This window comes from Triticum aestivum, chromosome 5A (genome assembly GCF_018294505.1).
Source record: "Triticum aestivum cultivar Chinese Spring chromosome 5A, IWGSC CS RefSeq v2.1, whole genome shotgun sequence".
Lineage (NCBI taxonomy): Eukaryota > Viridiplantae > Streptophyta > Magnoliopsida > Poales > Poaceae > Triticum > Triticum aestivum.
In genome coordinates this window covers 509742750-509806055 of record NC_057806.1, presented here as the reverse complement: position 1 = coordinate 509806055, position 63306 = coordinate 509742750, and the positions used below count along the sequence as shown (strand labels likewise).

General features: G+C 47.4%; 2 protein-coding genes across 3 annotated transcripts; both read right to left on the bottom strand.

Annotated features, from left to right (window-relative positions):
- Positions 1–22639: 22639 nt before the first annotated feature.
- Positions 22640–23222, bottom strand: LOC123107414 (PAMP-induced secreted peptide 1). The gene has a single exon (XM_044529402.1). The coding sequence runs from the start codon at positions 23127–23129 to the stop codon at positions 22884–22886; it is 246 nt and encodes an 81-aa protein (XP_044385337.1). The 5' UTR covers positions 23130–23222; the 3' UTR covers positions 22640–22883.
- Positions 23223–27121: 3899 nt separating this feature from the next.
- Positions 27122–31370, bottom strand: LOC123104401 (pentatricopeptide repeat-containing protein At1g71060, mitochondrial). 2 transcript variants are annotated; one of them, XR_006450312.1, is made up of 3 exons: positions 29326–31370; positions 27778–27881; positions 27122–27520 (listed from the first exon to the last, which is right to left on the bottom strand). XR_006450312.1 is itself a non-coding variant. In XM_044526240.1 (1 exon), the coding sequence occupies exon 1, from the start codon at positions 31090–31092 to the stop codon at positions 29395–29397; it is 1698 nt and encodes a 565-aa protein (XP_044382175.1). In that variant the 5' UTR covers positions 31093–31370; the 3' UTR covers positions 29231–29394. The 2 variants fall into 2 exon arrangements, 1 of the variants encoding a protein (XP_044382175.1); XM_044526240.1 differs by lacking the exons at positions 27122–27520; positions 27778–27881 and having other exon boundaries at positions 29231–31370.
- Between the last annotated feature and the right edge of the window lie 31936 nt (positions 31371–63306).

The following is a 63306-nucleotide window of genomic DNA, read 5'->3' as shown; positions in this document are numbered from 1 at the left end:
GTTCAAATAAGTTTAAAAAATATTGAAGTGGCCATGTAACAGATGAGTTCTCGTCCGAAACCCTGATACTCTGAAAGAGTTTGTCCAGTTTGTACACGAAGTGCATCCAGTTTTTGACGTGACCCTTTCTACTCTTTCGCGCATGCTATGCGGGTGATATGATGATACCATGCCAAGTTTCAACATTTTCAGGATTCATTTTGTAGTGATTTTCAATTTCACGGTCATTTAGCTCTCTAAACAATTAGGTAAATGACCGAAAAACAACAAATGATGTCAGAACATGTTGGAAATTGATGACGTCGCTTTGAATGCTGCATACTGAACACAAAAGAAGTCCGGAGTTCAAATAAGTTATTAAAAATAAAAAAGAGGTGCAATGCTGGTTAATTTGCTTCAAGCCATTCAGAATAGTGTAGACTGCACTGCACATAGCTCAGTGCAATCTATGCTATTCCGCAAGGCTTGAAGCTAATCAACATATAGGTGAGCATTGCAACTCTTCGTCATTGTCTGTGCACTCACGGCTTATAAACCGCTCATACTGCCTCTCTCTTGGCGAGGTGGGACTAAAAATCAGCTTACAAAGAAACTCTAGTACCGGTTCATGGCATGAACCGGTACTAAAGGTCTTCGTGGGGGCCCCAGACTGACCATAGCCTGACACAGCCTCATTAGTACCGGTTCGTGGCATGAACCGCTACTAAAGGTTACCCACGAACCGGTACTAATGATACCCGCCCGCCTAGCCGTTGGAACCGGCACTAATGGTCACATTAGTGCCGGCTCAAATTCAAACCGGCACTAATGTGCTTCACATTTGACCCTTTTTCTACTAGTGATATCTCTCAACTCGGGTATTTACTTGAAATATTAACTTCAACTCCTGGAACATCTTATATGGTCCATGACGTTCAAAATGTCTTTGAAATCCCGATTCTAAGCTGTTAAGCATGGTGCACTAAACTATCAATTAGTCATCATATTGAGCTAGCCAAACGTTCATAACGTCTGCATCTGCTCCTGCAATAGGTCAGTCACCTAGCGGTGCATCAAGGACATAATTGTTCTGTGCAGCAATGAGGATAAACCTCAGATCACGGACCCAGTCCACATCATTGCTACTAACACCTTTCAACTTAGTTTTCTCTAGGAACATATCAAAAATAAAAGAGGGGAGCTAAACGCGAGCTATTGATCTACAGCATAGATATGCTAATACTACGAGGACTAAGTTCATGATAAATTTAAGTTCAATTAATCATATTACTTAAGAACTCCCACTTAGAAAGCTCTAATCTTCTAAGTGATCACGTGATCCAAATCAACTAAACCATAACCGATCATCACGTGAAATGGAGTAGCTTTCAATGGTGAACATCAATATGTTGATCATATCTACTATATGATTCACGCTCGACCTTTCGGTCTTAGTGTTCCGAGGCCATATCTGCATATGCTAGGCTTGTCAAGTTTAACCTGAGTATTCTGCGTGTGCAAAAACTGGCTTGCACCCGTTGTAGATGGACGTAGAGCTTATCACACCCGATCATCACATGGTGTCTAGGCACGACGAACTTTGGCAACAGTGCATACTCAGGGAGAACACTTTTATCTTGAAATTTAGTGAGAGATCATCTTATAATGCTACCGTCAATCAAAGCAAGATAAGATGCATAAAAGATAAACATCACATGCAATCAATATAAGTGATATGATATGGCCATCATCATCTTGGGCTTGTGATCTCCATCTCTGAAGCATCGTCATGATCACCATCGTCACTGGCAGGACACATTGATCTCCATCGTAGCATCGTTGTCGTCTCGCCAATCTTATGCTTCTACGACTATCACTACCGCTTAGTGATAAAGTAAAGCATTACAGGGCGATTGCATTGCATACAATAAAGCGACAACCATATGGCTCCTTCCAGTTGCCGATAACTTGGTTACAAAACATGATCATCTCATACAATAAAATTTAGCATCATGCCTTGACCATATCACATCACAACATGCCCTGCAAAAACAAGTTAGACGTTCTCTACTTTGTTGTTGCAAGTTTTACGTGGCTGCTACGGGCTGAGCAAGAACCGTTCTTACCTACGCATCAAAACCACAACGATAGTTTCTCAAGTTGGTGCTGTTTTAACCTTCACAAGGACCGGGCGTAGCCACACTCGGTTCAACTAAAGTTGGAGAAACTGACACCCGCTAGCCACCTGTGTGCAAAGCACGTCGGTAGAACCAGTCTCGCGTAAGCGTACGCGCAATGTCGGTCCGGGCCGCTTCATCCAACAATACCGCCGAACCAAAGTATGGCATGCTGGTAAGCAGTATGACTTATATCTCCCACAACTCACTTGTGTTCTACTCGTGCATATAACATCAACACATAAAACCTAGGCTCGGATGCCACTGTTGGGGAACGTAGTAATTTCAAAAAAATTCCTATGCACACGCAAGATCATGGTGATGCACATCAACAAGAGGGGAGAGTGTTGTCTATGTACCCTCGTAGACCGGAAGCGGGAGCGTTATAACAACGCGGTTGATGTAGTCGTACGTCTTCATGGCCCGACCGATCAACCACCAAAACTACGGCACCTCCGAGTTTTTGCACACGTTCAGCTCGATGATGATCCCCGGACTCCAATCCAGCAAAGTGTCGGGGAAGAGTTCCGTCAGCACGATGGCGTGGTGACGATCTTGATGTTCTACCGTCGCAGGGCTTCGCCTAAGCACCGCTACAATATTATCGAGGAGTATGGTGGAGGGGGGCACCGCACACGGCTAAGAGAACGATCACGAAGATCAACTTGTGTGTCTAGAGGTGTCCCCTGCCCTTGTATATAAAGGAGCAAGGGGGAGAGGCCGGCCGGCCCTTGGGGCGCGCCAAGGAGGGGGGAGTCCTCCTCCTAGTAGGAGTAGGACTCCCCTTTCCTAGTCCAACTAGGAAGAGAGAAGGGGGAAGGAAAGAGAGGGAGATCAGGGAGAGGGAAAGAGGGGTCGCGCCCCCCCCCCCCTCCCCTAGTCCAATTTGGACTCCCCATGGGAGGGGGCGCGCCACCTCCTAGGCTGCTGCCCTCTCTCTCCCCTTAGGACCACTAAGGCCCAATACTTCCCCCGGGGGTTCCGGTAACCCTTCCGGCACTCCGGTTTTCTCTGAAATCACCCGAAACACTTTCGGTGTCCAAATATAGCCATCCATTATAGGTAGGTTTAGGTAAGTTTGCCTCCCTTGGCTCTCTTTTGTTTCTTTTTGTATATAGTTAACTTCTACTGGACTATTGCTCCATTTGGAATAAAAGACTGTGAGGTTGTGCCTTGCAGTAGTTACTCAAAAAAATATAGCCGTCCAATATATCGATATTTATGTCTCGACTATTTCGAGACTCCTCGTCATGTCCGTGATCATATCCGGGACTCCGAACAACCTTCGGTACATCAAAATATATAAATTCATAATGAAACTGTCATCGTAACGTTAAGCGTGCGGACCCTACGGGTTCGAGAACAATGTAGACATGACCGAGACACGTCTCCGGTCAATAACCAATAGCGGAACCTGGATGCTCATATTGGCTCCTACATATTCTATGAATATCTTTATTGGTCAGACCGCATAACAACATACGTTGTTCCCTTTGTCATCGATATGTTACTTGCCCGAGATTCGATCGTCGGTATCTCAATATCTAGTTCAATCTCGTTACCAGCAAGTCTCTTTACTCGTTCCGTAATACATCATCTTGCAACTAACTTATTAGTTGCATTGCTTGCAAGGCTTAAGTGATGTGTACTACCGGGAGGGCCCAGAGATACCTCTCCGACAATCAGAGCGACAAATCCTAATCTCAAAATACGCCAACCCAACATGTACCTTTGGAGACACCTATAGAGCACCTTTATAATCACCCAGTTACGTTGTAACGTTTGGTAGCACACAAAGTGTTCCTCCGGTAAACGGGAGTTGCATAATCTCATAGTCATAGGAACATGTATAAGTCATGAAGAAAGCAATAGCAACAAATTAAATGATCAAGTGTTATGATAACGGAATGGGTCAAGTCAATCACATCATTCTCTAATGATGTGACCCCGTTAATCAAATGACAAATCATGTCTATGGCTAGGAAACTTAACCATCTTTGATTCAACGAGCTAGTCAAGTAGAGGCATACTAGTGACACTCTGTTTGTCTATGTATTCACACATGTATTATGTTTCCGGTTAATACAATTCTAGCATGAATAATAAACATTTATCATGAAATAAGGAAATAAATAATAACTTGAGTATTGCCTCTAGGGCATATTTCCTTCAGTTGGTAGTGCTGACAGCACGCTACGGACGAGGATTCTACGACCAGCAAGATTCATAAGCCTACCCTTCCATCCCGTGAGGCAAGCCCTAATTCTATCGAGGAGGAATTGAAGGTGCACTAAACGAATTCTACTAATGGAAACCGGGAGGCCTAGGTAAGTCATTGGGAATCCCACTATGGAGCCGCCGAAACTATGCAGCACGTCGGCGATGTCTATACTGTTGCACCTAATCAGGGCCACCGAGGATTTACTTTGGTTTAGGCGAAGACCAGAGGCGTCCCCGAAAAGATTGAGCAGATGTAGCAGCGAGTCGACCTCCTCTCTGATCGGGTTGGCGAAGATCACAGCGTCGTCAGCATAGAGGCTAATCCTCATGCTGGCACCTCTTCCTGGCAAAGGAGAGAAGATGCCAAGATTTACAGCAGCGTCGAGGAGGCGGTAGAGGGGGTCGATGGCGATGATGAATAGCAAAGGGGAGAGTAGATCGCCTTGCCTCAGGCCCTGCAAGTGGCAAATGGCCTGCCCTGCATCACCATTTAACAAACAGGAGGATGTCACCGTGGAGAGGAGAATGGAGATCCAGTTTCTCCATCTTGCAGGGAAGCCTAGATGTTGAAGCAGTTCTAGAAGATAATCCCAAGAAATGGAGTCGAATGCTTTTTCTATGTCTAATTTGAAGAGCGGAGCAGGCTTGTTTCTTCTGTGAAGAGATTTTACGCATCCTTGGATGTATAGATAACTGTCGTGAATACATTTTCCTTTTTGGAAAGCCGATTGCGCAGGGTATATGATCTGAGGAATGACCGCAGCCAGCCGCATAGATAGGACTTTGGCAATCAGCTTTGCCACCGAGCCCATCAAACTGATAGGTCTGAAATGCTTCACTTCCCGTGCACCTTCTTTTTTAGGTAGCAGCGTGATGAAGGCCTTGTTCAACTCAGAAAAATTTGTGTTGATCACCTGGTAGAATTTGGAGAAGGCAGCCATGATGTCGTCTTTGATGACGCTCCAGCACGAACGGAAGAACTGGCCGGTGTATCCGTCGGGGCCTCAGGCTTTTTCTGCCGGAGAGCTCATAATCGCTGGCCAAACCTCCCCCTCTGAGAACGGGTTATCTAAGACCACATCTGTCACAATAGGTAACTGAAGCTGATCCCAGTTGATTGTGAGAGGCCGGTTTTTCCTTGTGCCCAACTGATTTGAAAAATGTCTGAAAATCTCTTGGGCCTTCTCCTGGTGCTGGGTTAAAACCTCCCCTCCTTCAGTTTGCAGAGAGTGTATATAGTTTTTTCTCCTTATGTTGTTGCACTTTGCGTGGAAGAATTTTGTGCTGGCATCTCCGGCCCTAATCCATAGCACCCGGGAGGCCTGTCTTCTTCTAGCTCTCTCAATTGCCGCAAGGCCGAGCACTCTGGTTTTGAGCATTTTCCTTAATGCAAATTCTTCCTGGGTGAGCTGCCTATTCTCTTGGGCGATGTCTAATCTTAAAATGACTTCATTTGCTATATGGAACTACATCTTGGCCTTGATGAATAGTGATTTGCTCTAGATCCTTAAATCCTTTGCAGTTCTCTGCAGTTTCACCTTCAGTCTGATGTAAGGACAGTCATGTGAGACTGGTTTGTTCCATGCATGCATCACCGTTTCTAGGAAGTGTGGAAACTTGGACCAGTGGTTTTCAAACTTGAATCTTGCTGGTCTTGGTGGGCTAGCACAAGGAGAGAGGAGCAGCGGGCAGTGATCTGAGAAGGATGTGGATGATGCATTCAGCATGAATCCATTGTGCAAAACCTCCCAATCTACATTGCAGAAGAACTTATCGATGCTGCAGAAGGTTGGGTTCTCTCTTTTGTTGCTCCAAATGAATCTTCTGTTATGACATTTGATTTCCTTTAAGCCCGCAAAGTCTAAAGCTTTTCTGAACCTTCCCATAAGCCTCCTGTTCAGGTTAGAGTTGCTTTTGCCTCTAGCTTCATAAATCATGTTGAAGTCTCCTGCTATCAGCCATGGCTCTCCCCCTGGTGGTGCAATGCTAGCCATCTCAAGAAAGAACTCCTTCCTAATGGCTTCTTCAGTTGGCCCGTATGTCGTTGTCAGCCAGTACTGAACATGTTGGGGAACGTGGTAATTTAAAAAAATCCTACGCACACGCAAGATCATGGTGATGCATAGTAACGAGAGGGGAGAACATTGTCTACATACCCTTGTAGACCAAAAGCAGAAGCATTAGCACAACGCGGTTGATGTATTCGTATGTCTTCACGATCCGACCGATCCAAGTATCGAACGCTAGGCACCTCCGAGTTCAGCACACATTCAGCTCGATGACGTCCCGCGAACTCCAATCCAGTAGAGCTTCACGGGAGAGTTCCGTCAGCACGACGGTGTGGTGACGATGATGATGTTCTACTAACGCAGGGCTTCGCCTAAGCACCGCTACGATATGATCGAGGTGGATTATGGTGGAAGGGGGCACCGCAAACGGCTAAGAGATCAAGAGATCAATTGTTGTGTCTATGGGGTGCCCCTGGCCACGTATATAAAGGAGTGGAGGAGGAGGGGCCTGCTAAGAGGAGGAGGCGCGCCCAAGGGGGGGAAATCCTACTCCAAGTAGGTTTTGCCCCCCTTTCCTATTCCAACTAGGAGAAGGGGGAAGGAGGAGGTGGAGAGAAGGAAAGAGAAGGGGGGCCGCGCCCCCTTCCCTTTCCCAATTCGGATTGGGGCAAGGGGGGCTGCGCGCCACCTCCTGCTGCCTCTCCTCTTCCAGCACTTTGGGCCCATGAGGCCCAATAACCCCCGGGGGGGTTCCAGTAACCCCCCGGCACTCCGGTATATATCCGATAACCCCCAAAACCATTCTGGTGTCTGAATATAGTCATCCAATATATCAATCTTCATGTCTCGACCATTTCGAGACTCCTCGTCATGTCCGTGATCACATCCGGGACTCCGAACAACCTTCGGTACATCAAAACTCATAAACTCATAATATAACCGGCATCGAAACGTTAAGCGTGCGGACCCTACGGGTTCGAGAACTATGTAGACATGACCGAGACATGTCGCCGGTCAATAACCAATAGCGGAACCTGGATGCTCATATTGGCTCCCACATATTCTACGAAGATCTTTATCGGTCAGACCGCATAACAACATACGTTGTTCCCTTTGTCATCGGTATGTTACTTGCCCGAGATTCGATTGTCGGTATCTCAATACCTAGTTCAATCTCGTTACCGGCAAGTCTCTTTACTCGTTTCGTAATACATCATTCCACAACTAACTCATTAGTTGCAATGCTTGCAAGGCTTAAGTGATGTGCATTATCGAGAGGGCCTAGAGATACCTCTCCGACAATCGGAGTGACAAATCCTAATCTCGAAATACGCCAACCCAACAAGTACCTTTGGAGACACCTGTAGAGCACCTTTATAATCACCCAGTTACGTTGTGACGTTTGGTAGCACACAAAGTGTTCCTCCGGTAAACGGGAGTTGCATAATCTCATAGTCATAGGAACATGTATAAGTTATGAAGAAAGCAATAGCAACAAACTAAACGATCAAGTGCTAAGCTAACGGAATGGGTCAAGTCAATCACATCATTCTCCTAATGATGTGATCCCGTTAATCAAATGACAACTCATGTCTATGGTTAGGAAACATAACCATCTTCGATCAACGAGCTAGTCAAGTAGAGGCATACTAGTGACACTCTGTTTGTCTATGTATTCACACATGTATTATGTTTCCGGTTAATACAATTCTAGCATGAATAATAAACATTTATCATGATATAAGGAAATAAATAATAACTTTATTATTGCCTCTAGGGCATATTTCCTTCAGTCTCCCACTTGCACTAGAGTCAATAATCTAGATTACACTGTGATGATCCTAACACCCATGGAGCCTTGGTGGTGATCATGTTTTGCACGTGGAAGAGGCTTAGTCAACGGGTCTGCAACATTTAGATCCTTATGTATCTTGCAAATTTCTATGTCTCCCACCTGGACTAAATCCCGGATGGAATTGAAGTGTCACTTGATGTGCTTGGTTCTCTTGTGAAATCTGGATTCCTTCGCTAAGGCAATTGCTCCAGTATTGTCACAAAAGATTTTCATTGGACCCGATGCACTAGGTATTACCCCTAGATCGGATATGAACTCCTTCATCCAGACTCCTTCATTTGCTGCTTCCGAAGCAGCTATGTACTCTGCTTCACATGTAGATCCCGCCACGACGCTTTGTTTAGAACTGCACCAACTGACAGCTCCACCGTTCAATGTAAACACGTATCCGGTTTGCGATTTAGAATCGTCCGGATCAGTGTCAAAGCTTGCATCAACGTAACCATTTACGACGAGCTCTTTGTCGCCTCCATAAACGAGAAACATATCCTTAGTCCTTTTCAGGTACTTCAGGATGTTCTTGACCGATGTCCAGTGATCCACTCCTGGATTACTTTGGTACCTCCCTGCTAGACTTATAGCAAGGCACACATCAGGTCTGGTACACAGCATTGCATACATGATAGAGCCTATGGCTGAAGCATAGGGAACATCTTTCATTTTCTCTCTATCTTCTGCAGTGGTCGGACATTGAGTCTTACTCAACTTCACACCTTGTAACACAGGCAAGAACCCTTTCTTTGCTTGATCCATTTTGAACTTCTTCAAAACTTTGTCAAGGTATGTGCTTTGTGAAAGTCCAATTAAGCGTCTTGATCTATCTCTATAGATCTTAATGCCCAATATGTAAGCAGCTTCACCGAGGTCTTTCATTGAAAAACTCTTATTCAAGTATCCCTTTATGCTATCCAGAAATTCTATATCATTTCCAATCAATAATATGTCATCCACATATAATATCAGAAATGCTACAGAGCTCCCACTCACTTTCTTGTAAATACAGGCTTCTCCAAAAGTCTGTATAAAACCAAATGCTTTGATCACACTATCAAAGCGTTTATTCCAACTCCGAGAGGCTTGCACCAGTCCATAAATGGATCGCTGGAGCTTGCACACTTTGTTAGCTCCCTTTGGATCGACAAAACCTTCCGGTTGCATCATATACAACTCTTCTTCCAGAAATCCATTCAGGAATGCAGTTTTGACATCCATCTGCCAAATTTCATAATCATAAAATGCGGCAATCGCTAACATGATTCGGACAGACTTAAGCATCGCTACGGGTGAGAAGGTCTCATCGTAGTCAATCCCTTGAACTTGTCGAAACCCTTTCGCAACAAGTCGAGCTTTGTAGACAGTAACATTACCGTCAGCGTCAGTCTTCTTCTTGAAGATGCATTTATTCTCAATTGCTTGCCGATCATTGGGCAACTCAACCAAAGTCCACACTTTGTTCTCATACATGGATCCCATCTCAGATTTCATGGCTTCAAGCCATTTTGCGGAATATGGGCTCACCATCGCTTCTTCATAGTTCGTAGGTTCATCATGATCCAGTAGCATGACTTCCAGAACAGGATTACCGTACCACTCTGGCGCGGATCTTACTCTGGTTGATCTACGAGGTTCAGTAATAACTTGATCTGAAGTTTCATGATCATCATCATTAACTTCCTCACTAATTGGTATAGTCGTCACAGGAACCGGTTTCTGTGATGAGTTACTTTCCAATAAGGGAGCAGGTATGGTTACCTCATCAAGTTCTACTTTCCTCCCACTCACTTCTTTTGAGAGAAACTCCTTCTCTAGAAAGGATCCATTCTTAGCAACGAATGTCTTACCTTCAGATCTGTGATAGAAGGTGTACCCAACAGTCTCCTTTGGGTATCCTATGAAGACACATTTCTCCGATTTGGGTTCGAGCTTATCAGGTTGAAGCTTTTTCACATAAGCATCGCAGCCCCAAACTTTAAGAAACGACAACTTTGGTTTCTTGCCAAACAACAGTTCATAAGGCGTCGTCTCAACGGATTTCGATGGTGCCCTATTTAACGTGAATGCGGCCGTCTCTAAAGCATAACCCAGAAACGATAGCAGTAAATCAGTAAGAGACATCATAGATCGCACCATATCTAGTAAAGTACGATTACGACGTTCGGACACACCATTACGCTGTGGTGTTCCGGGTGGCGTGAGTTGCGAAACTATTCCGCTTTGTTTCAAATGTAGACCAAACTCGTAACTCAAATATTCTCCTCCACGATCAGATCGTAGAAACTTTATTTTCTTGTTACGATGATTTTCAACTTCACTATGAAATTCTTTGAACTTTTCTAATGTTTCAGACTTATGTTTCATGAAGTAGATATACCCATATCTGCTTAAATCATCTGTGAAGGTGAGAAAATAACGATATCCGCCACGAGCCTCAACATTCATCGGACCACATACATCTGTATGTATGATTTCCAACAAATCTGTTGCTCTCTCCATAGTACCGGAGAACGGCGTTTTAGTCATCTTGCCCATGAGGCACGGTTCGCAAGTACCAAGTGATTCATAATCAAGTGGTTCCAAAAGTCCATCAGTATGGAGTTTCTTCATGCGCTTTACACCGATATGACCTAAACGGCAGTGCCACAAATAAGTTGCACTATCATTATCAACTCTGCATCTTTTGGCTTCAACATTATGAATATGTGTATCACTACTATCGAGATTCATCAAAAATAGACCACTCTTCAAGGGTGCATGACCATAAAAGATATTACTCATATAAATAGAACAACCATTATTCTCTGATTTAAATGAATAACCGTCTCGCATCAAACAAGATCCAGATATAATGTTCATGCTCAACGCTGGCACCAAATAACAATTATTTAGGTCTAAAACTAATCCCGAAGGTAGATGTAGAGGTAGCGTGCCGACCGCGATCACATCGACTTCGGAACCATTTCCCACGCGCATCGTCACCTCGTCCTTGGCCAGTGTTCGCTTAATCCGTAGTCCCTGTTTCGAGTTGCAAATATTAGCAACAGAACCAGTATCAAATACCTAGGTGCTACTGCGAGCTCTAGTAAGGTACACATCAATAACATGTATATCACATATACCTTTGTTCACCTTGCCATCCTTCTTATCCGCCAAATACTTGGGGCAGTTCCGCTTCCAGTGACCAGTCTGCTTGCAGTAGAAGCACTCAGTTTCAGGCTTAGGTCCAGACTTGGGTTTCTTCTCCTGAGCAGCAACTTGCTTGCTGTTCTTCTTGAAGTTCCCCTTGTTCTTCCCTTTGCCCTTTTTCTTGAAACTGGCAGTCTTATTGACCATCAACACTTGATGCTCCTTCTTGATTTCTACCTCCGCAGCCTTTAGCATTGCGAAGAGCTCGGGAATCGTCTTATCCATCCCTTGCATGTTATAGTTCATCACGAAGCTCTTGTAGCTTGGTGGCAGTGATCGAAGAACTCTGTCAATGACACTATCAACAGGAAGATTAACTCCCAGTTGAGTCAAGTGATTATGATACCCAGACATTTTGAGTATATGTTCACTGACAGAACTATTCTCCTCCATAGCTATAGAACTTATTGGAGACTTCATATCTCTCAATCTGGGCATTTGCTTGAAATATTAACTTCAACTCCTGGAACATGTCATATGCTCCATGACGTTCAAAACGTCGTTGAAGTCCCGATTCTAAGCCGTAAAGCATGGCACACTGAACTATTGAGTAGTCATCAGCTTTGCTCTGCCAGACGTTCATAACATCTGGTGTTGCTCCTGCAGCAGGCCTGGCACCCAGCGGTGCTTCCAGGACGTAATTCTTCTGTGCAGCAATGAGGATAATCCTCAAGTTACGGACCCAGTCCGTGTAATTGCTACCATCATCTTTCAACTTTGCTTTCTCAAGGAACGCATTAAAATTCAACGGAACAACAACACGGGCCATCTATCTACAATCAAACATAGACAAGCAAGATACTATCAGGTACTAAGTTCATGATAAATTTAAGTTCAATTAATCATATTACTTAAGAACTCCCACTTAGAAAGACATCCCTCTAATTCTCTAAGTGATCACGTGATCCAAATCAACTAAACCATAACCGATCATCACGTGAAATGGAGTAGCTTTCAATGGTGAACATCAATATGTTGATCATATCTACTATATGATTCACGCTCGACCTTTCGGTCTCAGTGTTCCGAGGCCATATCTGCATATGCTAGGCTCGTCAAGTTTAACCTGAGTATTCTGCGTGTGCAAAATTGGCTTGCACCCGTTGCAGATGGATGTAGAGCTTATCACACCCGGTCATCACGTGATGTCTGGGCACGACGAACTTTGGCAACGATGCATACTCAGGGAGAACACTTTTATCTTGAAATTTAGTGAGAGATCATCTTATAATGCTACCGTCAATCAAAGCAAGATAAGATGCATAAAAGATAAACATCACATGCAATCAATATAAGTGATATGATATGGCCATCATCATCTTGTGCTTGTGATCTCCATCTCCGAAGCACCTTCATGATCACCATCATCACCGGCGTGACACCTTGATCTCCATCGTAGCATCGTTGTCGTCTCGCCAATCTTATGCTTCCACGACTATCGCTACCGCTTAGTGATAAAGTAAAGCATTACAGGGCGATTGCATTGCATACAATAAAGCGACAACCATATGGCTCCTGCCAGTTGCCGATAACTCGGTTACAAAACATGATCATCTCATACAATAAAATTTAGCATCATGTCTTGACCATATCACATCACAACATGCCCTGCAAAAACAAGTTAGACGTCCTCTACTTTGTTGTTGCAAGTTTTACGTGGCTGCTACGGGCTTAGCAAGAACTGTTCTTACCTACGCATCAAAACCACAATGATAGTTTGTCAAGTTGATGTTGTTTTAACCTTCGCAAGGACCGGGCGTAGCCACACTTGGTTCAACTAAAGTTGGAGAAACTGACACCCGCCAGCCACCTGTGTGCAAAGCACGTCGGTAGAACCAGACTCGCGTAAGCGTACGCGTAATGTCGGTCCGGGCCGCTTCATCCAACAATACCGCCAAACCAAAGTATGACATGCTGGTAAGCAGTATGATTTATATCGCCCACAACTCACTTGTGTTCTACTAGTGCATATGACATCAACACATAAAACCTGGCTCTGATACCACAGTTGGGGAACGTAGTAATTTCAAAAAAATTCCTACGCATACGCAAGATCATGGTGATGCATAGCAACGAGAGGGGAGAGTGTTGTCTACGTACCCTCGTAGACCGAAAGCGGAAGCGTTAGCATAACGCGGTTGATGTAGTCGTACGTCTTCACGATCCGACCGATCCAAGTACCGAACGCACAGCACCTCCGAGTTCAGCACACGTTCAGCTCGATGACATCCCGCGAACTCCAATCCAGTAGAGCTTCACGGGAGAGTTCTGTCAGCACGACGGCGTGGTGACGATGATGATGTTCTACCGTCGCAGGGCTTCGCCTAAGCACCGCTACGATATGATCGAGGTGGATTATGGTGGAAGGGGGCACCGCACACGGCTAAGAGATCAAGAGATCAATTGTTGTGTCTATGGGGTGCCCCCTAGCCACGTATATAAAGGAGTGGAGGAGGAGGGGGCGGCCAAGAGGAGGAGGCGCGCCCAAGGGGGGGCAATCCTACTCCAAGTAGGTTTTGCCCCCCTTTCCTATTCCAACTAGGAGAAGGGGGAAGGAGGAGGTGGAGAGAAGGAAGGAGAAGGGGGGCCGCGCCCCCTTCCCTTTCCCAATTCGGATTGGGGCAAGGGGGGCTGTGCGCCACCTCCTGCTGCCTCTCCTCTTCCACCACTTTGGGCCCATGAGGCCCAATAACCCCCGGGGGGTTTCCGGTAACCCCCAGGTACTCCAGTATATATCCGATAACCCCCGAAACCATTTCGGTGTCCGAATATAGTCATCCAATATATGAATCTTCATGTCTCGACCATTTCGAGACTCCTCGTCATGTCCGTGATCACATCCGGGACTCCGAACAACCTTCGGTGCATCAAAACTCATAAACTCATAATATAACCGGCATCGAAACGTTAAGCGTGCGGACCCTATGGGTTCGAGAACTATGTAGACATGACCGAGACATGTCTCCGGTCAATAACCAATAGCGGAACCTGGATGCTCATATTGGCTCCCACATATTCTACGAAGATCTGTATCGGTCAGACCGCATAACAACATATGTTGTTCCCTTTGTCATCGGTATGTTACTTGCCTGAGATTCGATCGTCGGTATCTCAATACCTAGTTCAATCTCGTTACCGGCAAGTCTCTTTACTCGTTCCGTAATACATCATTCCGCAACTAACTAATTAGTTGCAATGCTTGCAAGGCTTAAGTGATGTGCATTACCGAGAGGGCCCAGAGATACCTCTCCGACAATCGGAATGACAAATCCTAATCTCGAAATACACCAACCCAACAAGTACCTTTGGAGACACCTGTAGAGAACCTTTATAATCACCCAGTTACGTTGTGACATTTGGTAGCACACAAAGTGTTCCTCCGATAAATGGGAGTTGCATAATCTCATAGTCATAGGAACATGTATAAGTTATGAAGAAAGCAATAGCAACAAACTAAACAATCAAGTGCTAAGCTAACGGAATGGGTCAAGTCAATCACATCATTCTCCTAATGATGTGATCCCGTTAATCAAATGACAACTCATGTCTATGGTTAGGAAACATAACCATCTTCGATCAACGAGCTAGTCAAGTAGAGGCATACTAGTGACACTCTGTTTGTCTATGTATTCACACATGTATTATGTTTCCGGTTAATACAATTCTAGCAGGAATAATAAACATTTATCATGATATAAGGAAATAAATAATAACTTTATTATTGCCTCTAGGGCATATTTCCTTCAAAACATTGCTGCTAAGTTCAGTGACCTTGACCGTGATGGTGAATCTACCAATGGAGTGTGATTCGATGCAAACTACAGCTTTGTTCCATAAAATTGCAGCGCCACCCCTTGTCCCATGGCCGGGAGAACCACACAACCCTAAAGGAGCTGTCCTCCTACCTCACGCGCGATTTCTTAAGACCAAACATCTATCTTTGTTTCTTGCAGCGTCAGGATGGCTATCTTGTGAGCAGCAGCAGTTTCATGGATGGGCTCCCGCTTGGCCGGCGCATTTAGCTCTCTAATATTCCAAGACATTATGATGCAATGATTCCTAGTCATTTGGACACGATGATATGCTCCGTTGACTAACATTACTAAAACATGGGATACAACACACCACCGATCGGTCCGGGGGGCGACGACGGCCACCAACAGGCCCAAAACCCCGTCGTCGTCTGCCTCGCAACATGATCCTAGAACTACACATGAAAGATAAACCTAGCTTGAACTGGCATAGGGCCAGCCGTCGATGAAGCCTACAAACTACATAACACATGGAGAACTACTGGGCCACATTGGCCGCACCATTAGGACCGAGCATGCCGGCCTCGATCTTTAGAGCATCAGCATTCAGGCTTGTCAGGCGAGCAATGGTGGCTATGTCTTCCTCGGTCAGTGGCTCGTTGAACTTCTTGATTAGAGCAGCCGCAGCATCCGGGGTCATCTTGACCTTTGGTCCAATCTTGCCGAGTTCTTGCACCAGCCTCAACGCCGCCCTCTGCGAGACCGACACGGAGGAAGCAGCTGATGCCTGCCGAGCGCTGTGCCTTGAAGGAGCAGAAGAAGCTCTTGACTTGGGCGGGGCGGAGATGCGGGCAGGCTTTGGGGTGGGGAGGACACGAGCTTGGACCGTCTTGAAAAGTTGTTGCACATCATCTTCAGAGGCTGGATGGGGTTGCGCTGAATCGCCCTCTGGGCTTGCCTGGAGCCGCAGATGGTTGACCTTCTTCATGACAGCCTCGATCTGGAACTAAACTGCTGCAGGAGTGGGCTGGTTGATGCAGGGCAGAACATCAGGCAGCAGGGCAAGCGGCAGGTGGTCTTCCTTCGTCTTTTGCTCGGTCGGTTCTTCGTTGTCGCTGAAGGAGAGCGGGGTGGCAAGCGCCTCCAACATTGCATTCTCGAACTGTAGTTGCATGCAGTCTGACCGGGGTGGTGGGGAGAAGGCGCGTCCCGAGTCGGAGAAGGAGAAGAAAGCGGTGATCAGGTCGGTCTCCGGCGATGGGGGGGCCTGTGGCTGTAGCGGCAGGGGGGTCGCACGCAGCACCGTCTTCGGGGATGGTGGCAGGGCAGCGCGCTCCATAGAGTGGTCGTGACACCCCTGGTGGCGTCGCGAAGCAGGGGTCTGGCTCCTTCAGCGCGGCGCCTCCGTGGCCGGGGCCTTGGCGCTGGACTGCCGGCCACGGCCGAGGAACGCGTCCTTCCAGGACCGGCCGCGGTTGCCCTGTTCGTCGCCGTCGTGGTCGCGGCGCTCTCCGAGGGATGGGAAGCTGCTGCAGCCGGAGGAGGACACGCGAGGCACAGAGCGCCTGGCCCTGCTTTGCCCGTCCTCCATACCAGACGCCCAGGTGCCCGGCTCCGAGCGGGGGAGGGGGCGGGTGTCTTCGTCTTCCGAGGAGGGGAGCCCGCTCTGTCCCAAGTGTGAGGAGCGGGGCGAGAGCGGATTCCAATCCTCCACGCGGTCCACATGGATCAGCAGGTCGTAGCGGTGGACGCCCGGCGGGGGAGGAACGTTGCGATCCGGTGGGGAGAAGCCGATGATCTCGTCGACGCGGCCAGCACCACGCTTGAGCACCCACAGAGCCCTCTTAGTCGGGATGTGCGCCACGTCCCAGGCCCACAGCCAGCATGCGAATGTCTTGGTGTGGCCACGCTCGTACGTGCGGCTGTCGAGCCGGTCGATGCGGCCGAAGTCGCCGAACGCGTCGTCCGCCCCCTCCAAGCTCCAGAACTGCATGGGCAGGTTCTTGACGATGATGCGGACGTGGAGGGACAACTTCGGGCTGGCCACGTGGTCGTCCGGGCTCCAGGCGCAGACGAAATTTGCAGCCGTCCACCTTGATGACGCCGCGGCAGACCGCGTTGTCACGGTGCGCCGGCAGGTCGAAGTGTACCAGGAAGGCCTCGGGGTGGTGGGCGGTGACGCGAAGCTGGTGAGCCGAGGTGCGGAGGTGCTCGTCGATGGCCTTCCCCACCGCCATGGGGCTTGTGGCATGGGCTCGATCCGCAGCCGTGAGAGTGACCGCGTGCTGCCGGAGGATGTACTCCGCGTGCTCTAGGGCCGGCGTGGCAACCACCATCTTGTTGCTCTCGCGGGGCCGCCGTGCCGGATCCACGTGGGAGAAGTCAGCCATGGACGGAGCTTGGTGGAGAGGGGCCGACGGAGGCGGGGGGTGGTCGAAACAGAGGCAATCCCGCACCGGCACCCGTGCTGGCGCCGGCTTGGGTCCAGCGGGGGCGGCCCCTCCTGGGCCGCGGGAGCGGCTGAGACACTCTTTGGCGAAGTGGCCTTGGCGCTCACAGGAGATGCATCGCAGCGGGTCGCGGCAATCTTTGCGCCGGTGGTGCTTGCTCAGGCATCGAAAGCACTTCCCACGGAAGCCCCTTAAGAAGGCCTCGCGGCCGGGCGAAGGCATGGAGGCGCGCCCGCGGTCCGAGCGAGGAGCCCCTGAGCGCCTACTGTAGCCCGCCGGCTCCTTGCTGGCTCGCCGGTTTTTGCGCGACTGGACCTGAACCCAACCACCCGCCTCCTCTAGAGGGGAAGAAATGGCAAGGTTTGATGGCGCACCGACGATGGATTAAGGCGCTGAGTCCCGGAGGGGGCGGAGGTAGCAGATCTATCGGTCCGAAGGGAGGGGCAGCGTTGGAGGACTCACCCCGGAGCAGAAGACGCGGCGGAAGGCCCGGATCTGACAGCCGGCCAGCCGGGGAGAGCACGCTTGCAACCGAGGCATGCGACGGACCGCCGGGCGAGGGGATGCATGAGCCGGGCGCAGGGGGGAAGCCGGGCTGGCGCTCCTACTACAGCTCGGCCTACGGGCCCGAGCCATGAAGGCTGGTGGGTGGCCGCCGCTGCCGGAGTGGCACGCGGCGCGGGGGAGGGGCAGAGCGGAGCCGGAATGTCCTCTAAGATAGATAGTGAGGTTGCCTTCTCCGGTGAGTTCTCCGGCAGGTCCGGCGTGAAGGAAGGAAGGGAGAAAGGAGGTGACTGACACGAGAAGGGAAAAAACAGGTATATGAGAACTAGTAAAACGGAAAAATAATAGGTATTACATGTGTGCGTGTACCGCTGTATATCAAATATATACAATCTTTCTAGTAATTAACAATTTCCTAGAACAAACAGAAAGCGAAGGAATTGTATATATACAAAGAATCATACTATATGCAATTGGTACCACCTGCTAAAATTCGCGTTTTCCCATGTCAAAAATCAGAAGGATCAGCCGGCCGTAGCTAGTGGCCGGCAGCCTCGCCAAGAGCATCTCCACCGTGTCTGTCGCCTTCTCATCCGCGACCACCGCAGCCGGATACACCGCTGGCGCTGAGTAGGCCGCGCCATCTCTACTCCTCCCCGCCGGCGCCGGCCGCGTGCGTCGCGCCTGCAGGACCGGCTGCGGCGACCAGAAATACGACCACGAGGAAGACGAGGGCCACCGCACGCCGCCCCGACGATGATGCCATCACAGAACTGTAAAGTATTCTGAGAGACCAACAAGTCGTTGGTACTGCCAGGCAACTTTCTCAGGTACTGAAAGTTCCAGGCGCCCGCCTGCGGATCATGCATGTGTTGTCACTTCGAGGCCACCTCCAAAGCTAGACCCCAAACAGCCCGTTTTGTCTGGATTTTAACCACTTGCGTCTGTAAAAAACGGACGGCCGTGTCTGGTTTTGGGCGTCCGTCTACTAGTGCACCCAACTGGCATCTTGTCCGACTTGGCATTTGGAAAAAGAAAATTTACCGCGTATTTTAAAAACATGTAATAAACTTAATTAAACATTAATATAACTTAAAACAGTTAAAAAGGACGAGGATCGGGAGGCTGGGTGGCTGACAAGTGGGTCCGCACATGCGTGCGTCTTTAATGTGGGCGGGGGGAAGTAGGTGGGCGGCCAACATGAGGGCTCGAGGCGTACGAGGATCGGGCGCATGGGCGCCCGTTTGCTGTCCGTCTCGACGGAAACCAGAAGCAAGTTTGCTCCGGAAATGGGTTGAGCCGGACGCCAAATAGGCAGAATTTGGGAATGGGGTCACGCATTTGTCGGTTTGGGTCAAAACGGACACGTGGGGACCAGATGGGGTCGTTGGAGTTGGCCTAACTCGGCTTTCGTTGTCAAGACATCTCAAACGCGGACCCTCGAAACGCGTCTAGATCAAACTGCCAGGACCCTTAGATGATCCAACACAATATATTATCGATTTGTAAACTCCGAAATCATGCAATCCAGACGTAAATCAAGGGAAAGTTTGTAGGTGTCCGGACTCGCCGCCACATATGCGCTTGGACCATTGTCACATACACGCCCAACATCCCAGTCCCATCTAAAAATATCTCCCACAGGATCGCACCTCCACTCCCCAAGTTGCATTCATGCCGGGCTAGGCTGGACGCGTCCGGTCATTGGAGCTGACGTTGAAGTGGCGTGCCGACTAAGACTGTCGACCGCGCTGCGTCCTAGTCTCTGTGTTGGTTCAAAGTCAGAGAGACGTGACCGGACAGCACGGCTCTCTACCGCACTCCACTATAGGAAAATACTTGTAAGTCAATTATCACAAATACTCGGTGAACGACCTTTTGACCTCAGCTACTGGTAAGCCGATTTGCGCCCGGCTTATGCTGGCCAACTTAGATAATACAAACAATTGAGTGTAAGCCGAGATCTTTTTCATGGGGACTCGGCTTACCTATAAGTCGAGCTCAAAACCTTGGCTCTCGGTAACACAAAGGCACATGACAGCAATAGAACGGAGGTGCCACGTGGACCCTCTGTAAGCCGAGTGCCCCTCTCGGCTTCATTTTCCTGCCTGGAGCAATCACGTGTCGCCACGTGCCTGACAATAAGCTGAGTGTATCTCCATTCATGCACGACTTATAGGTAAGCTGAGATCCTCCATCCATGCACGGCTTGTACATAAGTCGTGTGCCCTGCTCGGCTTTATTTTCCTGCCCGGAGCAACCACTTGCCTCCGTGTGCACATATAAGTTGAGGTCCCCTCTCAGCTTATACCTACACTTGCAATGACATTTGGTCCTGGGAGTTCCTAGGAGCTGACATGTGTCTAATAACCGGAGGTTTTATGCTCGGTTTACATGTGTAAACCGAGTATAATACTCGGCTTATATCAAGGAATGCTTTTTTTTGTTGGGACAACCCTGCAATTCAGACAACATACATGGAGCCGTTGAGAACTTAGCAATATATAAGAGGTTCACAACCAAAAGCATGAGTCCAAGGTCACAACCAAGCATGAGTTCCAAGTTCATAAGTAAACAATCATACAAGTCCATATATTAGCATAAGTTCACAACCAAGCATGAGTTCCAAGTTCACAAATAAGAATAAGTAAGATATGAAGTTCACGACAACAAGCACCACACACGCTCAGACTATGATGATCTTCGTAGACACTAGCTCTTAGATATGCTTTGTCATAGCATTCATGTTTTTATCAGAGCATTTGCAAAAGAATCACAACAAACAATTTCATCAGGTAATGGTGTTGGTTATGTCTTATAGAAAAGAAGTAACATTCGCTCCGTTGTACTAACCATAGACACAATAACATAAACACCGTTCTTTTCACATTTTCCATCATCAAATGCTGCAAACTTCAGAAAAGACCGTTCTTTTTTTAGTTAATCGAAAGAATGGTGTAAGAGACGAAGAAACAAGTTTCTCAGCCAAGAAAATTATGGGCTTTAATGTACGGTTTGGGTTGTCGTAGTTCCATCGACCAAAGGCATGGTTTAATGTTCTTTCACTTCTCTGGGGACTAGGTGTAATGTCAACATACTCTTCATGAGCGGCGGTTACTGTCCTGGTGCGCTAGTCCTATAGGGTCTTAGCACGACGACTTCCCGACTGTCTATTACAATAAGTTTTGTCTGGCTTCGGCGAGGAAGGGGTGATGATGGCGGCGTGCCTTCGGCTAGCTTCAGTGGGTGTAATCGTCGCTAGGTGGTCTACGAATTTGGATGTAATTTTATTATTTCTGATGTTCGTTATACTGCCATGATCGAAGGTAAATAGATCAGGAGATTTTCGCAAAAAATAATACAGTAGTCACTGAAGTCTTGGTCTTTCCGCAAAGAGAAAAAGGTCTTAGTCTTGACGTGGAGATACTCTGTTGCATGTTGGCACGTGGTGTGAGAAAGTGACAACATGCGAGTTCAGACTTTGACAGTTTCAGAGTTTAACAGCCTCAGCAATGTCGAAATTACTGCCAATTGGTCCCCAAACGGCGATATTTCAAGTCCCTGGAGGCCGAACGAGTGGAGATGCTCTAAGACTTGAACCCTGGTGTGGGTTGGTTCCACCACAAAGAATATAACCACCTGAGACAGTCTGAGTATATCCCAAGTTTTTTCTCTTGCTTGCCTCGCGTCTTTTCACATTTTCCATCAAAATGCTGCAAACTCCATGTACATTCGCAAAAAAGAAAACATACTCCATGTACATTGGATTGGGAGAAGGCTAACTAATTACAGTCACTGAAGTCTTAGTCTTTCGGCAAAGGAAAAAAGAAGGTCTTAGTCTTGACGTGGAAATAAATACAGAAAGCCTGGAATAAACACAGGAAAAACGCAAGCACCATAAAGAACCTAACCACATGAGCCAGTCTAAGTATATCCCAAGGTTTTTTTTTCTCGTTCACCTCCGTCTTTTCACATTTTCCATCATCAAATGTTGCAAAGTTCAGAAAAGACCGTTCTTTTTTTTATTTTTTTAGAAGATGTTATTTTTTTAGTTTTTTTTTGCATCTATATTATTTTTTTAGTTAACCGAAAGAATGGTGTAAGAGACGAAGAAACGTGTTTCTCAGCCAACGAAATTATGGGCTTTAACGTACGGTTTGGGCTGTCGTAGTTCCATCGACCAAAGACATGGTTTAACTAATTACAGTCACTGAAGTCTTAGTCTTTCCGCAAAGAAAAAAAAAAAGGTCTTAGTCTTGACGTGGACACACTATGTTGCACGTTGGCACGTGGTGTAAGAAAGTGAAAACATGCGAGTTCAGACTTTGACATTTTCAGAGTTTAACAGCCTCAGCAATGTCGATGTATATAGGGTACGCGTCCGATTATGAGACGTATGGCAGGTAACATGAGGCAGCAAAGCAGACAATAACACGTATACCATGAACATTGAGCAAGTTTCTACCGTCAACAGCCACAACTCATCAAGGGCGACCTAGGTACCAATTAGTGAGTTCAAACAAGACCGAGTTTGCCGCTCTAGTTCATACTCCATATAGTACAATCTTGAATCTCCGCATCAACAATTTCCAAAAAGAAAAGGTAAAACGAGAAGAAAGGTATCAAAGAATAATCATCCTATATATGTGCAATTAGTATATACGTAACCTTCATGTGTCCATAACCCGAACTATTCACAGGCGGATCAGACCGATCGATCAGCCGACAGCGACGCCCTTGCCGTCCGTGCGTAGCTAGTGGCCGGGACCCTTGGGGCTGGGCCCAGCCGGCAGCCTCGCCATGAGCATCTCCACCGTCTCCCTCGCCGTGTCCGCCACCAGCACCGCTGCCGGGTACACCGCCGAGTACATCGCGCCGTCCCCACTCCTCCCCGCCGGCGCCGGCCGCGCCGCGCCGACAAGGCCCGCTCGGGCGACCAGAAGGACGACCACGAGCGCTGCCGCCAGAGTCGCCGCGCGCCGCCTCGACGACGATGCCATCGTATAACTGCTGAGAATCGAAGATGCCGCTGGTGTAGGCTGCCCTGACCTCTGAAGAAACTACTGTACTTGCGAGTCTGTTTCAGGAAGAGTTGGTTGATTGGTTGGTGGAGCTCGTCGGGTGTGCGAGCGTGTATTTATAGAGTGGCGGTGATGGGGTCGGGTCGGTGCGGTTGACGTGTTTGCTGAGCTCGCAGTCGCAGAGTGTATAAACTGGGTGGAAACGGAGATTCCAACTGCGCGTGTACATCTGCTGACCAGTCAGCTATGGAAAAAGACGTAGGGAGCTGCTGAGTGACCGACCGACGAGCTGAGAATTCCTGCCTCTTCTTGGCCTGCAAGTCAAGAAGACCTGGCATTTCCAGCCGATGGTGTCACAGGTGGAGGTGTGCAAATGTGATACACGTACCGCTAGCTCATGGAAAAATGGATGGTCAGAATCGAGGGCTCGGGTTATTTTGCGTACAAGGAAGAACGTGCATGCGTATGTGTGAATGCGATGTGATCACCGGGCCTTGGCTCGATGGCTTTTGCAGAATTGAGATTCTTTTCGTCGGAGGCTTTCTTTGCCTAGGGCCTGAACCGTAGGGTGGTGCGCGTGCGAACCAGAGAGACCAAGTCGTTGGTATCCTTCTTCCTGAGGTGAGCACTGAAAGTTCCAGGTTCGTTATAAAATAGTCATGGTTCAGCACTTCATATCGAGCCGTCGGTCCAGGGGAGCAATGGAAGGCTGCCGGCTGGATTGTGGTAGTTGCGCTCATTCATGCTTGTCGTATCGAACATCGATTAAACATGATTCTTTTCTGCTGTGGATCATCATATCCATCTACTCTTCTGGTCAACAAATTAATATTTCGACACGGAGGAAACGAGCAACGGCGACATGGGATTGGGACGACGGCTAACTAATAACTAGTATAACAAACAACGGTCAACGGCTCAACAAGTCAGACATGCATCATTGGGCTCAGCAATTCGATACCGCTGCAGTGCATGCGTAAAATCGCAGGGAGGGTCAGAATCGAGGGCTCAGACTCTGTCGCGGTGTGCTGTATGGGGAGATCGACGAGGAAAGTGTATACGTGTGTCGGTGTGTGTGAAGGGTGACCACCGCCCGTCCGCCTCGAGGGCTTTTGTAGAACTGAGAGATTCTTTTCTTCAGATCGCCTGAGAGAATCCGGGAGACGGTAAAGTTTTTCAGGGGCCAAGCCTGCGGAAAGTACTTCACTCTAGCTACCAGATTATTCGGGTGTCGTTAATTATGTATTATACGGAGTATAAATAAAAGAAAAGAAAAGAAACATAGCTTCACTCTTGACGTACGTACGTGTTCCCATTGTCCAACCCTGCAACGCGCTTGCTAAGCTACGAGCTTTAGTCATGGTTTAGTATTAGTACTTGGGATCGAGTGAGCCAACCCTCCACAGCAGAAAGGGGAGCACATGTGTTCTCAGCCATGGAAATCGTTGACTGTATGCTGCCGGTTGGATTCAGTTTAGTCTTTTGCGGATTGCGGTCATGCTTCACCTATGTATCATCGACTAACACATGGTGTTTTTTCTCTTTGGACCATCCAACTACTCTTTTTTTTTGGAGTGAAAAAGAGTTTTATTTCATTATAATAGGGTTACAATCAAGAGGCGGATGTTCCTCTATACAGCGGCCCAACTACTCTTCTCGCCAACAGATTAATATTTCGACACAAACGCAACTGAGTAACGACTTTTCAAGTCCAACATGGAATTGTGGCGACCGCTAACTAACAAGTAACAGGCAGAAAAAAAATGCAATGGAGTCATATTCTTGTTGCAGAGGGATATACTCTGTTGCACGTTTTCCACGTATGTGGTACTCCCTCCGTCCGAAAATACTTGTCGTCAAAATGGATAAAAAATGATGTATCTAGAACTAAAATATGTCTAGATACATCCCCTTTTGTTCATTTTGACGACAAGTATTTCCGCATGAAGGGAGTATGAGATTAGGTCAAGTTGCAAGTGGGACTAGAGGTGGGAGTCCCACTACAATCTACCTCATCCCAATTCAGTTTGATGTTGCAAAAGTGGGTATCCCAGCAAAATAAACTCAGATTATGTGGGAATAAGTGGGCATCCCACTTAACAGGCCAGCTGGGCTCCTTCGCTCCTTTAAGGCCTTGTACAATGGAAGGTGCTTAGAGAAATAAATCAAGTTTTTCTTAAGCACCGATTCTTATTTATACCCGGTTTATTTTTCTAAGCACCTCTCATTGTACAAGGCCTAACATCGCTGAATTCAGACTCCGTTCACTCCGTCGTGGTCCTAGTGGAGCACGTCGTGATGTCCCATGGCTGGCCATGAGCAGAGATGATGAGAGCTTCCCGACGCCAGCCACAATCGTGCTCTCTAAGGCCTTCTCCTTCTCTATAAAACACGAACTTAGGCGTGCGCTATCATAGTATTCGCTAAGTTCACGGGCTGGAGATAAGCGGACTTGAACCGCTGACATCCGCCACAGGGTAAACCACCGCCTCTCAGGCCTCCCCGACGGGTTCTACCATAAAGGCCAACGATAGACAATAACTCCCCCCATTCTGGCATCGAGCTATTTTGCCGCAGGACCTCCCCTACAGTATCATCACTGCAGTAGAGTTTAACCACCAAATTCGGAATGGATTGGTGTGTCTCGCTTTCTCTAGAATCTCTAGAAAAAAAGAATAGCTCTATCCTCAGCTAGCCTGGACGTGGACACAATGATGGAACCGCTTCTCGTGCTCACTGTGCTCCTCCTTGCGCACGCGGTGGCTGCCCTGGTGCGCGCGGCCGTCGCTCACCGGCAGCGCTCGCGGTGCAACCTACGGACTCCGGTTCCTCCTCCGCGTCATCGTCCACTCCAGCATCGGTGAGCACAGCTATGGCCCGCGCAGCATCCTCGAGTGCCGCAAGGACTCACCCACCCATGGGACGCGCTCAACGAGATGGACGCCTTCTTCGACGAGGCCATTGTGGAGCTATTCGTCAGGTCAGGCGTGGCGCCCGCGGACGTCGACGTGCTCGTCGCCAACGTCTCCCTCTTCTCCTCGGCGCCGTCGCTCGCCTCAAGGGTTGTGCACCGCTTCGGCATGCGCGAGGACGTCGCCGCGTACAGCCTCTCCTGCATGGGGTGTGGCACCGGTCAGGTCGCGCTCGACCTCGCGAGCAATGCAATGCGGGCGCGGCCGGAGTCCGCGCTGGCCCTCGTGGATTCATCCGAGTCCATGGCTCCCAGCTGGTACGCCGGCACCGATCGGTCCATGATGCTGGGCTACTGCCTCTTTCGCTCCGGAGGGGCCGCCACGCGTCGCCGATGCCGGCCACGGCGTGCCAGAGCTGGCAGAAGTAGACATCGCTCTTGGCATCCACGGCGTACACTACGAGCTTCCACCCCCCGACCTGCTTCGGTGCCCAGATCCCCGACATGTCCCTGAACGACGGCGGCTCCTCGCCCTGCCGCGACGCGAGTGGCCTCGGTGCTGAGGAGGCCGCCGGGGGTGTCGCGGTGTGAGGAGGAAGAAGCGGGGGCGCGATGGCGGACTGACGGCGGCTGGAGCACACTGAGGCACCGTCATCTCTCTACTCGTTGGGGCATGACCTACCAGGGACAAGGTGGGCTCCCTATAGGATAAGTGGGTTAGCCTGATTATTATTTTTTTCCTTCCAATGGGATCCCACTAAAGCAAATTAAGTGGGATGGGCTAGTTAGTCCCACTTAATCCCACCCTCACCTGCAGCCTGAAGACTAGGTGCTACTCCCAACATTTCAATGAATAAGACACACACGCATTTTAAAACTCTACTTTGATCGTTCCGTTTTAAAATGCGTGTGCACCATATTCATTGGAATAGACGGTTTCTGTATTCAGCCTCAGCAAGGTCGGTCGAATCTGCGTCAGATACACACGGCATCCTATGCACTAGCACAAACTCAGGGATCCAATCGAGCAGAACTGGGGAAAATATTATGTATTGCATAAAAAGAAAATATCAATCTGTTGACGACCAGAATCTTCTTATACGGCCACCCCTAATATATAGTACAACCAAATTTTGTTTTACAGATATATTACGTACCGAAACGTTCTCTAACAGCAATGTGGGGGGGAAATCTAACAGACCATATAACTACAATGAATCATCTAGAAATCGTTGCATAGCCTAGGGTTCATTAATCTGTTTTTTTTATACAACCGATACACATTAGAGCATGCAACCAAATTATTATTCTAATAGTGTTTAGACCAAACCAGGAGCCCATTTTTTCAGTTGGAAACTGAGTATGTTTTAGCACGAATAGGATGAAGACAATATAGAAGACTCGCGGGTATTAGATCAAAGGTGGCCACCTCAGCTTGTGAAACATGGATAACAATAACCTGAAAATAAAAGCATACGCATATGAATATGGACAGCAATAACCTCTGATAGGAGGTAGGACAACACTTAACCATGCATTGCGGAGAAACCTCTATCAGGCCATTGTCCACTGATTACTGTAAACGATAGCTTGATTATACAGAATTAGCTCACGAAAAGCAAGATGATTCACCAAAAGAAACAGAAATAAGTAACGAAACCAAATTACGTTGGCTGAACAGATCAAGCAGAGATGGGGCCTAGTATTTTAGCTCACCTACTTCTGGCCAGTACCCCGATAGATGTAGCAAAGACCCCTGATGCTCCTCCTGTCCTCCAAGCAGTAAGGCCGCGACTGACGGCAGCGACACACAGAAGGATCTGTGTATGGCAAAGAAAGTGAGTAAAGCAGCCTGGGCATTGGCCTGCACCAACCCAACCAAAGAAATGTGGCCAGCAAATCAAGGCAGACGAACAGTGAGCTTCTTTTACTGATAAGTTAGATTGAACACCGTTAGAAAAACAATCTTATAAATCATATCGAAGCAATAAAGGGAGGTGCTTCAGTATTGGCTTCTATCTAAACTCTAAACAGGGGAACACCTAACTTCATGTGAAAACTAAACGGAAGGCACAGTATGTAAGGTTTTGACACTCTACAAACTATAGTAATGATCTGCTGATTAGGACAGACATCGATATAAAATGCTTATCTATTCCATGAAAACCTAAAGGCACCGCCACCAACAGTGGCAGGATAATGCTGGTTAAGTACAGTGTGATTCTAATGGTAGCGGAAAAACAGGGAAGAATAAGAAAGAAAGCAATTGACGAAAAGTTTGCAACCTGACTGATAAAATAATACACACGGATGCTTATATGAGATAATGGCTACATGAACTTTGCTCAAGGACTTGTTAAGCTGAAGGGATTCATTGCCCAATATAACATAAATGAAGTTGTCATGCACTTCAAATTTCGACCAAGCAAAAGTAAGGTGTACGTGAAGCTGAAATGAAAAAAGTCAACAACTCATGATAAATTATCTTCCATTGGACCATATTCTTGATGAACAAAAACAGAAATCCAACCAGATACAGTTTTTTCTTAGTTACCAGTTTGAAGAATGTGCTCCTGCTTTGCTGTATATCCCAGCCTCTTGTCATTTTTGTGTGTATTGTCAATGCAAATAATCTAAGAGCAATCCCAACCTGTTGTTTATCTGTTCCAGACCATGGTTTGTCTATCTATGGTTGTAGTTGCTAATGAGAAGAATAACAAGAGTTGCACAATTTTTTACCATGCATTTTGTAAAGGATTTGGTTATCTCATCTGTTATGGCCGGTTTAGCTAGGCCCACCGGGCAATCTTAGTCCACAAGTTATCTTAGGTTAATTCTTATGCAAGTTATCTAGGTTATGAATATAGGTTGTAAGACTCTTTTTGGAATTAAGCAATAAGAATATTATTATCCCTATTGCCTGGGTCCCAGAGGAGCCGGAACCCTAGCCGCCTCTAACCCTAGCCGCCGCCGCCATCTCCCTCCGACGCGCCGGCGCCCAGCCGCCGGCGAGCCCAATCATCGCCCCGTCCCACTCCATCCTTCCCCTACAACCTCCAGAGCAGATCCGGTAGGACCCCTGGTTCTACCAATTTGGTATCACACCATCTTAGCTGAGCTTGTTCAATGCAAATGAATTTAAACACGTAACTCTCTCACCCTACATTGATGCTACTGAAACTAAATTGACCTTCATAAAATACTATAAAATTGAATGGAAATGTTAATGTTGAAGATCAGCAATTCTGAAGTTTTCTTTGTTACCACAATTTTGACTGAGCTTCTAACAGCCAAAAGCCATATGCTGCTGCAACAGATCATTTGCATGATTCCTCAACGACGCATAGGTGTTTTCCGTAATCCATCCAACTTCAAAGCCATCTCCTGTGCCAGACTAATTCTTCCTCCCTCAATAAGAGCTTCCTTTAAATTACTGAAAAGCTGACCAGGTGGCCTGATCCCTTTGTCCAACATCTCCTGGAAATATACGCAAGCTTCTTCCAGCCTGTTCTCAAAGCATAACCCGTTGATCAATGCAGAAAACATGTGCATACATGGCAGAACACCCTTCTCCTTCATTTGGTTCCACACCTTCAAGGCCACATCAACCCTTTCATTACTGCAGAACATACTAACCATCATTGTATATGTGTTGAGCTGAGGTTCACAGCCATCCTTGCCCATTCCCTGGAACACATTATAAGCCTCTTCTATCTTCTGAGACTTTATAAGATGGTGAAGAATAATATCATAAGTCCGGGAATTTGGACCGATTCCACTCTTTCTCATCTCATCGACCATCTTGAAGGCATGCTGGAATTTTGAGGCTCTGCAGTAAGCCCCAACAACTGCATTACATGTAGGTACCTCCATGGGAAACCCACTGGCCTTAGAAAGCTCAAAATACTTCAAAGCCTCATCCAGCCTCTCCTCTGAGCCAAGCCCATTGATAAGCATGCAATACACATGAGGGCTTGGCATGCAACCATTGGCTTCCATCTCACAGAACACCTTGATGGCCTCATCACATTTGCCAGACTTGCAAAAGGAACTAATGAGCATCCCGTATGCCACGACATCAGGCTTCAGGCCTGCATCAAGCATTTCTTGGTACACCGACTTAAGCATCAGCAAGTCCTTCTCATGGCCCCAGCCTTCCATGAGGACAGTGTAGGTCTTCAAATCGGGAACAAACTTTCCGTTCCTCTTCATCTCCTTGAAGATGGCTTGCGCCTTCTTGACTTGCTTGGATTTGCTCAGCACGTCGATCAACCAATTGTAATCTGATAAGTCTGCTTTGAGCCCGAAGCCGGCCATCTTCTCAAACGTCTCGACAGCTTCCTTGACCTTCCTTGCCCTGGCGTACCTCCTGACGATGAGCCTGAACGTGTCCTTGGAAAGCAAGCCGCGGCACCGCATGGCCTCCACCAGGCTCCAGACCAGCCTGAACTGCTTGATCTTGCCGAGCGCTTCGATGAGGTTGTGGAAGCTCTCCGCCGTGTACACGAAGCCTTGCTGCCTCTCCGCCCACCGGAAGAAGGCGAGGGCGAGGATGCCAGCGTTGCTCAGGTTCTTGAGCACCTCCGCCACGAGCTGAGGCGACACAGAGGCCCCGAGCGCGTCGAGGGCTGACGCAACCCTCGGCTCCGGCACGGTGGACAGCACGCGGCAGACCCTCTCCGCCTCCTTGGAGACATCGAGGCCTGGGCCGGGCACCACTGTGAAGTCCTGGTCCACGGCAAGATCGTGGGCGCCGGTGAGCCCCGCCACCTCGGAGACATCGGGGCCTAGGCCAGGCACCACGGTGAAGTGCTGGTCCACGGCGAGGTCGGGGGCGCCGGTGGACCCCGTCGCCGTGCAGAGCCACTGGCCGCGCATTCCTCCGAGCAGGTGGTGGGCGCGCGCGCGACATGGGAAGGCGGCAGGCGGCGGAGGCATCTGCTCGAGGGCCGTGCGAGCGTGCTTGGCGGGGCCGGTCGTCGCGGAGCGGAGCAGGTGGGCGGCCGCGCCCGCGCGGCGGAGGCAGCGCATCCTGCCTGGACGTGGAGCGTGGCGGCGACGAGAGATGTTTTGGTGGGGAACGATTTCGGAGGAGAGGGGAGGCGATCGACCTGGCCGGCAGCCGGGACCCCGGATGGATGTTTTGGCGAGGTCTGTGCTCCCGCGGCCACAAGGCGGATGACGGACGATGAGGCGGCGAGCCTGGGCGGGAGCTCCGGGGCGGCGCGGCGGCGAATCCTGTCGGTGAAGTGAAGAGCCGAGCCCGTCGAGGTGTATGCTAGAGCGTTTGCTGTACGGACAGACTTTACTTCCTGGTGCATACAAAATTTAAACTTAGCTGATCAAATTTTATCGAGAAAACTATTTTAATGTGGGCAATGCTGCGTTTCCACCGGATGATAAATCGATAAGATAAGCCGCCTCAGCAACCGTCGGATGCCGTCCGAAACAGTCGTCCGATCTATCGTCTCAGCCAAATGGAAACCTTTGCAACAATTAGCTTGTTACAGTCATGGCTTTGCAACAAGGATCTTGTTGTAAAGGTCCACCAAGACAGCACCATTGCCCCGTCATGGCCTAAGCGCCTCGGCCAATATATTAAGATGAATATCTTGATTTTTTTTAGCAGCATATATGATAGAGTTTGGGGTTGTGTATTTTATAAGATGCATAAAAGGTGAAAGAGTTCCACCTTAATTTCATTGAGTGACCAACTTTCTTATACTCAGATAAATTTGAAAGAGATATAAACTGAGTATATTGCCTTCTTCTCTCTTTAATAAATTAGGGGTCCACATTCATCTTTTTTTTGCGATAAGGTCCCTATCCATCTTTGATTGCAAATGTTTGTTGATAGCTTACTAAGCTGACCACCTGGTAGGTCCACATACATCTTTGCATCAACAGTTTTGACTAACCCACCTTGTATATAAACTTAACAGGCAAGATTAATCTTCAAATCATATTGTTGTTATCACTAAAGCCCACTCAAGAAGAGAGTTGCACTTTCAGTTGCATAGAAACCTACCCTCGCCTAGTTGACTCGGTTAATCAAATGGCAGCTCTTCTTCCTCTCCGCTGGAATCGATACATCAATGGGATCTGCCATCCTTGATCACCCTTAGGCTGTGTTCGGTTAAGAGGGATTTAAAAAGGATTTGGCAGGGATTGAAGTGGATTTAATCCCCAACAAGTCAACAGAGGATAAGCCAGTTTTGATGAAGCCGAACTTGGATATTAACCAAATTCTTGTTGTTGGTAGTTGGTACTCTGGTGGATTCGTCGCCAACACACTCATGATGGAGCAACACCCCCGCCAATGAGATGGCCTATGTCTGTTCTAGCAATTGCGAACAATTTTCATCGAGCAAATGAGAAGAACAGGGTGACAAATGAACAAAGATGGTTGAAACCCAGTCCAAAATTTGTCAAGTTAAATGTAGATGCCTCCTTTTATGCGGATGAGGGTGCTGGAGCATCAGCGGCAATCCTTAGAGATGAGAAGGGTAATTTTTTGGCAGCTCAGTGCAAATATATTCAGTATGCATCTGATGTAGTGACCTCGGAAGTTATGGCGATGAGAGATGGATTGATCTTTGCAAGCTCATTAGGATTCAACAGGGTGGAGGCAGAGTCAGATTCTTCAATCGTTATTGATTATTGCTCGGGACAGACAGAATGGCGGGACTCGGCTGTAGCAGTATTTGCATAATGCATTGACGTGTCGTTGTCAATTGGGAAGGTTATCTTTAAACATTGTCCTCGTTCTTCGAATCAAGCGGCGCATGTGCTAGCTAGTTACTGTTTTTGTAACAAGATTTGTAGTTCATGGACTGATGAGCCCCCGACTTGTCTAGTTTCCAAACTCTAGACGATGTAATTCCTATTTGAAATCAATAAAGCTAGCCATGGTGGCCTTCCCTCAAAAATAATCCCCAACAAGTCAAAACCTCTCCAAATCCCCTCCAATCCTCTTGTGGAGGGGTGTAACCGAACAAGGCCTTAGAGCATCTCCAGCCGCGCCCCAACACGCCCTCCTCAGGCGATTTTTTCGCGCCGGCGCACAAAAATCAGCCCAGACACGCCCCCAGAAGCCCAATTTTCGCCGGCTCGGGCCGAATTTGGCGCCGGCGAACCTAAGCCGAACCCGACGCGCTGGGGGGCGCTCGGGGGCGCCAGGCGAAATAGTTTTGGCGCGAAAGAGCCGCGGGCCCGCCGAGTCAGCTACACTTGCCTCGTCGTCCTCATAACACCTCGGTTTCCCGTGGGAAATCAATGCCAAGGTTGTCGCCGGTCAGCCTTCTATTGATTCCTCATCACGGGGCGGCTCTTCACGGGCGGCGCGGTGACGCCTCACTCCCCGCCACGCGTACACACGTCTCCCTGGTGGCTATAAAAAGTGCCGCCCCCTCGCCGCTGGCCACAGACGTCGTGCTCTCTGCCTCTCTCTCTCCGCCGCCGACGAACCTCTCCTCTCTCCCCAGCCCAGCCGCGACAATGTGCGAGCAGTTCCCCGACGATGGAGCGGCGGCCAACGGCTTGGGCCACCGCTCGCTGTACGCGGGGGAGGCACACCTGCTTTTTGAGGCCAACATCCCGGTGCCTCCAGACATGCGCGCTGGGCCGACAGGATGGAGGCTTAGCGCCGGAGGCGTCCCCGTTCCCTCATTGTCGGACATCGGCGCGCCCCCCGACTACTTCGCCGACGAGGTCGACCGTGTTCGGTCGTTGCTGGCCGAGGAGCAGCATGTCTCCCTGCAGTACGCCGCCGACAACCACGAGGCGTGGGCAGCGTACTTCCAGCGCCATCAGGAGCAGCGCCTCGCCTCCACCAATTGGGCGCCGATGGTGGAGGGCCGGGGGAACAGCGAGGGGCGACACCTGTGGTGGGCCGCCCCGGCCAGATGCTCCATGAGGTTCTCGCGTACCTTGAGGGCGGCAACAACCCGCCGCTCACATACCCGGTCGCCGCCTCAGTCCCCCGCCGCGATGTCGGGCAATGGATGTCCAAGAGGTTTGTCTCCGGCTCGTTGTTGTGACGCCCGGATCGTTAAGCTACAGTAACCCTCTACTAATGATGCCACATCACCACGATTAATGTGATTAATCTCACATTAGTTCAAAACCGATCCAAAATTCAAATTTAAAATAAAGTCAAACAATAAAGTTTTCAAACATTAAATCTAAAATGTTCTATATGTGCCAAATAATTCATAAGTAAATATGTTGAAGAAACCACTTTGTTATAAAATGCTTAAATACTTTAAAATAAATAAAACTGTAGCAAAACAATTATTAAAAACCTTTTATAATTTATAAAATATTAAACTACTTTCTATTGGGTAACCAAATTGTAGTGGGAGTATTATATTTAGTAACGCGAACTTAGAGACTATTTTTATAGTTTATAAAAATAATCATAAAAGGAACTAGAAATAAAACAGAAATAGATAAAAAATAGAAACAACCATCCCCCTAGTGGACCTTGGCCTAGTTGGCCACAGCCGACCAGGCCGGCCCACTCCCCACACCCCCTGGCCTATAACCCCACCCCCCCAACCGAACCCTAGAACCAACCCAGTCCCCTACGATCTCCACCCTCTACCTCCAGCGCCGTCACAGGAGAGAGCACTCGACCCCCGATCCACTTCCCCACCCCTACGATCCCCTCTCTCTCCCGCACGCCCCCCTGTTGGGGAACGTAGTAATTTCAAAAAAATTCTATGCACACGCAAGATCATGGTGATGCATAGCAATGAGAGGGGAGAGTGTTGTCCACGTACCCTCATAGACCGAAAGCGGAAGCTTATGACAACGCGGTTGATGTAGTCGTATGTCTTCACGATCCGACCGATCCAAGTATCGAACATACAACACCTCCGAGTTCTGCACACGTTCAGCCCGATGACGTCCCTCAAACTCCGATCCAGCCGAGTGTTGAGGGAGAGTTTTGTCAGCACGACGGCGTGGTGACGATGATGATGTTCAACCGACGCAGGGCTTCGCCTAAGCACCGCTACGATATTATCGAGGTGGATTATGGTGGAGGGGAGCACCGCACACGGCTAAGAGATCCAAGGGATCAATTGTTGTGTCTATGGGGTGCCCCCTGGCCACGTATATAAAGGAGTGGAGGAGGGTGGAGAGGGCCGGCCCCTATGGCGTGCCCTGGAGGACTCCTACTCCCACCGGGAGTAGGATTCCCCCCTTCCAAGTAGTAGGAGTAGGAGACAAGGCAAGGGAAGAGAGAAGAGAAGGAAGGAGGGGGCGCAGCCCCTCCCCCTAGTCCAATTCGGACTAGGCCTTGGGGGGCGCCCAACCTCTCCTCTCTCTTTCCCCTAAAGTCCAATAAGGCCCATATACTCCCCAGTGAATTCCCATAACTCTCCGGTACTTCGAAAAATACCCGAATCACTCGGAACCTTTCCGATGTCCGAATATAGTCGTCCAATATATTGATCTTTACGTCTCGACCATTTCGAGACTCCTCGTCATGTCCGCGATCTCATCTGGGACTCCGAACTACCTTCGGTACATCAATACACATAAACTCATAATATAACCGTCATCGAACTTTAAGCGTGCGGACCCTACGGGTTCGAGAACTATGTAGACATGACTGAGACACGTCTCCGGTCAATAACCAATAGCGGATCCTGGATGCTCATATTGGCTCCCACATATTCTATGAAGATCTTTATCGGTCAAACCGCATAACAACATACGTTGTTCCCTTTGTCATCGGTATGTTACTTGCCCGAGATTCGATCGTCGGTATCTCAATACCTAGTTCAATCTCGTTACCGGCAAGTCTCTTTACTCGTTCCGTAATACATCATCTCGCAACTAACTCATTAGTCACAATGCTTGCAAGGCTTATAGTGATGTGCATTACCGAGAGGGCCCAGAGATACCTCTCCGACAATCGGAGTGACAAATCCTAATCTCGAAATACGCCAACCCAACAAGTACCTTCGGAGACACCTGTAGAGCACCTTTATAATCACCCAATTACGTTGTGACGTTTGGTAGCACACAAAGTGTTCCTCCGGTAAACGGGAGTTGCATAATCTCATAGTCATAGGAACATGTATAAGTCATGAAGAAAGCAATAGCAACAAACTAAACGATCAAGTGCTATGCTAACGGAATGGGTCAAGTCAATCACATCATTCTCTAATGATGTGACCCCGTTAATCAAATGACAACTCATGTCTATGGCTAGGAAACTTAACCATCTTTGATTCAACGAGCTAGTCAAGTAGAGGCATACTAGTGACACTCTGTTTGTCTATGTATTCACACATGTATTATGTTTCCGGTTAATACAATTCTAGCATAAATAATAAACATTTATCATGAAATAAGGAATTAAATAATAACTTTATTATTGCCTCTAGGGCATATTTCCTTCAGTCTCCCACTTGCACTAGAGTCAATAATCTAGTTCACATAGCAATGTGATTTAACATCAGTAGTTCACATCACCATGTGATTAACACCCATAGTTCACATTGTCATGTGACCAACACCCAAAGGGTTTACTAGAGTCAATAATCTAGTTCACATCGCTATGTGATTAATACCCAAAGAGTACTATGGTGTGATCATGTTTTGCTTGTGAGGAAAGTTTAGTCAACGGGTCTGCCACATTTAGATCCGTATGTATTTTGCAAATTTCTATGTCAACAATGCTCTGCACGGAGCTACTCTAGCTAATTGCTCCCACTTTCAATATGTATCCAGATTGAGACTTTGAGTCATCTGGATCAGTGTCAAAACTTGCATCGACGTAACCCTTTACGACGAACCTTTTGTCACCTCCATAATCAAGAAACATATCCTTATTCAACTAAGGATAATTTTGACCAATGTCGAGTGATCTACTCCTAGATCACTATTGTACTCCCTTGCCAAACTCAGGGCAGTGTATACAATAGGTCTGGTACACAGCATGGCATACTTTATAGAACCTATGGCTGAGGCATAGGGAATGACTTTCATTCTCTCTCTATCTTCTGCCGTGGTCGGGTTTTGAGTCTTACTCAACTTCACACCTTGTAACACAGGCAAGAACTCCTTCTTTGACTGTTCCATTTTGAACTACTTCAAAAACTTGTCAAGGTATGTACTCATTGAAAAACTTATCAAGCGTCTTGATCTATCTCTATAGATCTTGATGCTCAATATGTAAGCAGCTTCACCGAGGTCTTTCTTTGAAAAACTCCTTTCAAACATTCCTTTATGCTTTGCAGAATAATTCTACATTATCTCCGATCAACAATATGTCATTCACATATACTTATCAAAAATGTTGTAGTGCTCCCACTCACTTTCTTGTAAATACAGGCTTCACCGCAAGCCTGTATAAAACTATATGCTTTGATCAACTTATCAAAGCGTATATTCCAACTCCGAGATGCTTGCAGCAGTCCATAGATGGATCGCTGGAGCTTGCATATTTTGTTAGTACCTTTAGGATTGACAAAACCTTCTGGTTGCATCATATACAACTCTTCTTTAATAAATCCATTAAGGAATGCGGTTTTGTTTATCCATTTGCTAGATTTCATAAAATGCGGCAATTGCCAACATGATTCAGACAGACTTAAGCATAGATACGAGTGAGAAACTCTCATCGTAGTCAACACCTTGAACTTGTCGAAAACCTTTTGCGACAATTCTAGCTTTGTAGATAGTAACACTACTATCAGCGTCCGTCTCCCTCTTGAAGATCCATTTAATCTCAATGGCTCACCAATCATCGGGCAAGTAAATCAAAGTCCATACTTTGTTCTTATACATGGATCCCATCTCAGATTTCATGGCCTTAAACTATTTTGCGGAATCTGGGCTCATCATCGCTTCCTCATAGTTCGTAGGCTCGTCATGGTCAAGTAACATGACCTCCAGAACAGGATTACCGTACCACTCTGGTGCGGATCTCACTCTGGTTGATCTACGAAGTTCTGTAGTAACTTGATCTGAAGTTTGATGACCATCATCATTAACTTCCTCTCTTGTTGGTGTAGACATCATTGGAACTGATTTCTGTGATGAACTATTTTCCAATTTGGGAGAAGGTACAATTACCTTATCAAGTTCCACTTTCCTCCCACTCACTTCTTTCGAGTGAAAATCCTTCTCTAGAAAGGATCCATTCTCAGCAACGAATATCTTGCCTTCGGATCTGTGATAGAAGGTGTACCCAACAATTTCTTTTGAGTATCCTATGAAGATTTACTTCTCCGATTTGGGTTCGAGCTTATCATGTTGAAACTTTTTCACATAAGCATCGTAGTCCCAAACTTTAAGAAACGACAGCTTAGGTTTCTCGCCAAACCACAGTTCATACGGTGTCATCTCCATGGATTTAGATGGTGCCCTATTTAACGTGAATGTAGTTGTCTCTAATGCATAACCCCAAAACGATAGTGGTAGATCGGTAAGAAACATCATAGATCGCACTATATCTAATAAAGTACGGTTATGACGTTCGGACACACCATTACACTGTGGTATTCCAGGTGGCGAGAGTAGTGAAACTATTTCACATTGTTTTAACTGAGGGCCAAACTCGTTAACTCAAGTATTTTACTTCTGCGATCATATCGTAGAAACTTTTATTTTCTTGTTACGATGATTCTCCACTTTACTCTAAAATACTTTGAACTTTTCAAATGTTTTAGACTTGTGTTTCATCAAGTAGATATACTCATATCTGCTCAAATCATCCGTGAAGATCAGAAAATAATGATACCTGCCGCGAGCCTCAATATTCATCGGACCACATGCATCAGTATGTATGATTTCCAACAAATCTGTTGCTCGCTCCATTGTTCCGGAGAACAGAGTCTTAGTCATCTTGCCCATGAGGCATGGTTCGCAAGCATCAACTGATTCATAATCAAGTGATTCCAAAATCCCATCAGCATGGATTTTCTTCATGCTCTTTACACCAATATGACCTAAACGGCAGTGCCACAAATAAGTTGCACTATTATTATTAACTTTGTATCTTTTGGCTTCAATATTATGAAAATGTGTATCACCACGATCGAGATCCAACAAACCATTTTCATTGGGTGTATGATCATAGAAGGTTTTATTCATGTAAACAGAACAACAATTATTCTCTAACTTACATGAATAACCGTATTGCAATAAACATGATCCAATCATATTTATGCTCAACGCAAACACTAAATAACATTTATTTTAGGTTTAACACTAATCCCGAAAGTATAGGGAGTGTGCGATGATGATCATATCAATCTTGGAACCATTTCCAATACACATCGTCACTTCACCCTTAACTAGTCTCTGTTCATTCTGCAACTCCCGTTTCGAGTTACTATTCTTAGCAACTGAACTAGTATCAAATACTGAGGGGTTGCTATAAACATTAGTAAAGTACACATCAATAACATGTATATCAAATATACCTATGTTCACTTTGCCATCCTTCTTATCCGCCAATTACTTGGGGTAGTTCCGCTTCCAATGACCAGTCCCTTTGCAGTAGAAGCACTCAGTTTCAGGCTTAGGTCCAGACTTGGGTTTTTTCACTTGAGCAGCAACTTGTTTGCCGTTCTTCTTGAAGTTCCCCTTTCTTCCCTTTGTCCCTTTACTTGAAACTAGTGGTTTTGTTTACCATCAACACTTGATGCTTTTCTTGATTTCTACCTTCGTCGATTTCAGCATCACGAAGAGCTTGGGAATCGTTTCCGTTATCCCTTGCATATTATAGTTCATCACGAAGTTCTACTAACTTGGTGATGGTGACTAGAGAATTCTGTCAATCACTATTTTATCTGGAAGATTAACTCCCACTTGATTCAAGCGATTGTAGTACCCAGACAATCTGAGCACATGCTCACTGCTTGAGCTATTCTCCTCCATCTTTTAGCTATAGAACTTGTTGGAGACTTCATATCTCTCAACTCGGGTATTTGCTTGAAATATTAACTTCAACTCCTGGAACATCTCATATGGTCCATGACGTTCAAAACGTCTTTGAAGTCCCGATTCTAAGCCGTTTAAGCATGGTGCACTAAACTATCAAGTAGTCATCATATTGAGCTAGCCAAACGTTCATAACATTTGCATCTGCTCCTGCAATAGGTTTGTCACCTAGCGGTGCATCAAGGACATAATTCTTCTGTGCAGCAATGAGGATAAACCTCAGATCACGGATCCAATCCACATCATTGCTACTAACATCTTTCAACTTAGTTTTCTCTAGGAACATATCAAAAATAAAACATGGGACCGAGCTATTGATCTACAACATAGATATGCTAATACTACCAGGACTAAGTTCATGATAAATTTAAGTTCAATTAATCATATTACTTAAGAACTCCCACTTAGATAGACATCCCTCTAATCCTCTAAGTGATCACGTGATCCATATCAACTAAAACATGTTCGATCATCACGTGAGATGGAGTAGTTTCAATGGTGAACATCACTATGTTGATCATATCTACTATATGATTCACGCTCGACCTTTCGGTCTCAGTGTTCCGAGGCCATAAATATTATATGCCAGGCTCGTCAAGTTTAACCTGAGTATTCCGCGTGTGCAACTGTTTTGCACCCGTTGTATTTGAACGTAGAGCCTATCACACCCGATCATCACGTGGTGTCTCACCAATGGTGCATACTCAGGGAGAACACTTGTACCTTGATAATTACTGAGAGATCATCTTATAAAGCTACTGTTGAACTAAGCAAAATAAGATGTATAAAAGATAAACATCACATGCAATCAAAATATGTGACATGATATGGCCATCATCATCTTGTGCCTTTGATCTCCATCTCCAAAGCATCGTCATGATTTCCATCGTCACCGGCATGACACCATGATCTCCATCATCTTGATCTATATCAATGTGTCGTCACATGGTCGTCTCGCCAACTATTGCTCTTGCAACTATTGCTATCGCATAGTGATAATGTAAAGCAATTATTTGGCGCTTGCATCTTATGCAATAAAGAGACAACCATAAGGCTTCTGCCAGTTGTCGATAATTTCAACAAAACATGATCATCTTATACAACAACTTATATCTCATCACGTCTTGACCATATCACATCACAACATGCCCTGCAAAAACAAGTTAGACGTCCTCTATTTGTTGTTGCAAATTTTACGTGGCTGCTACGGGCTTAGCAAGAACCATTCTTACCTACGCATCAAAACCACAAGGATAGTTTGTCAAGTTGGTGCTGTTTTAACCTTCGCAAGGACCGGGCATAGACACACTCGGTTCAACTAAAGTTGGAGAAACTGACACCCGCCAGCCACCTGTGTGCAAAGCACGTCGGTAGAACCAGTCTCGCGTAAGCGTACGCGTAATGTCGGTCCGGGCTGCTTCATCCAACAATACCGCCAAACCAAAGTATGACATGCTGGTAAGCAGTATGACTTATATCGCCCACAACTCACTTGTATTCTACTCATGCATATGACATCAACGCACAAAACCAGGCTCGGATGCCACTGTTGGGGAACATAGTAATTTCAAAATTTTCCTACGCACACGCAAGATCATGGTGATGCATAGCAACGAGAGGGGAGAGTGTTGTCCACGTACCCTCGTAGACCAAAAGCGGAAGCATTATGACAACGCGATTGATGTAGTTGTACGTCTTCACGATCCGACCGATCCAAGTACCGAACGTACGACACCTCCGAGTTCTGCACACGTTCAGCCCGATGACATCCCTCGAACTCCGATCCAGCCGAGTGTTGAGGGAGAGTTTCATCAGCACGATGGTGTGATGACGATGATGATGTTCTACCAATGCAGGGCTTCGCCTAAGCACCGCTACGATATTATCGAGGTGGATTATGGTGGAGGGGGGCACCGCACACGGCTAAGAGATCCAAGGGATCAATTGTTGTGTCTATGGGGTGCCCCTGGCCACGTATATAAAGGAGTGGAGGAGGGGGGAGAGGGCCGGGCCCTATGGCGCGCCCTGGAGGAGTCATACTCCCACCGGGAGTAGGATTCCCCCCTTCCAAGTAGTAGGAGTAGGAGTCAAGGCAAGGGAAGAGAGAAGAGAAGGAAGGAGGGGGCGCAGCCCCTCCCCCTAGTCCAATTCGGACTAGGCCTTGGGGGCGCCCAACCTCTCCTCTCTCTTTCCCATAAAGTCCAATAAGGCCCATATACTCCAAGGTAAATTCCCTTAACTCTCCGGTACTCCGAAAAATACCCGAGTCACTCGGAACTTTTCCGATGTCCGAATATAGTCGTCCAATATATTGATCTTTACGTCTCGACCATTTCGAGACTCCTCGTCATGTCCCTGATCTCATCCGGGACTCCGAACTACCTTCGCTACATCAATACACATAAACTCATAATATAACCGTCATCAAACTTTAAGCGTGTGGACCCTACGGGTTCGAGAACTATGTAGACATGACCGAGACACGTCTCCGGTCAATAACCAATAGCGGAACCTGGATGCTCATATTGGCTCCCACATATTCTATGAAGATCTTTATCGGTCAAACCGCATAACAACATACGTTGTTCCCTTTGTCATCGGTATGTTACTTGCCCGAGATTCGATCGTCGGTATCTCAATACCTAGTTCAATCTCGTTACCGACAAGTCTCTTTACTCGTTCCGTAATACATCATCTCGCAACTAACTCATTAGTCACAATGCTTGCTAGGCTGATAGTGATGTGCATTACCGAGAGGGCCTAGAGATACCTCTCCGACAATCGTAGTGACAAATCCTAATCTCGAAATACGCCAACCCAACAAGTACACAAAGTGTTCCTCCGGTAAACTGGAGTTGCATAATCTCATAGTCATAGGAACATGTATAAGTCATGAAGAAAGCAATAGCAACAAGCTAAACGATCAAGTGCTATGCTAACGGAATGGGTCAAGTCAATCACATCATTCTCTAATGATGTGACCCCGTTAATCAAATGACAACTCATGTCTATGGTAGGAAACTTAACCATCTTTGATTCAACGAGCTAGTCAAGTAGAGGCATACTAGTGACACTCTGTTTGTCTATGTATTCACACATGTATTATGTTTCCGGTTAATACAATTCTAGCATAAATAATAAACATTTATCATGAAAGAAGGAAATTAATAATAACATCATTATTGCCTCTAGGGCATATTTCCTTCGCCCCCTGCCCCGCTCGATCTGGATGCCCGTCCGCGCCCAGGGCGCCTGTCCCCGTAGTCGTCGCTGCGTCACCTTGCCCCGACGACCGCCCGCGCGCCGCCTCGTCCCCTCCGACTGGTGCTCGGCCTCGACATCGCCGCCGCAAGGGGCCACCTCGCTGAACCTCCCCCGTCGGACTGCCTCCCCGCCTCCGACGTGTCGTCTCCGTCCCCCTCCTCGACCCCCACTGCCCCGTGCCCTACAAACCCCGCCGTGAGACCCCTCCCTCCTTCTCCTCTGCGTTCACCCGTAGTGAACGCCCGCCCCGCACACACGCCCGCACGGCCCCGCCTCCTGCACCGGCGCTCGCCGCGGCCCCGTGCATGCTCTCGCTCCGACTCTTCCCGCTGCCGCAGTCTACCGCGGCCTCGTCACCCCTCGCCGCCCGCTACTCCGCTCGCCGTCAACTTCGCTGTGGCTGCTTTCGTTGCCGGCTGCCGCAACTGCCGCTCGTGGCCACTCCGGTCGTTGCCCTCTCCGGCGCCGCCTCCCCCTGCGCCCGTGGCCCTCCGCCTTGCCTCGCTCCCGCACTCGCTGGCACGCACCACTGCCTGCTGCCATGGCTGTTGATCCCCACCGCCGCTGCTGGCCTCGCCTCCGGCCGCCGTCCGCCGGCCACCGCAAACCCCCCTGCCCGTCGCCCTGCGACGCCCTATCGGACGCCCGCACACCCGCTGCGCCCATTCGAGCTGTGCCCGCGCCCGTAACCCTGCGTGCCCGCTAAGGCCCAGGCCGAATGACAGTCGGGGCCCAACCCCCAGAACGGTTATATAAAAAAATTAAAATTAAAATTAAATAATATTAATTAATTAATTAACTAAATTAATTAAGTTAATTAATCATAATTAGAATAATCCAATCACTAATTAACCTAATTAACTGTTAGTTAATTAATTAGTCAATGACAGGCGGGACCCTCATGTCAGTTTGACCAGTCAACACCTTTGTTGACTGTTGACGTGATTTTGATGTCATGATGACGTTAGCAAACACTATTCTGGATAATGTTGAATTAAAATAATTAAATAAATGCTAAAAATGATTTAAATCTTTTAAAATCAATATAAAATAAAACCGTAGCTTGGATGGGAAAACTTTGTACATGAAAGTTGCTCAGAACGACGAGACGAATCCGGATACGTAGCCCGTTCGTCCGCCACACATCCCTAGCATAGCAAACAATCAACTTTCCCCCTCCGATTCATCTGTCCGAAAATGCGAAACACCGGGGATACTTTCCCGGATGTTTTCCCCCTTCGCCGGTATCACCTCATACCACGTTAGGGCACACCTAGCATCGTTACTTGTCATGTCTTGCATCGATATGCATCTGTTTGCATTGTATTCATTATTTCTTGCCCCTCTTCTCTCGGGTAGACTACGAGACTGACGTCGCTGTTGGTGCCCCTGTCGACTACGTTGTTGATGACCCCTTCTTCTTGCCAGAGCAACCAGGCAAGCCCCCCCTTGATCACCAGATATCGCCTATTCTTCTCTCTACTGCTTGCATTAGAGTAGTGTAGCATGTTACTGCTTTCCGTTAATCCTATCCTGATGCATAGCCTGTCATTGTTGCTACAGTTATTGATACCTTACCTGCAATCCTAATTGCTTAGTATAGGATGCTAGTTTACCATAAGTGGCCCTACATTCTTGTATGTCTGCCATGCTATACTATCGGGCCGTGATCACTCGGGAGGTGATCACGAGTATATACTTATACATAATATATGATACTTGTGGTGACTAAAGACGGGTCAGCTGGAAGAGTACCCGTGAGTGATTCACGGATTGGGTCTAAAAGGATGTTTGTCTCGACGGCCCTCTGAGTGGATCTTTGTGGCGGAGCGGCATGGTAGGTTGAGACCACCTAGGAGAGAGGTGGGCCTGGCCCTGGTCGGCGTTCGCGATTATTTCAAAATAACACGCTTAACGAGATCTTGGTATTTGATGTGAGTCTGGCCACTGGCCTATACGCACTAACCAACTACGCGAGAACAGTTATGGGCACTCGATGTTGTGGTATCAGCCGAAGCCTTCATGACGTCAGTGACTAAGCGACACGCGCCGGATTAGACCGTAAGCCTGCTCTTGTATTAAGGGGGCTAGGTTTGCTTCCGGCCGCCCTCGCAACATGCAGGTGTGCAATGGGCGATGGGCCTAGACCCCTGCGCCATAGGATTTAGACCGGCGTGCTGACCTCTCTGTTGTGCCTAGGTGGGGCTGCGACGTGTTGAACTTCCGAGGCCGGGCATGACCCAGGAAAGTGTGTCCGGCTAAAGGGGATCGAACGTGTTGGGAAATGTGGTGCACCCATGCAGGGAAGTTTATCTATTGGAATAGCTGTGTCCCTCGGTAAAAGGACGACCCGGAGTTGTACCTTGACCTTATGGCAACTAGAACCGGATACTTAATAAAATACACCCTTCCAAGTGCTAGATACCGGTGATCGCTCTCTAACAGGGCGACAAGGAGAGGATCGCCGGGTAGGATTATGTTATGCGATGATACTTGGTGAACTTACCATCTACTCTCTTCTACATGCTACAAGATGGAGGCTGCCAGAAGCGTAGTCTTCGACAGGACTAGCTATCCCCCTTTTATTCTGGCATTCTGCAGTTCAGTCCACAGATACTACCCATTTCATTGATACCAATGCATATGTAGTGTAGATCCTTTCTTGCGAGTACTTTGGATGAGTACTCACAGTTGCTTTGCTATTTCGTTTCCCCCTTTTCCATTTTTCTCAGATGTCGCAACCAGATGATGGAGTCCAGGAGCCAGAGGATCCCGATGTTGTTTCTATGTGGAGTTCACCTTCGAGGAGTAGTTAGGAGGTCCCAGGCAGGAGGCCTTGCCTTTTTGATCGTTACTACTTTTATGCTAGCCTTCTTAAGGCAAATTTGTTTAACTTATGTCTGTACTCAGATATTTTTGCTTCCGCTGACTCTTATGTTTTCGAGCTTATGTATTCGAGCCCTCGGGGCCCCTGACTTGTAATATAAAGCTTGTATTATTTTAATTTGTGTCTAGAGTTGTGTTGTGATATCTTCCCGTGAGTGCCGGATCTTGGTCATACACACTTGCATGTATGATTAGTGTACGGTCAAATCGGGGGCGTCACAAGTTGGTATCAAAGCCGACTGCCTGTAGGAATTCGCCTTCCACACTCCTTGGCCGAAGTCAAGTCTAGACATTGCAAAACGTTTACTAACATGGTTGTGTGGCTTACGGGCCCACATCGCCATTGGGTGGTATTAGGATCTTTTATTCCTCGACCTATACTCTGGGACTCCAATCTCTCTTCTATTCAGGTTAAATGATTTTACTAAACTCTGACTCTAGGTTCTCGTAACTACTTTCTCCCAGAGAGCCCCTCACTCAAGATGATTGCTTAGTGCGCCGAAGGTTTCCGAAGATACTCTCCGATGTTCTCTCGTGACTTTGTGCCATCGCTACTGCAATTCCCTTGCATCGATAAACCCCTACGGATAACCATGTGCACTTGTCATTGGTACAATCATTCCCTGTTGATCTTGTTATTGCAAGATACCCCTGAAGTTCTCACTATTGTTCCGAGAATACTTGGTGCCTACTGCCTTGCAGTTCTTGCCACATGAATACCCCCTACGGATAGTTCCTCATGCTTACAGAGATCCGTTCTTTCCCCATTACTCTTATGATTCACAAGATACATGGAAATACTATCTAATCTTCTGACAATCCTTTGCTCGCTATTGCTCTCCAAATACTTGTCTATTGGCATTATGGTTGCGTTCCATATGTCTAGCAATATTCATTAGTATCCTTTGTCATTTTCATTCGAGTCCCTTCATTCAATATGTTGCGAATGCTCACAATCCTCAACCAGATCTGAGAATTTATCCTTCCGACTTAGACATCAGTTTAAACATGAGCTGGATCTCGACCAATCAAATTGCCATCGATTGTACCCCTAAGGCTATTCAACTTATCCATCCCTAATCAGAGCATTGCTTTTGATCCCTTGTCTTGGAATTCATAATTCCTTTGCATTTGAGCTTTGAGTTAGTCAGTTGTTTCTATAATCTGATCTCCTTGCATTCTTCTTCCTCTAATTGAGTACCATTGCTCACGTCAGGTCCCTTGTGGACCACCAGACCCTTTGTCGGATTTTATCCAACAATGTCCTTCATATTCAATAAGCTTGTGAGCCTTTCCTTGGATACATAATGCCTTTGGTAAATTGTATCCTCTGCTTTCTCAAGCATGCTCTACTATCGAACTTGTGTTATTTACTCCGAAGTTTGTGGTATATGTTCCTAAGGTGCCCTGATGGGTTAAACCTACGCCTTCCCTAATCCATGTGAACCCGAAAGATTTCACGGGTCATACTTATCTGGTATTGCACCAGGTAAAAATTTCAACAACTAATGTCATTTTCGGAATACGAGAGGTGAATGAAAGGTTATGCGTTGAACAAGTGGGAGTTGACCTTGAACCCTGTGTTCATGCCCATGGACGCGATGTATACCTTATCATGGAAGCTTCTCTTAAAATAATTATTCCCTTGTTATAAGTTTATCTTGTATCTGTGGACGTGGTTCCGACCATGTTTCTCCTTGATTCCATTTCTCGTGCAAGTTTGAGCACTTGTCTTCTGCAGAGCAATACCCTAGTCCAACCTCTTCTTTGATCTGTCATCGAGTATTACGCCCCTGGTATCTCGAGATTATCATGGAACTGCATAACTTCTTATGAGTTCTTCATCAAATACTACATTCTCACCGATTCCATTTTTTCACAGGCTCTGAGTTATTAAACACTCAAAGACACTGATAACCGAACCAAGTCTGCACTACAGTTCAACAAATCTTAGTAATCTCTACTCCTAATGTCTTAGTTGGTAGTCTCCGTTCCGGGTTTATTTTCGTCCCACCTACCATGGTTTTTTTCGTCCCACCACTTTGATACGTCTCCGTCGTATCTACTTTTCCAAACACTTTTGCCCTTGTTTTGGACTCTAACTTGCATGATTTGAATGGAACTAACCGGGACTGACGTTGTTTTTAGCAGAATTACCATGGTGTTATTTTTGTGCAGGAATAAAAGTTCTCGAAATGACCTGAAAATCAACGGAGAATTATTTTGGAATATATAAAAGATACTGGAAGAAGAATCCACATTAGGGAGGCCTCCACCTGTCCACGAGGGTGGGGGCGCGCCCCCTGCCTCGTGGGCCCCCTGATGCTCCACCAACCTCAACCTTGACTCCATATATTCACTTTCGGGGAGAAAAAAACAAGGGAGAAGGATTCATCACATTTTACGATACGGAGCCGCCGCCAAGCCCTAAACTCTCTCAGGAGGGCTGATCTGGAGTCCGTTCGGGGCTCCGGAGAGGAGAATCCATCGCCATCGTCATCATCCACCTTCCTCCATCACCAATTTCATGATGCTCACGCCGTGCGTGAGTAATTCCATCGTAGGCTTGCTGGACGGTGATGGGTTGGATGAGATTTATCATGTAATCGAGTTAGTTTTGTTAGGGTTTGATCCCTAGTATCCACTATGTTCTGAGATTGATGTTGATATGACTTCGCTATGCTTAATGCTTGTCACTTGGGCCCGAGTGCCATGATTTCAGATCTGAACCTATTATGTTTTCATCAATATATGAGAGTTCTTGATCATATCTTGCAAGTCTATAGTCACCTACTATGTGTTATGATCCGGCAACCCCGAAGTGATAATAATCGGGACCACTCCCGGTGATGATCGTAGTTTGAGGAGTTCATGTATTCACTATGTGTTAATACTTTGGTCCGGTACTCTATTAAAAGGAGGCCTTAATATCCCTTAGTTTCCAATAGGACCCCGCTGCCACAGGAGGGTAGGACAAAAGATGCCATGCAAGTTCTTTCCGTAAGCACATATGACTATATTCGGAATAAATGCCTACATTACATTGATAAATTGGAGCTAGTTCTATGTCACCCTATGTTATGACTGTTACATGATGAACCGCATCCGACATAATTCTCCATCACCGATCCATTGCCTACAAGCTTTCCATATATTGTTCTTCGCTTATTTACTTTTCCGTTGCTATTGTTATCATCACTATAAAACACCAAAAATATTACTTCTGCTACCGTTACCTTTTACTACCGTTACCACTACTATCATATTACTTTGCTACTAAATACCTTGCTGCAGATATTAAGTTTCCAGGTGTGGTTGAATTGACAACTCAGCTGCTAATACTTGAGAATATTCTTTGGCTCCCCTTGTGTCGAATCAATAAATTTGGGTTGAATAATCTACCCTCAAAAATTATTGTGATCCCCTATACTTGTGGGTTGTCAAAACTATTTTCTGGCACCGTTGCCGGGGAGCATAGCTCTATTCTTTGAGTCACTTGGGATTTATATATGCTTATCATTGTGAAGAACTTGAAAGATCCAAGAACCAAGGTTTATCCCTCAACTACAAGGGGAGGTAAGGAACTGCCATCTAGCTCTGCAGTTGATTCACCTTCTGTTTTGAGTAAACTTGCGACACCTAAACCTGCTTCTGCTATTAATTCTGATATGTCGCATGTTATTGATGATGCCACTTCTGCTATGCATGATACTTATGATGAAAATACTTCTATGCTTGATACTACTGTGCCACTTGGTGAATTTCTTGATGAACAACTTGCTAGGGCTAGAGAGAATGAAATTATTGAAACTGATAATATTGATGAAAGTGATGATGAAGATTCTCCCCCTAGATATGAATTGCCTATTGTTCCTGAGGGCTATCTTATGGATAAAGAAACTGCTAGAGATTTTCTTGCTTGCAATGATAGGAGTGATCTTAAGAAATTATTAGCTAAGCTGAAACAAAAAACTTTGAATGCTAGAATGAAATATGATCTTGCTTATGCTACTTCACCTATCTTTGTTACTGATAAGGATTATGATTTCTTTGTTGATCCTGAGATAATTACTTTAGTTGAATCTGATCCTTTCTATGGCTATGAATCTGAAACTGTTGTGGCACATCTTACTAAATTAAATGATATAGCCACCTTGTTCACTAATGATGAGAAAACTCGCTACTATTATATCCTTAAGATATTTCCGTTCTCATTAAAGGGTGATGCTAAGATATGGTTTAATTCTCTTGATCCTAGTTGTGTGTGTAGCCCCCAGGATATGATTTATTACTTCTCTGCTAAATATTTTCCCGCTCATAAGAAACAAGCTGCTTTAAGGGAAATATATAATTTTGTGCAAATTGAAGAAGAGAGTCTCCCACAAGCTTGGGGGAGGCTTATCCAATTACTTAATCCTTTGCCTGATCATCCGCTTAAGAAAAATGAAATACTTGATATCTTTTATAATGGACTAACCGATGCTTCCACAGACCACCTGGATAGTTGTGCTGGTTGTGTTTTCAGGGAAAGAACGCCAGATGAATCTGAAATTTTATTGAATAATATGTTGACTAATGAAAATAATTGGACACTTCCTGATCCAATTCTTGATCCAATTCCTGAACCAACTCCTAAGCCAACTCCGAAGAAAAGGGGTATTCTATTTCTCAGTCTTGAAGATATTCAAGAGGCAAAGAAATCTATGAAAGAAAAAGGTATTAAAGCTGAAGATGTTAAGAATTTACCTCCTATTGAAGAAATACATGGTCTTAATTTGCCGCCTGTTGAAGAAATACATGGCCTTGATAACCCGACACAGGTAGTAAAGGTAAATTCTCTCTATAGATATGATAAAGCTGAAATTCCTCCTACTAAGTTTGCTAGCCAATGTTTGGATGAGTTTGATAACTTTATGGTTAAGCAATAAGATTTTAATGCTCATGTTGGTAGACAATTGAAACATAATGCTTATATGATTGAACACGTGAGTGATTATATGGCTAATGTTAAAGGTAAACTAAAAATTATTAGTAAACATGCTTCTATGGTTACCACTCAAGTAGAACAAGTACTTAAAGCTCATAATGATTTGCTCAATGAATTAAATAGTAAGAAAAATGATAATGTTGTTAGAGTTATGACTAGAGGTGGTAAAATGACTCAGGAACCTTTGTATCCTGAGGGCCATTGAGGGAGTCCTGGATTAGGGGGTCTCCGGACAGCCGGACTATCTCCATTGGTCAGACTGTTAGACTATGAAGACACAAGATTGAAGACTTCGTCTCGTGTCTGGATAGGACTCTACTTGGCGTGGAAGGCAAGCTAGGCAATACGGATATGGATATCTCCTCCTTTGTAACCAACCTTGTGTAACCCTAACCCTCTCCGGTGTCTATATAAACCGAAGGGTTTTAGTTCGTAGGACAACAACCATAACATACAATCATACCATAGGCTAGCTTCTAGGGTTTAGCCTCTCTGATCTCGTGGTAGATCTACTCTTGTACTACCCATATCATCAATATTAATCAAGCAGGACGTAGGGTTTTACCTCCATCAAGAGGGCCCGAACCTGGGTAAAACATCGTGTCCCCTGCCTCCTGTTACCATCCGGCCTAGACGCACAGTTCGGGACCCCCTACCCGAGATCCGCCGGTTTTGACACCGACATTGGTGCTTTCATTGAGAGTTCCTCTGTGTCGTCGCTGTTAGGCTTGATGGCTCCTACTATCATCGATAGCGATGCGGTCCAGGGTGAGACTTTTCTTCCCGGACAGATCTTCGTGCTCGGCGGCTTTGCACTGCGGGCCAATTCGCTTGGCCATCTGGAGCAGATGGAAAGTTACGCCCCTGGCCACCTGGTCAGGTTTGGAAGCTTAAACTACACGGCCGATATCCGTGGAGATTTGATCTTCGACGGATTCGAGCCTCTGCCTTGTGCGCCACACGGTCACGGTGAGCATGACTTAGCTCTCCCATCGGACAGTGTTAAGGAGATCGCACCGGCAGCCGCTCCGACCCTCAATTCAGAGCCAGTCGCGCCTTCCGCGGACGGGTGGATGGACCCCACCACAGAGGCCTTACCCTCAGCGGCGATCGAGCCGAACATCGACCTTGCCTTGCACGAGAGCCGTGTTGTTAAACTGCCGGATCCTTCTCCGGCCACAGACTCCGAACCGCCTGCGCCCGTTCCTATCGAATCCGATTGGGCGCCGATCATGGAGTTTACCTCCGTGGATATTTTTCAGCACTCGCCCTTTGGCGACGTACTAAACTCATTAAGGTCTCTCTCCTTGTCAGGAGAATCCTGGCCGAACTATGTCCGGCAGGACTGGGATGCGGACGACGAAGAAATTCGAGGCCCACCCACCACCCACCTGGTAGCCACTGTCGATGACTCAACCGACATGCTCGACTTCGACTCCGAAAACATCGACGGTATGGACGACGATGCGGGAGGCGAAGAGGAACCACCACCCACAGGGCGCTGGACGTCCACCTCATCATATGACGTATACATGGTGGACACACCAAAAGACGACGACGAGGAACGGAAGGACGCAACGAAGGCTTGTCCCCTCGAGAAGCAGTCAAAGCGGCGGCGTAAGCACCGCCCCAAATCCCGCCTCGACAGAAATAACGATCATACAGACCCAGCGTTGGAGCAGGGCGAACCACTGCCGGACCACGGCAATACGGAGAATCAAACCGAACAAACCAATTCTGTCAATGATAATAGTCCGGATGACATAACATCGGACAGGCACCCGGAGCAGTAGAATGCCCGTCAAAGGCTTGTTGCCACCACGAGGAGTCTGAAAAAGCAGAAGCAAAGGCTCAAGGCTGCGCAGGACACACTCCAAATCAGATGGAGTAAAGTACTCAACACAGCAGCGAAGTATGGTGGTAATCGCCCCACCAAGAGCTACCCGAAGCGGAAGTTGCTACCCGAATTCGATGAGGAGGCCCTAGATCCCCCACAACCAAAAATCAAAACGGCCACCTGGCCGGATAGACGACCTCACGGCCAACATGGAGCGGCAAACAACTCCACTCACAAGCCAATAAGCGATCCACAAGAGGGCTCGCACCAAAAGGACGGCGCAACCAGATCCATCTATGGACCACGCAAGCGCGCCCCAGCATATGATGTAACACAACAAACATTAGAACAACGCGGTACACCCAGATACAGGGGTGCCGCACACCCCCTATGTTTCACCGATGAGGTGCTGGACCATGAATTTCCAGAGGGATTCAAACCCGTAAACATAGAAGCATACGACGGAACAACAGACCCTGGGGTCTGGATTGAGGACTACATCCTCCATATCCATATGGCTCGAGGAGATGATCTCCACGCCATCAAGTACTTACCCCTCAAGCTCAAAGGGCCAGCTCGGCACTGGCTTAAAAGCCTCCCCGAAAACTCCATTGGAAGATGGGAAGAGCTCGAAGACACTTTTCGGGCAAATTTTCAAGGGACTTATGTCCAACCCCCGGATGCAGACGATTTGAGTCATATAACTCAACAGCCCGGAGAGTCAGCCCGAAAGCTTTGGAACATGTTTCTTACTAAAAAGAACCAAATAGTTGACTGTCTGGACGCCGAAGCCTTGGCAGCTTTTAAGCATAGCGTCCACGACGAATGGCTTGCCAGACACCTCGGCCAAGAAAAGCCGAGAACAATGGCAGAATTAACAAGCCTCATGACCCGCTTTTGCGCGGGCGAGGACAGCTGGCTAGCCAGATGTAGCACCGGCAACCCAAGCACATCCGAAGTTAGAGATGAAAACGGGAAATCACGACGTAGCAAAAATAATAAGCGTCGGAATAAAGAAGACAGCCCAAAGAGCACGGCGGTACACGCCAGATTCCGAAGCTCTCGGCTAGGTCAGCAAAAGCCGCCCTCTAAAGGCGCCAGAGATGAACTGTCTAGCCTGAACAAAATTCTAGACCAAGTATGCCAGATCCATAGCACCCCTAGTAAACCCGCTAATCATACCCACAGAGAATGTTGGGTCTTCAAACAGTCCAGCAAGCTCAACGCCGTACACAAGGGGGAGGATACACCAAGCGAAGATGAGGATGAGCCTCTCAAGCAAGACACTGGGGAACAAAAGAAGTTTCCATCAGAAGTCAAAACAGTCAACGTATTAGACATGATCAAGGGAAGCAAAGCGGCCCTCCTAGATAAATATGCCCAAGGGCCTATCATCTTGAAACCCTGCCACTGGTCGTCTCAACCGGTCACTTTCGACCATCGTGATTACTCAGCAAGTATTCGGCGGGCAGGATGGGCTGCCCTGGTATTAGACCCAATAATTGACGGATACCACTTTACACGAGTCCTGATGGACGGTGGCAGCAGTTTAAACCCGATATACCAGGATACAATCCGCGACATGGGGATAGACCCAGCGAAAATTGGCCATAGCAACACTACCTTTAAAGGAGTAATGCCAGGCCCAGGGGCTCACTGCACGGGCTCCCTGCTACTAAAAGTTATATTTGGTTTCCCCGATAACTCCCGTAGCGAACATTTAACCTTCCACATTGCTCCATTCCAAAGCGGTTATCAAGCACTACTCGGACGTGAAGCTTTTGCTCGCTTTAATGCAATACCACATTATGCTTCCCTCATGCTCAAGATGCCCGGTCCACGTGGCATCATTACAGTGAATGGAAATATTAAGTGATCTTTGCACGCTGAAGAGAATGCGACTGCCTTGGCAGCCGCACATTAAAAACGGCCTCACCAACTAAAGCATTTGATAGGTCGTCAAGACCACGAACGCGGTTAGGCGAGTCCGGCTCTGCTATATGTAATTTGCACTGGATTGATGGCCACACCCCTATTACAAATACAAGGGGCTCAACGCGCGCAGACAAGTGGCAATTTCTACTCATTTTTAGTTATACATGGTTTCTTTAAAAACTATCTTTTTGCACGACAACTTTTTCACCTAAGTTCCTCTCTTTTACAGATGACCATCGTGCTACACCCGTCCAGGATACGGCACAATGGAGACACAGGCGCAGACGTGCAACAGGGACCCGCTCCAAGGATTCTTTTTAGATTAAGACCCTGCGTAGACCTTTTTTACTGTCTCTTGTTGATACACATCCACCGAATTCTCAGCACAATTGAGAAGGATGCTGACGTCTTGGCATGTGGCCACGTCAGAATAATGCACGTACCCGGACACAAGGGGCTTCTTACAAAGGGCACTATTTAGGCCCGGTTTATACCATAAAGACCGAATACCTTAGGGAGTGTTCGGTGTCGCGAGTTTGGCCTTATATGCATCAGCTCCGAATCATTGTCTTTGGTCAAATGTTGGGTTTGCCTGGCTCCTGTGTTTTGGTGCCTTACGTTCCGCTTTATCGGCTAAGGCATCACCAGGAGAACTACTGCGATTGTGCACTGGTTCATCCGGACGAGCACCTTAGTAGAGAAAGCCGAAAACTGACTGTCATGATATAGCGTGAGACTGGTCAACCACTCAATGACCTATCGGAATGTTAGAATTCCTCCGCCTTAACGAAGGGTCGTTTTCCGGCCAGGCATGTGTGCACCCCGAGATCGGGAGAGTTCGGAGCCACCAGGGGCTATCTAGTAGCCCCACTGTCAAACTCCTATGGCTAAGTGAAAGTGTTAAAGCATTATAGTCCGGTTGCCTCGTTCGCTGCGCTATCACCTCCTTAATAGGACCAAGATGTTGGGTTAAGTGTGAACACGCATTTTTTGCGAGCAACTCCGCATTATATGCGTGGGGGCCGAAGCCGGCGACTGCAATCTTTCAGGTTATACACATGTATACATAAACGGCCGCACAGGAGGCATCACATTACTTTCAGGCAAAAGTATAAACACAGCCTTATAAAATTTTGTAAAAACATTGTGTTTACAATGGGAACACATATCACTCAAACATAATATTCTTCGAGCACTGGGCCTCTATCAAACGAGCACCCTCGAGAACCTCCTCGAAATAGTGCTCGGCAGCCACTCGGCCTATGGCCGAACCCTGCGCCGCAACAGTGGTAGTGTCCATCTCTGCCCAGTATGCTTTAACACGGGCAAGGGCCATCCGCAAGCCTTCTATGCACGCCGACCTCTTCATCGCACTAATGCGCGGCACCGCACCAAGGAAATGCTGCACTAAGCTAAAATAGTTGTTCGGCTTTGGCTTTTCCGGCCATAGCTGATCCATGACAGACCTCATGGCGAGTCCGAACAACCTATTTAGTTTGGCCCATTCGGCTAGCTGATCAGTCAATGGAAGCGGATGCTCTGGAACATGGAATTGCGACCAGAATAGCTTGTCCACCTCACGATCTGTTTGACCTTCGAAGTATTTGGCCGCATCGGCAGCGCTCGCCGCCAAGTCCATATATGCATCTGCCAAACTCCACATCCGATCTAGAGGGGCATACCATGGATCTCCAAACTTCCTCCGTAGCATGAAGGGCTTCCCAGCTGCAATATCCCCGGATTCGCGCAGCTCCTCCTTCTTCGCTCTCATAGCAGAGCGGGTGTCTTTGTCCGCCATCGTGGCCTTCTCAAGGTCCGTTGCCTTCGCTCGATTTTCTTTCTCAAGGAGCCGGCAACGGTCGGCAGTGTCTTTTAACTCTACGGCCATCTTGGCCATCTTCTTTTTGCTCTCGCAATGTGCGGCCTTCTTGGCTTTCAACTCTTCGGCTGCCTTCAAAGCAGCCGCATTACTAATCCTCGCTTGTTCCTTGGCTCGGGCAAGTTCTACCCGCAAGGTTTCCACGGTGGCAGCTCCATCTGCAGTCACAACATATTAAAGATACTGGCATCATGCTGCTCTTACTACGTGGCATTCACTAGAAAATAACACTTACCATGTGCCTCGTCAAGCCTCTTGTTAACAAGCTCGATGTCGGCGTCTGCCGCATCCAGTTGTCGTTTTAATTCGGCAAACTCACTAGTCCGGCTAGCCACCGGAGCTTCCACCACCTGCACATAAAGGCAGTCTGGTTATTGCCTGGGACTATGATCCTCTGTTCGCCGTCGTTCTCGACGACAACCAGAGTCTCAGGGGCTACTATCTACACAGGGCACACCTAACATGTGCGATACTATCACATATTATCTCACGTACCTCAAAGCCTGTCAGTAGACTCATAAAGGCTTCATGTAATCCGCTTTCGGTGGACAAAATTCTCTCCATCACCTTACCCATCAGCGTACAGTGTTCCTCTGAGATGGCCGCTCGCCCCACCAGCTCCCTCAGAACGTCCGACCGCATACCAGATGGTGTCGGACTCTTTTGTTTGCTTTCTTCGAGAGCCGGACGCTGGGGACTTCGAGGGTCTATGGGATTATCTTCTGGCCTCACCGGATCCGGAGAGGCCCTCCGTGAAGACACTTCAGGGTCGCCCGCTTCTTGAGCAGAGGAGTCCGGGGGAGGTGTTTCGCTCTCCATCATCTTCGGAAGAAGATCCCCCGAAGACGAGCTCAACTGAGAGGGGCTAAGGCCCAAACTGCAAGATATATGCGGCGGTCATTTTCTCAGAAGAAAGATAGTATACCTTCACTATTAAAGTATTTTTGGATCACTTACGACTCGTTGGAGGGCTGATCCCCCCGTGGACTTTGTGCGGCAAGAGCACCCCCTGAGGCAGGACCCTCTGTTGGAGACTTCTTCTTCCGTTTGGAGGCCTCGGCTTCTGGATCCTCGGAAGCAGTCCTTTTCCTCCCCCGGTTATCCTCCTTCATGGAGGCGCTCATTCCCTCGGTTGGAACTGGCAGCGATGGGGGCCCGCGTCTGCCCGTATTATTTCCCCCTGTATCTTCCTTCGAGGGCTTCGGGCAAGGTGCGAGATCGAGCATCTTTTCCAATACCGGATTTTCCAAACCCTCAGAGGGGGGCCAAACACCAAATCATCTTCGCCTTTGTTAGCCAGTCCTGGTCAAAGAGCGAACTCTCAAAAATAACTTCATGATGAATAAAAGATGGTGTGTTCGGCTAGAGGATTTCTTACTTGTTTGGCGGCGCGGTTACTGCTCAGGCCCACATCCTCGGTAGTATCCGGACACTCTATTTGAGGTCCGAAGAATGACTTGTACATCTCCTCGTGCGTCAGGCCGAGGAAACTTTGAATGGCACGTGGTCCTTCTGGGTTGAACTCCCACAAGCAAAGGGCGGCGTTTGCAAGGCTGGACTTGAAGAACCAGCATAACTTGCATTACCACAACCAAATTAAAATCTCCCTCGAAGAGATCTTGAATGCGGCTTTGCAGTATAGGTGTGACGCCCCCGATTCAATCGTACACTAATTATACACGCAAATGTGTACGATCAAGATCAGGGACTCACGGGAAGATATCACAACACAACTCTACAAATAAAATAAGTCATACAAGCATCATATTACAAGCCAGAGGCCTCGAAGGCTCGAATACAAGAGCTCGATCATAGACGAGTCAGCGGAAGCAACAATATCTGAGTACAGACATAAGTTAAACAAGTTTGCCTTAACAAGGCTAGCACAAACTGGGATACAGATCGAAAGAGGCGCAGGCCTCCTGCCTGGGATCCTCCTAAACTACTCCTGGTCGCCGTCAACGGGCTGCACGTAGTAGTAGGCACCTTCCGAGTAGTAGTAGTCATCGTCGACGGTGGCGTATTGCTCCTAGACTCTATCGTCTGGTCGCAGCAACCGAGTATAGGAAGGGGGGGGAAAGGGGGAGCAAAGCAACCGTGAGTACTCATCCAAAGTACTCGCAAGCAAGGAGCTACACTACATATGTATGCATTGGTATCATATGGAATAAGGGTATCATATGTGGACTGAACTGCAGAATGCCGGAATAAGAGGGGGGGATAGCTAGTCCTTTCGAAGACTACACTTCTGGTAACCTCCATCTTGCAGCAGGAGAAGAGAGTAGATGGTAAGTTCACCAAGTAACATCGCATAGCATAATCCTAACCGATGATCCTCCCCTCGTCGCGCTGTGAGAGAGTGACCACCGGTTGTATCTGGCACTTGGAAGGGTGTGTTTTATTAAGTATCCGGTTCTAGTTGTCATAAGGTCAAGGTACAACTCCAAGTCGTCCTGTTACCGAAGATCACGGCTATTCGAATAGATTAACTTCCCTGCAGGGGTGCACCACATAACCCAACACGCTCGATCCCATTTGGCCGGACACACTTTCCTGGGTCATGCCCGGCCTCGGAAGATCAACATGTCGCAGCCCTACCTAGGCACAACAGAGAGGTCAGCACGCCGGTCTAAATCCTATGGCGCAGGGGTCTGGGCCCATCGCCCATTGCACACCTGCACATTGCGTACGCGGCCGGAGAGCAGACCTAGCAACCTCCATTACAAAGGAAGTTGCGTTACGCCGTCCAACCCGGCGCGCGCCGCTCTGTCGCTGACGTCATGAAGGCTTCGGCTGATACCACGACGTCGAGTGCCCATAATTGTCCCCACGTAGATGGTTAGTCCATATAGGCCAGTAGCCAGACTCAGATCAAATACCAAGATCTCGTTAAGCATGTTATTATGAAATAACCACGGACGCCGACCAGGGCCACGCCCACCTCTCTCCTAGGTGGTCTCTACCTGCCCTGTCGCTCCGCCACAAAGTAACCGTCGGGGGCCTTCGAGAACTCAGGCCCACCTCTACCGGGATGGAGCCACCTGCCCCTTCAGCCCCCAACATTGGAATCACTCGCGGGTACTCCTACGAGCCGACCCGACTTTAATCACCACCTACATAGCATGTATATATGTATAAGTATATACCCGTGATCACCTCCCGAGTGATCACGGCCCGATAGTATAGCATGGCAGACGGACAAGAATGTAGGGCCACTGATGATAAACTAGCATCCTATACTAAGCATTAGGATTGCAGGTACAGGTAACAACAGTAGTAGCAAGGACAGGCTATGCATCAGGATAGGATTAACGGAAAGTAGTAACATGCTACACTACTTTCATGCAAGCAGTATAGAGGAGAGTAGGCGATATCTGGTGATCAAGGGGGGGTGTTGACACACGAACACGTCCCGTGTACCCTCGACGCCGGGGGTGATGCACCACAGCTCATGTCGAAGGAGACCCGACCGACAGCGCGATACGCAGGACAGTCGGCGGGCGCTTTTGCAGACCCGAAACCCCGCGCACCCGGGAGGGACCCCGTCAGGGATTCCGGCGGCTATGGGCTGCCCTAGGTCGATTCGCTCGCCCCTAGAGCCTCGTGGATCGCTGCCCTCCAACGCGAAGAACGAGAAAGAAAGATACAAGGGTGAGGGATAAAAGTAGATGAACACAATAGTGTAATTGATAGATTGGTTCGATTGGTATTGTTTCAATCGGCCGTCACCCCCAACATATATAAGAGGCAGCTGGACTTCCCATACAAGCAAAGATTTATCTAGGCTTTCCTTACAAGAAAATTACATCAATTCACGTCCAAAACACTAGTCAAATTCGGACTGGTTTTATCCGAACTTTCCAAAACTGTTCGGTTTAAACTGGCTGCACCTTGCGGGTCCTTTTTGCGGTGGTAAACGATCTCGGATGAAAACAAGCCCAAAAGCAATCTTGACCGTTTCGACGAGACGAACAACTTTCATGTTGAAGGTTTTTTTATCAGAGATCATCTTGAGGGTCAGATCGATCTCGCAACACAGGCTATCTCCTCGCCCTACCCGTCAGACATGTGTCTGGTGGGGCGCGCCACATCTCGCCTCGTGACAGGGCTGCACTCCAATTGCTCTAACTTTTGCATACGAACTCGGATTTGAATGATTTTTATATCAAAATCGATCATTTCGACAAGACGAAGACAACCCGTGTAGATCATTTTTTCATTTGAGGTCGTCTTGGGGGCTTAATCGGCTAAACTGTACTTTGAATATAAGATCTTGGTTCTTCGAGCATAGTTTCGGCCTTCGAGATGAAATCGGACGGCGATGACCCAAATTTCAAAGATGTTCATATCAATAATACGAAACTCTTTCATGTAGATCACTTCTACATTTGAGTCAATCTAGATAATCATTTGAGCCCATCTTCAGCTTCTGGTCGGATTGACTATCACAACCTCCACCCCGGTAGGCCTTCCACCCGGGTAAGCTTTCCGCACCGACAAGGTTTCACCCCGGCAAGGTTTTTACACCGGCAAGGGTTCTCCCTAGCTCGGCAAGGCTTCTACCCCGAAAAGAGCTCCTCCTCGGCAAGGTTTCTACCCCGGCAAGAGTTCCTCTTCGGCAAGGTTTCTCCCTCGGTAAGATTTCACACCGGCAAGCTTCTTCGCCGGCAAGCTTCCCCACCGGCAAGCTTTCCACGCCGGTAAGCCCTCACATCGGCAAGGTTTTACCCCGGCAAGGTTTCATTCAGCCGGCAAAGGCCGAATACTTTCTCACTCAGAGCCGGCCCGCGAAGTGTTGCCTCTAACTTTTGCATACGATCCCTGATTCATGACCATGCCAAAATCTGGTGTCAACACATGCCCCCTGTTTTTCGGCAAAGCTTGTGTGCCGAAAAGTAACTTGTATTGTGTTTGTTCTAAGGACGATGTCAACACTGCATCGGCCATTTATTTTCCTCAGGGCGATAATCAGGTATCGACCATGTTTGTGCTAAGGGCGATAATCATATATCGGCCATTGCCCACTCAGGCTTCTTGCCACACACTTGGGTGGTATTTCTTCAAGTACTTGCCATTGAGAGCTCGAGGTAACAGTGCCCCTTGTACGGATTCCACCAAATAAGAGTTTCCGGGAACTATTCTTGCAATTCTAAAAGGACCTTCCCAACTTGGAGACCACTTCCCGAATTTTCTGTCTCTTGAACCAATCGGGAGAATTACTTTCTAGACGAGATCGCCAACTTGAAATTTTTTCAACTTAACCTTCTTATTGTAAGCCCTTGCTACCCTCAACTTGTCCCTCTCTATGGCCCTCAAAGCAGCCAAACGTTTATTGGCAACCTCATCAATATTGTCCATCATCAAGTTATAAAAGTCTACTGCTGATAAATCATTTTGTTTGGCTATTCTCAAAGCATTCAAATTCACTTCCACCGGTAAAACAGCCTCTTGGCCGTATACTAGCTCATATGGAGTCACCTTCGTAGCACCATGCCTTGAGATCCTATGTGCCCACAAAGCTTCAGACAACAACTCATGCCATCTCCTTGGATTATCCTCAATCTTCTTCTTGACGAGCTTAATTAAAATTTTATTGCTAGACTCAGCTTGTCCATTGGCTTGGGCATAATATGGAGAGGAATTGAGCAATTTTATGTTATAAGATTCGGCAAATTCTCTAACTTGGTGTGATATGGAAGAGGAGCCTTGATCTGTATTCAATGTTTGAGGAATGTTGAATCTATGAATAATGTGCTCGGTTATGAATGTAATCACCTCCGTATGTGTCATGTTCTTGAGAGGTACTGCTTCAGACCATTTAGTGAAATAATCGGTTGCCACCAATACAAACCGATGCCCCTTTGAGGAAGACGGATGAATTTGTCCAATAAAGTATAAACCCCATCCTCTGAAAGGCCACGGCTTGATAATGGATGTAACATAGCAGCAGGAGCCAACTGAATATCACCAAATTTTTGACAAGCTTCACACCCTTTGTAATATCTGAAGCAATCATTAATCATAGTCGGCCAATAAAATCCAGCACGTCGTAGCAACCATTTCATCTTGGGAGCCGATTGATGAGTGCCACAAATACCTTCATGGACCTCCCCCATAGCAACTCTCGCTTGGTCCTCGTCCAAGCACTTTAGAAGAACATCATCAACCATTCGGCGATAGAGATCATCATCTCTCATTGTATACTTGAAAGCCATCCGCCGAACAGCCCTGTCCACCCTTCTACTAGGATCACACAAATAATCAACAATGGGTTTCCTCCAGTCTTGACTTTCTCCTGCATTGAATATTTAATTAGTGGCCGAAACGGTGGGCTCCGGTTCGGCCTCCCCTACGTCGGCAAGACTAGACATCGGCTTTTCAGAAATATGAAACACGCCATGATCAACATGGTAGCCGGATGCTTGCTATGCCAACTCTCTCCAATTGTCATGTCTAAATATATGAACAATTTTAATGCAACCCAAGGTAAAT

What these genes read in the sequence shown, in the direction of transcription:
- LOC123107414 (XM_044529402.1), bottom strand. Translation starts at nt 23,129, where the DNA reads ATGGCATCGTCGTCGAGGCGGCGCGCGGCGACTCTGGCGGCAGCGCTC.
- LOC123104401 (XM_044526240.1), bottom strand. Translation starts at nt 31,092, where the DNA reads ATGCGCTGCCTCCGCCGCGCGGGCGCGGCCGCCCACCTGCTCCGCTCC.